We start from the raw sequence: 72,089 nt of genomic DNA on the forward strand, positions 1-72,089 counted from the left end.
TTTTTTCCTTTTTCCTCAGGTCTTATGTTTTCTAAGTTTCTTATTGTCCATATCAGTGTTCAGATTAGTTAGTACATATCAGTGCACATGAAACTACCATAATTTTGTTCATTGTCGTTTAAGTTATGTTCAGTGGTATTTGCAAAAAAAAAGTTATGTTCAGTGGGGAGAGATGCTATGATATTTCCTCATTTTATAGTTTTGCAGGTAGTGGGGAGGATGAACATGAGCACAGTGACACCTCCATCTTCACTACACTAAAGTGAGAGGAAGCTTGTTTTCTATACATTCCAAGGTAAGTTGGCATGCTCACTGCTTTTTGGGCATTTTTTACTTGATGGACTGTTCCGATTTGTCATATAAAACTCTTCACATTTTGTCATAATATTTTCTTGCATCTTTTGTTCATATAGCTTGGCTTGTCCCTCAGTCTTTTATATTTTCTTGTGGCGCTCCCAAAAGCTTGCTTTTGCTTAGATTTTCAGTTTAATCTTTAATTCATTGTACAGTTTGGTAATGGACAGACGACCATCTAGCATGCACAGGTGCTGGGGGTAGTTTGCACTAGGTTGTCAGACAAACATGAAGTAGCCAAGTTTCTCTTAGATTTACCAAAACATTCAGCAAATTTTTCTTCAGGCACCCAGGTTGGTGCTCAGGCTCGTAAGCATCAATCACCCCAAGCTGCTTGATCTGGATTTCACAATCCATCTTTCATCTTTACTCTCTTATTTGATTTTATTCTTTATATCTCTGTTCCCCCTAGGCGATCTGGTTCTTTTCTGTCCAGCGCTGTGCCTCCGCGGGGGCGTGTGGTGCCTGCCCACCACCGTGCTTCCTTTGAGAAGAAGATCAGCCTTCGTAGACTTCATTTTTTTCACTTCTCTTACTGGTACGGGTAGCCCAGCCCAAAAGAAAAATGAAGTAAGCAGCGGGTTGGGTGAAGTGTGCCTCCAAAAAGGGCGCCCGACCTGTTAGCAAACTAGATGAATATCTGGCGCGTTGCTGCGGGACATCTAGTAGGCTTCAAATATGCTTAATGGTTTTGTCTCAACAACCATTAAATGGTTGTTTTATTTTTTACTAATGGGCCACTGATCTCTTTTTGATTGTTAAGTATTTTGAGAAGATTAGTCATACTTCCATATAGCATTTAACACTGGTTCTGGTATATACACGAATATTTAAGATGATTTGATAAAGATGAGTGTTTTTCAAAGGGAGATGTTGGTTAGGTGATTTCGTTTTGCAAGTTAAAGAACTGATGTAACACAGAGGTGGAGTTTTCATTCAACAAATAGTGTAGAAGTGCAGATACAGCAAGCAAATGAAGTTAATTTTCAGCAACATGTCAACTCCTTAACATTGCTTCAGAAAGTGTTATTGCAAGCAGGCACTGACATAAGCCAAATGAAGCTACCAATTCTAGCTTGTAAGTTTTGAGTAAAAAAAAATATTATTATAGAACCATATTCCCATGACCTCATTAGTGGTCACAGATGATATTTTTAGAGTATAGTTCACGACGATCACTCCACCTGGGGCGGCAACCTATAGAGATTTATTTTAGTCTCTCCTTTATGATGAATAAAAAAATTTAAAATCAATCGATGCCTGAGGAAAGACAAATAAAATAAACTTCAACAGGACCAGGAAAATTCTTAGATTTGTCCACACCAATTAAACCGAGCTCCTCTGCAACTCATAATAACCAACTATGCTAGTGGATATATTGATCCCACTTTGGTTGAATGCTTGAGAAAATTTGACTGAGATACAAAGAGACCACTACTAATTAGATTGGAGCTGACAGAACTGACAAAACATGCTGGCGGTGGCACCAGCAAGATAGCGTTGCTCTTCGGCAATATGGAGTAAAAAGACGCGTGGGTAGGGCTTTTGCCAGAACCTTGATTGGGTTGCCTGCATGCGCCACCGTGCCAGTGGTAAAGAGCAGGAGCAGTAGGAAGATGCCACCTATGAATCCTGCGACTGTATCTATGCAAACAATAGGGAGTTTAAATGCATCCAAACGAAATGTGAAGGAAATTACCAACCTGCAAATTCTTTAGTGAGGTTGTGCACACCGTATGGAGTAATTAAGTTGAAGGCTAGTTGAACAATACAAATATGTAATCTGCAAGAAACATAATCAGAATGGACTAAAGAGTAAGCATTACAGATCCTGTAATTTTCTCAAACAAAAAAAAAATTAGCTGTTGAAAGATGCGACATGCCAATAAAATTAGTTAAATAGAATAAGCAAGCAAACAACAAACTATAGACTTCAAATTTTGGCATCAGGTCACTGTAAGCCTACAAAGCAGAAAGTACATGTTCCGGTTTTGCAAGTTGATCTGCACTGCAGCACCTGAGTCCATGTCGTAGGAGCACCTCCACAGGATGGACCCGCCATAATTGTCAAGTGCCTTCCAGCGGCATAAACTGTGACATGAACATGTCTGTGTCCAAGACCCCGCCGTCCGCATCATCCAACGACGCCGGCAAGCCAAGATGTACGGTCCCTATCGCGCGGACGACAAAGCCCCCGGCTATTGTTGTGCATGCACAAAGTAGAGGAGCCCTCCTCCGGTGCTCCCCCTAACCTAATTTCCGAGGGGTATTTCTGTCCCCGCGAGTTTGTTTTTTTCCTGCCCCGCCGTAGCTCAGATCCAAGCCCTGTCTATCCCTGTACAACCCAGACCGTATACGTACAGTACCCTGGTCCAAAAAAAACATCACACGATCCCACGACCACGTAGGACCTGCCGGATCCAATCATTCACGCAGCTCCATCAATCTCGCGAGCATCCACGCAGCTCCATAATTCACGCAGTAGATCTCCAGCGGCAGCTATCTCATCGCCGGCGATCTCGTCGGACAGCGGGCGCGGCAACGTCGTGAATCTCCAGCGCTCACAGGTACCGCATCCCGCGTCCCCCCGCACCCCTCTAGTCCCGCTCGCGGTAACATCGAACGAACTGCCGCCGTCAGAGGTAGTGGTTAACCTAGCGAGGCGGGTAACCTACCTACCCGGCGGCGCATGCAATCGTGGATCTTGTTCCGGTAGTGCTGCTCCTCGTGATCTGGGTTTCTTCAGTGTAGGGTTCACGTAGCGTCGGTTGCCGTCGGCTGTGTCCACCACGACTATCATTATTTGATGTGGCGGCTAACCTAGGTATCCGGCGGCAAAGGTAACCACAGATCTAGCTAGGTTTTGTAGTGCTGCTCCTCGCGATTGAAAGTGATCACGACGGGTGCCGTGGCCATCTTCTTGACTTGGTTTGGCAGATCTGAACGGCCTCGGTTGGGGTTGTTTACATAACATGCGTGATCGTGTGCTATGTGTTGTATATTTCTTCATTGATAATGTTTTGACATGTGTTGATACATATTATTTGTTGTAGGAAATGACGGACGAGGAGTTAACTGATATGATGGTAGACATGGAGTTTGAGAACTGATGAAAGACTGGATAGAAGACTGGTCAGATGATGAAAATTCAGATTATGGAGATCGGTCAGAGAATGGGAACGAATGGGAAGATCTTAATGTGAGTGGCATTATCATGTTGTAATTTTTTGGTGGCATCCAACAACATTATATTTTTGTGTTGAAAATTTATAGATGGATGAGCATGATGATGGTCGGGAAAACAACTCGGAGCTCCCGAATGAAGATTACATTAGTGAGGTACGGAAGTGAAAAAATTTGTTGGCTTGCAAATTGATTTTTTTCTGGAATATTATATGATAAGTAATTATGTATTTGTGTTGTATTTTTCAGTTCATTTCTGAATGTCATAATGCGTACGACTATTAAGGTGAATCCGACGTGGAGACAGGCCTTAACGACGAATCATTAGATGCACCTAATTCTGGGGATTCGCAGTCGTCGGTCATCATGAGTGAGGTATGTGTGTAATCAATGTTCTATGGAAGTAATGTTAAACCATAGAAAACTGTTTTCATGGCTATGTTTTGATTGTGTAGGTGACAGAAGATGATGGGGCAAAGAATGTCCAAGATACTGCTAGTGCAGATGATAAGAGGGATATGTTCATGCAGATAATGGAAATGACTTTTATGTCTCACGATGCTGCGTATGATTTCTACAACAACTATGCTAGAGTTAATGGTTTCAGCATTAGAAAGAATAAGGTCAGGTATAGCAAAACCGAGTCACATCATATGCATTATAGGCGGTTTGTTTGTTCCAGACAAGGGAAACGTGACAGCAAGTTGCTAACCGAGGAAGGACACAGCCTTAGGCTCAGAGCCGAGACACACTGCTTTTGCGAAGCGCACCTGACCGTCAAGCTTGACCAAAGCGTGGGGTTTGGTATGTTGAAAGTTTTGAGGACAAGCATAGCCATATGTTGGCAGGACCGGACGAGGTACCATTTCTTTGGTCCCACAGAAAAATCAAAGAGTACCGGAAGCATGAGATAATGTCCATTGGAGCTGCAGGGATTAGAATTCACGACATGATGGATTCCTTCATTAGCAAACATGTATGGTATGGCGGTGTTGGTTTTACCAGGCGTGAAATATATAACCTTTGCGCCAGGGAGAAGAGGAAGCTGCTTTCAAAAGGTGATGCTGCCACAGCCATAGGCATCATGGCCAGTAGGAAACAGAGGGATCCTAACTTCTTTTTCGAGTACAAGCTAGATAAGGAAGGACACTTGAATAGGATGTTCTGGTGTGACTCCCAATCTCGTCATGACTATGAGGACTTCGGTGACGTGCTTGTATTTTACAGCACGTACAAAATGAACCGCTATGGTATGCCATTCATACCTTTTGTTGGTCTTAACAATAACCGGAAGTGAAGGAAATATGCCCTAGAGGCATAAAGTTGTTATTTATATTTCCTTATATCATGATAAATGTTTCTTATTCATGCTAGAATTGTATTAACCGGAAATTTAGTACATGTGTAAATACATAGACAAACAGAGTGTCACTAGTATGCCTCTACTTGACTAGCTCGTTAATCACAGATGGTTAAAGTTTCTGAGCCATAGACATGAGTTGTCATTTGATGAAACGGGATCACATCATTAGAGAATGATGTGATTGACTTGACCCATTCCGTTAGCTTAGCACTTGATCGTTTGGTTTGTTGCTATTGCTTTCTTTATGACTTATACATGTTCCTATGACTATGAGATTATGCAACTCCCGAATACCGGAGGAACACTTTGTGTGCTACCAAACGTCACAACGTAATTGGGTGATTATAAAGGTGCTCTACAGGTGTCTCCGATGGTGTTTGTTGAGTTGGCATAGATCGAGATTAGGATTTGTCACTCCGATTGTCGGAGAGGTATCTCTAGGCCCTCTGTAATGCACATCACTATAAGCCTTGGAAGCAATGTGACTAATGAGTTAGTTGCGGGATGATGCATTACGGAACGAGTAAAGAGACTTGCCGGTAACGAGATTGAACTAGGTATTGAGATACCGACGATCGAATCTCGGGCAAGTAACATACCGATGACAAAGGGAACAACGTATGTTGTTATGCGGTTTGACCGATAAAGATCTTCGTAGAATATGTGGGAGCCAATATGAGCATCCAGGTTCCGCTATTGGTTATTGACCGGAAACATGTCTCAGTCATGTCTACATAGTTCTCGAACCCGTAGGGTCCGCACGCTTAACGTTCGGTGACGATCAGTATTATGAGTTTATGTGTTTTGATGTACCGAAGATAGTTCGGAGTCCCGGATGTGATCACAGACATGACTAGGAGTCTCTAAATGGTCAAGACATAAAGATTGATATATTGGACGACTATATTCGGACACCGGAAGTGTTCCGGGGGTCATCAGATAATTATCGGAGTGCCGGGGGGTTATCGGAACCCCCGGGGGAACTAATGGGCCAACATGGGCCTTGTGGGAGAGAGAGAGGAGAGGGCCTAGGGCTGGCCGCGCGCCCCCCTTTGGGAGTCCGAATTGGACAAGGAGGGGGCGGCGCCCCCTCTTTCCTCCCTCTCTCCCTCTCCTTCCTTCCCCCTTCCTCCTTCCTAGTTGGACTAGGAAAGGGGAGTCCTACTCCCACTAGGAGGAGGACTCCCCCCTCTCCTTGGTACGCCCCAAGGCCGGCCAGCCTCCCCCTTGCTCCTTTATATACGGGGGTAGGGGGGCACCCTAGGACACACAAGTTGATTGTTTCCAGCCGTGTGCGGTGTCCCCATCCACCATAATCCACCTCAGTCATATCGTTGCAGTGCTTAGGCGAAGCCCTGCACCGGTAGCTTCATCACCACCGTCATCACGCCGTCGTGCTGAAGAAGCTCTCCCTCGACACTCTGCTGGATCGTGAGTTCGTGGGACGTCACCGAGCCGAACGTGTGCAGATCGCGGAGGTGCCGTACTTTCGGTACTAGGATCGGTCGGATCTTGAAGACATATGACTACATCAACCGCGTTGTCATAACGCTTCCACTTACGGTCTACGAGGGTACGTGGACAACACTCTCCCGCTCGTTGCTATGCATCACCATGATCTTGCATGTGCGTAGAATTTTTTTGAAATTACTGCGTTCCCCAACAATGGCATTCGAGTCAGGCTTATGCGTAGATGTTATATGCATGAGTAGAACACAAGTGAGTTGTGGGCGATACTAGTCATACTGCTTACCAGCATGTCATACTTTGATTCGGCGGTATTGTTGGATGAAGCGGCCCGGATCGACATTACGCGTACGCTTACGCGATACTGGTTCTACCGAAGTGCTTTGCACACATGTGGCTGGCGGGTGTCAGTTTCTCCAACTTTAGTTGAATCGAGTGTGGCTTCACCCGGTCCTTGTTGAAGGTTAAAATAACACATACTTGACGAAATATCGTTGTGGTTTTGATGCGTAGGTAAGAATGGTTCTTGCTCAGCCCGTAGCAGCCACGTAAAACTTGCAACAACAAAGTAGAGGACGTCTAACTTGTTTTTGCAGGGCATGTTGTGATGTGATATGGTCAAGACATGATGCTAAATTTTATTGTATGAGATGATCATGTTTTGTAAAAGAGTTATCGGCAACTGGCAGGAGCCATATGGTTGTCGCTTTATTGTATGCAATGCAATCGCCCTATAATTGTTATTACTTTATCACTAAGCGGTAGCGATAGTCGTAGAAACAATAGTTGGCGAGACGACAACGATGCTACGATGGAGATCAAGGTGTCGCGCCGGTGACGATGGTGATCATGACGGTGCTTTGGAGATGGAGATCAAAGGCACAAGATGATGATGGCCATATCATATCACTTATATTGATTGCATGTGATGTTTATCTTTTATGCATCTTATTTTTGCTCTGATTGACGGTAGCATTATGAGATGATCTCTCACTAAATTTCAAGGTATAAGTGTTCTCCCTGATTATGCACCGTTGCGAAAGTTCATCGTGCCGAGACACCACGTGATGATCGGGTGTGATAAGCTCTACGTTCACATACAACGGGTGCAAGCCAGTTTTGCACACGCAGAATACTCGGGTTAAACATGACGAGCCTAGCATATTCATATATGGCCTCGGAACACTGAGACCGAAAGGTCGAGCGTGAACCATATAGAGATATGATCAACATAGTGATGTTCACCACTGAAAACTACTCCATCTCACGTGATGATCGGACATGGTTTAGTTGATTTGGATCATGTGATCACTTAGATGATTAGAGGGTGATACGTCTCCAACGTATCTATAATTTTTTATTGTTCCATGCTATATTATATTCTGTTTTAGATGTTTATTGGGCTTTATTATACACTTTTATATTATTTTTGGGACTAACCTATTAACCGGAGGCCCAGCCCAAATTGCTGTTTTTTTTGCCTATTTCAGTGTTTAGAAGGAAAAGGATATCAAACGGAGTCCAAACGGAATGAAACCTTCGGGAACGTGATTTTCGGAACAAACGTGATCCAGAGGACTTGGAGTCTACGTAAAGTAATCAACAAGGAAGGCATGAGGCAGGGGGCGCGCCTACCCCCCCAGGCGCGCCCTCCACCCTCGTGGGCCCCTCGTTGCTCCACCGACGTACTTCTTCCTCCTATATATACCCATGTACCCTGGAAACATCGTATACGGAGCCAAAACCCTATTTCCACCGCCGCAACCTTCTGTACCCGTGAGATCCCATCTTGGGGCCTTTTCCGGCGCTCCGCCGGAGGGGGCATTGATCACGGAGGGCTTCTACATCAACACCATAGCCTCTCCGATGATGTGTGAGTAGTTTACCTCAGACCTTCGGGTCCATAGTTATTAGCTAGATGGCTTCTTCTCTCTCTTTGGATCTCAATACAAAGTTCTCCTCGATCTTCTTGGAGATCTATTCGATGTAATCTTCTTTTGCGGTGTGTTTGTCGAGATCCGATGAATTGTTGGGTTTATGATCAAGTTTATCTATGAACAATATTTGAATCTCCTCTGAATTCTTTTATGTATGATTGGTTATCTTTGCAAGTCTCTTCGAATTATTAGTTTGGTTTGGCCTACTAGATTGATCTTTCTTGCAATGGGAGAAGTGCTTAGCTTTGGGTTCAATCTTGCGGTGCTTGATCCTAGTGACAGAAAGGGAAACGACACGTATTGTATTGTTGCCATCGAGGATAAAAAGATCGGGTTTATATCATATTGCATGAGTTTTTCCCTCTACATCATGTCATCTTACTTAAAGCATTACTCTGTTCTTATGAACCTAATACTCTAGATGCATGCTGGATAGCGGTCGATGTGTGGAGTAATAGTAGTAGATGCAGAATCGTTTCGGTCTACTTGTCACAGACGTGATGCCTATATACATGATCATACCTAGATATTCTCATAACTATGCTCAATTCTATCAATTGCTCGACAGTAATTCATTTACCCACCATAATACTTATGCTATTTTGAGAGAAGCCACTAGTGAAACCTATGGCCCTCGGGTCTATTTTCCATCATATTAATCTTCCAACACTTAGTTATTTATAGCACCGTTTATTTTTGCAATCTTTACTTTTACTCTTTACCATAAAAATACCAAAAATATTATCTTATCATATCTATCAGATCTCACTCTCGTAAGTGACCGTGAAGGGATTGACAACCCCTTTATCGCATTGGTTGCGAGGTTCTTATTTGTTTGTGTAGGTGAGTGGGACTCACGCGTGGTCTCCTACTGGATTGATACCTTGGTTCTCAAAAACTAAGGGAAATACTTACGCTACTTTACTGCATCACCCTTTCCTCTTCAAGGGAAAACCAACGCAGTGCTCAAGAGGTAGCAAGAAGGATTTCTGGCGCTGTTGCCGGGGAGTCTACGCACAAGTCAAGACATACCAAGTACCTATCACAAACCCTTATCCCTCGCATTACATTATTTGCCATTTGCCTCTCGTTATCCTCTCCCCCACTTCACCCTTGCCGTTTTATTCGCCCTCTCTTTTTCGTTTGCCTCTTTTTCGCTTGCTTCTTGTTTGCTCGTGTGTTGGATTGCTTGCTTGTCACGATGGCTCAAGATAATACTAAATTGTGTGACTTTACCAATACCAACAACAATGATTTTCTTAGCACTCCGATTGCTCCTCTTACCGATGCTAAATCTTGTGAAATTAATGCTGCTTTGTTGAATCTTGTCATGAAAGATCAATTCGCCGGCCTTCCTAGTGAAGATGTCGCTACCCATCTAAATAGCTTCGTTGATTTGTGTGATATGCAAAAGAAGAAAGATGTGGACAATGATATTGTTAAATTAAAGCTATTTCCTTTTTTGCTTAGAGATCGTGCTAAAGCTTGGTTTTCGTCTTTGCCTAAAAATAGTATTGATTCATGGAATAAGTGCAAAGATGCTTTTATCTCTAAGTATTTTTCCTCCCGCTAAAATCATCTCTCTTAGAAACGATATCATGAATTTTAAGCAACTTGATCATGAACATGTCACACAAGCTTGGGAGAGGATGAAATTAATGATACGTAATTGCCCTACGCATGGTTTGAATCTTTGGATGATTATACAAAAATTTTATGCCGAATTGAATTTTGCTTCTAGAAATCTTTTAGATTCGGCTGCGGAAGGCACTTTTATGGAAATCACTTTAGGATAAGCTACTAAACTCTTAGATAATATTATGGTTAATTATTCTCAATGGCACAACGAAAGATCTACTAATAAAAAAGTGCATGCGATAGAAGAAATTAATGTTTTGAGTGGAAAGATGGATGAACTTATGAAATTATTTGCTACTAAAAGTGTTTCTTCTGATCCTAATGATATGCCTTTGTCTACTTTGATTGAGAATAATAATGAATCTATGGATGTGAATTTTGTTGGTAGGAATAATTTTGGTAACAACGCGTATAGAGGAAACTTTAATCCTAGGCCGTTCCCTAGTAATTCCTCTAATAATTATGGTAATTCCTACAACAATTCTTATGGAAATTTTAATAAGTTGTCCTCTTAATTTGAGACTAGTGTTAAGGAGTTTATGAATTTGCAAAAGAATTGCAATGCTTTGCTTGAAGAAAAATTGCTTAAGGTTGATGAATTGGCTAGGAACGTAGATAGAATTTCTCTTGATGTTGATTCTTTGAAACTTAGATCTATTCCACCTAAGCATGATATCAATGAGTCTCTCAAAGCCATGAGAATTTCCATTGCTGAGTGCAAAGAAAGAACCGCTAGGATGCGTGCTAAGAAAGATTGCTTTATGAAAGCTTGTTCTTCTAATTTCTGTGAGAATAAAGATGAAGATCTAAAAGTTATTGAGGTGTCTCCTATTAAATCTTTGTTTTGAAATATGAATCTTGATAATGATGGGACTGGAGATGAGTTACCTTTACCTAGAAGGCGTCCCAGAAATTCGGAGTTATTAGATCTTGATACGAAATTTGGTAAATGTGGGATTGAAGAGATCAAAACTTTAGATATTAATGAACCCACTATTTTGGATTTCAAGGAATTTAATTATGATAATTGCTCTTTGGTAGATTGTATTTCCTTCTTGCAATCCGTGCTAAATTCTCCTCATGCTTATAGTCAAAATAAAGCTTTTACTAAACATATCGTTGATGCTTTGATGCAATCTTATGAAGAAAAACTTGAGTTGGAAGTTTCTATCCCTAGAAAACTTTATGATGAGTGGGAACCTACTATTAAAATTAAAATTAAATATCATGAATGCTATGCTTTGTGTGATTTGGGTGCTAGTGTTTCCACGATTCCAAAAACTTTGTGTGATTTGCTAGGATTCCGTGAATTTGATGATTGCTCTTTAAACTTGCACCTTGCGGATTCCACTATTAAGAAACCTATGGGAAGAATTAATGATGTTCTTATTGTTGCAAATAGGAACTATGTGCCCGTAGATTTTATTTTTCTTGATATAGATTGCAATCCTTCATGGCCTATTATTCTTGGTAGACCTTTCCTTAGAACGATCGGTGCAATCATTGATATGAAGGAAGGGAATATTAGATTCCAATTTCCATTAAAGAAAGGCATGGAACACTTTCCTAGAAAGAAAATAAAATTACCTTATGAATCTATTATGAGAGCCACTTATGGATTGCCTACCAAAGATGACAATACCTAGATCCATCCTTGTTTTTATGCCTAGCTAGGGGCGTTAAACGATAGCGCTTGTTGGGAGGCAGCCCAATTTTATCTAAGTTTTTTGCTTTTTGCTTCTGTTTAGGAATAAATATTTGATCTAGCCTCTGGTTAGCTTTTTTTATGTTTTAATTAGTGTTTGTGCCAAGTGAAACCTATAGGATCTTCTTGGATGATAGTTATTTGATCTTGCTGAAAATTCCAGAAACTTTCTGTTCATGAAAACAATTGTTAAAAATCACCAGAACGTGATAAAATACTGATTCCAATTGCAGTAGATCAAAAAAAAAAATTCTAGGTCGTCCTATTTTGGTAGATTTTTTTGAGTTCCAGAAGTTTGCGTTAGTTACAGATTACTACAGACTGTTCTGTTTTTGACAGATTCTGTTTTTCGTGTGTTGTTTGCTTATTTTAATGAATCTATGGCTAGTAAAAGAGTTTATAAACCATAGATAAGTTGGAATACAGCAGGTTTAACACCAATATAAATAAAGAATGAGTTCATTACAGTACCTTGAAGTGGTGTTTTGTTTTCTTTCGCTAACGGAGCTCACGAGATTCTCTGTTAAGTTTTGTGTTGTGAAGTTTTCAAGTTTTGGGTAAGGATTTGATGGATTATGGAACAAGGAGTGGCAAGAGCCTAAGCTTGGGGATGCCCATGCCACCCCAAGATAATCTAAGGACACCAAAAAGCCAAAGCTTGGGGATGCCCCGGAAGGCATCCCCTCTTTCATCTTCGTCCATCGGTAACTTTACTTGGAGCTATATTTTTATTCACCACATGATATGTGTTTTGCTTGGAGCGTCTTGTATGATTTGAGTCTTTGCTTTTTAGTTTACCACAATCATCCTTGCTGGACACACCTTTTGAGAGAGACACACATGCTTCGGAATTTATTAGAATACTCTATGTGCTTCACTTATATCTTTTGAGCTATATAGATTTTGCTCTAGTGCTTCACTTATATCTTTTAGAGAACGGTGGTGGATTTGTTTTATAGAAACTATTGTTCTCTCATGCTTCACTTATATTATTTTGAGAGTCCTACAAAACAGCATGGTAATTTGCTTTAATTGTGAAATTAGTCCTAATATAATAGGTATTCAAGATTAGTAAAAACTTTCTTATGAGTGTGTTGAATACTATGAGAAGTTTGATGCTTGATAATTGTTTTGAGATATGGAGGTAGTGATATTAAAGTTGTGCTAGTTGAGTAATTGTGAATATGAGAAATACTTGTGTTGAAGTTTGCAAATCCCGTAGCATGCACGTATGGTAAACCTTATGTAACAAATTTGAAACATGAGGCGTTCTTTGATTGTCCTCCTTATGAGTGGCGGTCGGGGACGAGCGATGGTCTTTTCCTACCAATCTATCCCCCTAGGAGCATGCGCGTAGTGCCTGGTTTTTGATGACTTGTAGATTTTTGCAATAAGTATGTGAGTTCATTATGACTAATGTTGAGTCCATGGATTATACGCACTCTCAACCTTCCATCATTGCTAGCCTCTTCAGTACCTTGCATTGCCCTTTCTCACCTTGAGAGTTGGTGCAAACTTCGCCGGTGCATCCAAACCCCGTGATACGATACGCTCTATCACACATAAACCTCCTTATATCTTCCTCAGAACAGCCACCATACCTACCTATTATGGCATTTCCATAGCCATTCCGAGATATATTGCCATGCAACTTTCCACCGTTCCGTTTATCATGACACGTTCATTATTGATTGTCTTCCTTATGAGTGGCGGTCGGGGATGAGCGATGGTATTTTCCTACCAATCTATCCCCCTAGGAGCATGCGCGTAGTGCCTGGTTTTTGATGACTTGTAAATTTTTTGCAATAAGTATGTGAGTTCTTTATGACTAATGTTGAGTCCATGGATTATACACACTCAACCTTCCATCATTGCTAGCCTCTTCGGTACCGTGCATTGCCCTTTCTCACCTTGAGAGTTGGTGCAAACTTCGCCGGTGCATCCAAACCCCGTGATACGATATGCTCTATCACACATAAACCTCCTTATATCTTTCTCAAAACATCCACCATACCTACCTATTATGGCATTTCCATAGCCATTCCGAGATATATTGCCATGCAACTTTCCACCGTTCCGTTTATCATGACACGTTCATTATTGTCATATTGCCTTGCATGATCATGTAGTCGACATCGTATTTGTGGCAAAGCCACCATGCATATTATTTCATACATGTCACTCTTGATTCATTGCTCATCCTGGTACACCGCCGGAGGCATTCATATAGAGTCATACTTTGTTCTAGTTTCGAGTTGTAATCATTGAGTTGTAAATAAATAGAAGTGTGATGATCATCATTAATAGAGCATTGTCCCAAAAAAAGAGAAAGGCCCAAAAAAAGGGGCAATGCTACTATCTTTTTCCATAGTTGTGCTTCAAAGTAGCACCATGATCTTCATGATAGATAGTCTCTTGTTTTGTCACTTTCATATACTAGTGGGAATATTTCGTTATAGAACTTGGCTTGTATATTCCAACAATGGGCTTCCTCAAATGCCCTAGGTCTTCGTGAGCTAGCAAGTTGGATGCACACCCACTTAGTTTCTTTTGTTGAGCTTTCATACATTTATAGCTCTAGTGCATCTGTCGCATGGCAATCCCTACTCCTCACATTAACATCAATTGATGGGCATCTCCATAGCCCGTTGATTAGCCGCGTTGATGTGAGACTTTCTCCTTTTTTTCTTCTTCACATAACCCCCATCATTATATTCTATTCCACCCATAGTGCTATATCCATGGCTCACGCTCATGTATTGCGTGAAAGTTGAAAAAGTTTGAGATTACTAAAGTATGAAACAATTGCTTGGCTTGTCATCGGGGTTGTGCATGATGAGAGCATTCTTGTGTGACGAAAATGGAGCATGACCAAACTATATGATTTTGTAGGGATGAACTCTCTTTGGCCATGTTATTTTGAGAAGACATAATTGCTTAGTTAGTATGCTTGAAGTATTATTACTTTTATGTCAATATTAAACTTTTATCTTGAATCTTCCGGATTTGAATATTCATACCACAATTAAGAGGGTTACATTGAGAATTATGCCAAGTAGCATTCCACATCAAAAATTCTGTTTTTATCATTTACCTACTCGAGGACGAGCAGGAATTAAGCTTGGGGATGCTTGATACGTCTCCAACGTATCTATAATTTTTTTATTGTTCCATGCTATATTATATTCTATTTTAGATGTTTATTGGGCTTTATTATACACTTTTATATTATTTTTGGGACTAACCTATTAACCGGAGGCCCAGCCCAAATTGCTGTTTTTTTGCCTATTTCAGTGTTTCAAAGGAAAAGGATATCAAACGGAGTCCAAACGGAATGAAACCTTCGGGAACGTGATTTTCGGAACAAACGTGATCCAGAGGACTTGGAGTCTAAGTAAAGTAATCAACGAGGAAGGCACGAGGCAGGAGGGCACGCCTACCCCCCCAGGCGCGCCCTCCACCCTCGTGGGCCCCTCGTTGCTCCACCGACGTACTTCTTCCTCCTATATATACCCATGTACCCTGGAAACATCATATACGGAGCTAAAACCCTATTTCCACCGTCGCAACCTTCTGTACCCATGAGATCCCATCTTGGGGCCTTTTCCGGCGCTCCGCCGGAGGGGGCATTGATCACGGAGGGCTTCTACATCAACACCATAGCGTCTCCGATGATGTGTGAGTAGTTTATCTCAGATCTTCGAGTCCATAGTTATTATCTAGATGGCTTCTTCTCTCCCTTTGGATCTCGATACAAAGTTCTCCTCAATCTTCTTGGAGATCTATTCGATGTAATCTTCTTTTGCGGTGTGTTTGTCGAGATCCGATGAATTGTGGGTTTATGATCAAGTTTATCTCTGAACAATATTTGAATCTCCTTTGAATTCTTTTATGTATGATTGGTTATCTTTGCAAGTCTCTTCGAATTATCAGTTTGGTTTGGCCTACTAGATTGATCTTTCTTGCAATGGGAGAAGTGCTTAGCTTTGGGTTCAATCTTGCGGTGCTCGATCCCAGTGACAGAAAGGGAAACGACACGTATTGTATTGTTGTCATCGAGGATAAAAAGACAGGGTTTATATCATATTGCATGAGTTTATCCCTCTACATCATGTCATCTTACTTAAAGCATTACTCTGTTCTTATGAACTTAATACTCTAGATGCATGCTGGATAGCGATCGATGTGTGGAGTAATAGTAGTAGATGCAGAATCGTTTTGGTCTACTTGTCACGGACGTGATGCCTATATACATGATCATACCTAGATATTCTCATAACTATGCTCAATTCTATCAATTGCTCGATAGTAATTCATTTACCCACCGTAATACTTATGCTATTTTGAGAGAAGCCACTAGTGAAACCTATGGCCCCCGGGTCTATTTTCCATCATATTAATCTTCCAACACTTAGTTATTTCTAGCACCGTTTATTTTTGCAATTTTTACTTTCACTCTTTACCATAAAAACACCAAAAATATTATCTTATCATATCTATCAGATCTCACTCTCGTAAGTGACCGTGAAGGGATTGACAACCCCTTTATTGCGTTGGTTGTGAGGTTCTTATTTGTTTGTGTAGGTGCGTGGGACTCACGCGTGGTCTCCTACTGGATTGATACCTTGGTTCTCAAAAACTGAGGGAAATACTTACGCTACTTTACTGCATCACCCTTTCCTCTTCAAGGGAAAACCAACGCAGTGCTCAAGAGGTAGGAGAGGGATGTCTATCTAAGTGGGAGTTCTTAAGTAATATGATTAATTGAACTTTAATTTATCATGAACTTAGTACCTGATAGTATTTTGCATGTCTATGTTGTTGTAGATCAATGGCCCGTGCTACTGTTCCTTTGAATTTTAATGCGTTCCTTGAGAAAGCTAAGTTGAAAGATGATGGTAGTAATTATACGGACTGGGTCCGTAACTTGAGGATTATCCTCATTGCTGCACAGAAGAATTACGTCCTGGAAGCACCGCTAGGTGCAAGACCCGCTGCAGGAGCAACGCCGGACGTTGTGAACGTCTGGCAGAGCAAAGCTGATGACTACTCGATAGTTTAGTGTGCCATGCTTTACGGCTTAGAACCGGGACTTCAACGACGTTTTGAACATCATGGAGCATATGAGATGTTCCAGGAGTTGAAGTTAATATTTCAAGCAAATGCCCGGATTGAGAGATATGAAGTCTCCAATAAGTTCTATAGCTGCAAGATGGAGGAGAATAGTTCTGTCAGTGAACATATACTCAAAATGTCTGGGTATAACAACCACTTGATTCAGCTGGGAGTTAATCTTCCTTATGATAGTGTCATTGACACAATTCTTCAATCACTACCACCAAGCTACAAGAGCTTCATGATGAACTATAATATGCAAGGGATGAACTAGACAATTCTCGAGCTCTTCGCGATGCTAAAGGCTGCGGAGGTAGAAATCAAGAAGGAGCATCAAGTGTTGATGGTCAACAAGACCACCAGTTTCAAGAAAAAGGGTAAAGGGAAGAAGGGGAACTTCAAGAAGAATGGCAAGCAAGTTGCTGCTCAAGTGAAGAAGCCCAAGTCTGGACCTAAGCCTGAGACTGAGTGCTTCTACTGCAAGGGACTGGTCACTGGAAGCGGAACTGCCCCAAGTACTTGGCGGATAAGAAGGATGGCAAGGTGAACAAAGGTATATGTGTACCTTACTAATTCTTGCAGTAGCACCTGGGTATTTGATACTAGTTCTGTTGCTAATATTTGCAACTCGAAACAGGGACTACGGATTAAGCGAAGATTGGCTAAGGACGAGGTGATGATGCGCGTGGGAAATGGTTCCAAAGTCGATGTGATTGCGGTCGACACGCTACCTCTACATTTACCTTCGGGATTAGTTTTAGACCTGAATAATTGTTATTTGGTGCCAGCGTTGAGCATGAACATTATATCTGGATCTTGTTTTGATGCGAGACGGTTATTCATTTAAATCAGAGAATAATGGTTGTTCTATTTATATGAGTAATATCTTTTATGGTCATGCACCCTTGAAGAGTGGTCTATTTTTGTTGAATCTCGATAGTACACTACAAGAAATATGTCAACTTATGACCTTCTCTTAGTGACCCCAGCTGAATTGGTCGTAAATTCACGGCCATTTCGCTTGGAAGGGCTCAAACCCTGAAATTGCTTACACCAAATGGTCACAAAGCATACAAGAGGCGCCAATGACCTTATTTCTACCTGATTACGACCAATATAAATGGTCATGAGGTTGTGAACGTGGATGCATTGGTACTTATTGCTATGACAAGGCACCACCTTATCAGTTTTGCCTATATGTCATGTCCATGTGTCAATTTTTGCCCTAGGTTGTGAAGCAACCTATATTTCTGTCATTCCCAAAATTCCCAAAAAAATTGGGCATTCTTTACTGTCCAAATCATTGCCTCATGACAATATTGAACTCCATTTGAATGGTAAATCTTCCTCGGCAAATTTCCAAAGTTTTTGTTCAGCTCAAACTGTTGTGAAGGAAGTTCTGGCTAGGCATATCCTAATGAGCTAAATTTTTCCCACATCTTCTATATTCCAAAATCATAGCTCTCCACAAAAGTTGAGCCCCATCTAACAATACATGTGAGTGTGGCTTCAACATTCATATTTCTGTCCAGTGTGGTACGTTGCAAAGCAAGTGACACCTAGGCTCCTCCATTTGAGCTGCAAATTTTCCAAGATAGTGTCCTTAGTAGATGATCATCCTCGGCCAAAACTCAGGCCCATTGGCCATGTGCATTTCCCGTACCACTAATCAAACACTTGGGTGCTAATTCATGTTTGAGCTCGGTTCAGTCTCCTCGTGAGATTCTTCTATTGCCTTCTTCTTCCTGACACCTATCAGGGGAGTGCCCAACCCAGTAGACATGCCTAGGCCGCCCGGAACACGTGGCAACACCACGGTCACGCGGTGACCACGCGGCGGGCATGCGAGTCTACGCGCTTTGGAGTTGGGGCCCTGGGCCACCATCCAAACCTCAACGTATCGCCACCAAACCATGTATTTCTGATTAAATAGATACTTTTCTACCTAGAAATGATTTTTTGAAAAAATAAAGAGCAAATTATGAGGCAGCTGCAGTTCAAATTTGTCTGGCTTCCTAGTGAATCAGCAGAAATTTGTCTTTTTCACCAGAGATGGATAAAAACTTTTGGCACCCAAACATTTTGTCAATTGTGCATTAAACATGGCATAGTATTTTATAAAATTGATTTGGTCCAATTTTGCAACAAATATATGGTAGGTCCTTCACAAAAAAACTCATTTTGGGCACTCGAAAAATGGAAAATTGATTTTTCGTCCAAAGAAAATGAAAACTCCCTTAGGCAACATTGTTTGCCATTCCAATATGCACCCTTGTGCACAATATGAGATCATTTAAACAAACTATGCCATGAATGTGGCCATAAGATTGATCATTTGGCTTGAAAGCCATGAATCTTCAGAGATGATAGCTCATTTCTGAGAACACTTTTTTAAAAGAATTGTCGTATTACAAGCTTGTTATTTTTCCTGGTAACTTGGTCACATATAATGACACAATGCGAAGGTTTTCCAATTTTTTGATTTTGTTTGAATTTTGTATGCCCGTTTCAAAATGCGGTCAAAACGGCGGGAATGACCGTTCCTAGCTAGTGGTTGAATCTTGGAATTTTTTTGCTGTTTCTCTAATTAAATAGATACTTATTTACCTAGAAATGATTTTTAGAAAAATAAATAGAAAACTATGAGGCAGCCGTAGTTGAAATTTGACCCGCTTCCAGCTGAAACGGCGGAAATTTGTCGTTTTCACCAGAGGTGGATCAAAACTTTTGACACCCAACCATTTGGTCAACTATGCATTAAATATGGCCTAGTGTTTTGGAAAAATGATTTGGTCCAATTTTGCAACAATTATTTGGAAGGTTCTTCACAAAAAAACTCATTTTGGGCACTCAAAAAATGGAAAATGAAATTTCCGTCCAAAGAAAATGAAAACTTCCTTAGACAACATTGTTTGCCATTTCAAGATGCACCATTGTGAACAATATTATAGCATTTAAAGAAACTATGCATTCGAAAAATGGTAAGTATTTGGTAGGTTCTTCATAAAAAAAACCTTTTTATGCACTCGAAAAATGGTAAATGAATTTTTTGTGAAAAGAAAATGAAATCTCTATTGGGCAACATTGTTTGTCATTACAAGATGCACACTTATGCAAAATATGAGATCATTTTGACAAACTACGCCCATTGTTATGTTTAAAAAAAATTCAGAGTGGTCGGACCAATGAGACGCGAGGAACCGCCTTCACGCGGATCACCAAATTTAACGCAATCTGAGCCATCCATCGCGCACCCATCCAACGGTGGAGCTTCTCCCGAGAACAAAAACCCTAACCCACCCACCCACCCTTCCCTCGACCCCGCCGCCACCCCCACCCACTCTGTCCCCGTCCCCTCTCGATCCCCCAGATCCCATCTCCTCGCCTCCGCCCGACCCTCGCCGTCTCCACCTCCTCGCCCCATCTCCTCGTCCCCATCTCCTCGCCGTCTCCACCTCCTCGCCCCATCTCCTCGTCCCCATCTCCTCGCCGTCTCCTTGTCCCCATCTTCCTGCAGAGAGACCGTGAGCTCGGCCGGCGGGATCCTCTTTGGTTTCTGGTGAGCTCTCCCCTCCCTCTCTGCTACTTCTCTTCTCATGGACCCGCAACATGCTCTGCTACTTTCCCCACTAGGATTTAACTCCACTTTACGAAATTCCTCTTACGGTTTGGTTAAGCCCTGCGATTTTCTGCAGATCGCGACTATGGGTACCTGCAGAGGCGTCGACCTGGCGCTCCTCGCGGCCGTGCTGCTGCAAACCCTCCTCCCAACGTCCGAGGGCCTGGTGCGGAACGCGCTCAAGAAGTGCCCATCAACCAGTACAGCCACGTCGCCACGCGCCTCTCCGGTGGCGAGGAGGCACAACAGGACCTCCTCCTCGGCGGCGGTGTAGCCGGCACCCTCTGCTCTAAGGAGGAGGGCGACATCGTGTCGCTCAAGAACTACATGAACGGATAGTACTTCAGGGAGATCGGCGTCGGCACGCCGCCCCAGAAGTTCACCTTCATCTCGGTGCGTCATCCTCCTCGGTGGTGCTGACGCCTTTTTTTGTTTTTAGGATTAAGAGGGTTTGGCTGTCTGTGAGACTGTGACGCAGGGGATTGATGTTTTTTTTGGTGCTTTGTTGGTGCAGATTGCGTGCTACCTCCACTCACGCTACAAGGCGGGGGCGTCCAGCACCTGCAAGAAGAATGGTTGGCGTCTGGAAACTTCTCTCACCACCATGCTAGTGATTGTGCTTTACAGTAGTTGACATGCTCTATTCCTGTCTGTTTTGCTTGCTGTCAAAGATGGTGTGTATTTTACACACCCCTCTGTGATTTATGCACTTCACATGCATTTTCCCCATCACCCACAAACCGTAACATGCTAGTTGTATGTGTTGCAGCAATTCTTGCACTTGATTTCAAATCGTTCTCTGCTCTGTGTGTGCACGTGTGTTAATGATCGATTGGCTGGTCAGATGATGCTACAACAACATATTCCTGAGATTCTCTTTGAGGAATACAAAATTGAGGTTTTTAAGACTGATGGCCAGCCTGTCCAATGTTTGTTTTCTTCTATACACTTGCTCCTTCCAGTAGGCATTGCAAGTGATGTGTTCAAGTGTAATCCTCTGGTCACATTTTTTAACCAGTAGCATACTAGTAGTTTTAGTCATTTAACATCTTAATTTACCTAGAATGATGAAGTAGTTGCACTTGGTAGATGGGCTGAGAAAATGATGATTCATATGATTATTCTGAAACATTTGATGTTTCAAAATCGAGCTTTTGAACTATGCATAGATTTGTAACAGTGAGCATAGATAGTTATAGGTTGTTGTGATGATGAATATAAATATTAAGAAGTGCTCATGCATGGCAGTATACCAGATACCATTGTTTTCACTGTTTTATCAACATGCCTTTGCTGAATCTTCGGTTTATATGTGTAAACTATACATTGTCAGCTACTGAGTACTTTTTAGTTATTGAACGAACTCATACTGGTTAGTGTTGGCCATATGCAAGTAAACTATATACCCACAAGACTTAACTATTTCCTAAAGCTATAGTGATACATTTACTACACTGCTAATTCTTATCCGAGTTCGTTGTTTTATGTTCATGGTAACTAAATGTTGACATATTAGCTAATTGTGTACCTAAATATGACCCAGGTACAATGGATACAACAAGCTCATCCTCCTCAATCCCTAGCTACTGCACGATTGCCGAAGTGCAGTTCCTGGAGCATCTGGACCTCTTATTGTAGTAGCTGGTATGCTTGATGCGTGTATGTCCATCTCTTTACTGTTTTTCTAGAACCATAAATCCTGATGCATCATTATCATGGTCTGGTTTGTTAGATCTATTTTGCTGGTGCTTAAAATTTGACATGCCTGGATTCTGAAACTTGTTCTTACACTTTCCATTTCTATGATCAATTTAGAGAGTTGCACATGTCAGTATATTATATACCAAAAAAATCCTAGCTAGTGAGAACATTTTAGTCACTCCATGAACGCATACTGATTAGTGTTAGTCATACTATTTATGTACATGGCATTTGTTGTCAATTCTTGACTATGAGTTATTGGATCCCTCATGGGCTACTGTTTGATGTTCTATACCTATTCTTATTCTTATATGTTCATTCTTATTTTTGCATAGGTGAAGTGCGAATCCATGTCCGAAGCTGTGAAGCATATCAGCAAAGGGTAGCATATTATGTGTTGTAATTGTATAGGCAGTAGTAGGCATATCTGGGTTGTAATATACTGTAACGATTGTAATAGATTGATGTAGTATTGTTTTGGACCAGTTTCATTTGCTCTCTAGTCTGTTCGAAACAATGATTGTGTATGTGATTTGAATACCCGTCAAATGGAAACCTGACAAGTGGGTCCAAGTTATAATGTGTGGGACCAATTTTGAGCTAAGCATGACAAGTGGGACCCGTTGCAAAATAAAATGGCTAAAAATAGAAAAGCAGTAAGGCCATATTGTTGGGCCAGGCCCACGTAGCTAGCGAAAATTAAGAGAAAAAATATATATTAAAAAGGCCGAATTGTTGGGCTAGGCCCATGTAGAAAACCGAATTGGACCGGGCTGATTCTTGTGCCACATCAGCTTGCCACGTTGGATGCCTACGTGGCCTGAGAAGGTTCCTAGTGACCAAAAATTTGGTCATGGAACCAACGACCTTTTACATATCACAAAGAAGGTCACTAATTTCAGTTTATGACCGCCAGCTTTTGACCTTCTGTTTTTGGTCACAAAAAGGTCGCAAATGAAAAACTATGACCTTTCAGTGGCCAATAGTGAGGGTCACAAGTTGACATATTTCTTGTAGTGGTAGTGATACACATATTCATAACATTGAAGCCAAAAGATGCAGAGTTGATAATGATAGTGCAACTTATTTGTGGCACTGCCTTTGGGTCATATTGGTGTAAAGCGCATGAAGAAACTCCATTCTGATGGACTTTTGGAATCACTTTATTATAAATCACTTGGTACTTGCGAACCATGCCTCATGGGCAAGATGACTAAAACTCTGTTCTCCGGAACAATGGAGCGAGCAACAGATTTATTGGAAATCATACATACTGATGTATGTGGCCCGATGAATATTGAGGATCGCGGCGGGTATCGTTATTTTCTCACCTTCACAGATGATTTGAGCAGATATGGGTATATCTACTTGATGAAACATAAGTCTGAAACATTTGAAAAGTTCAAAGAATTTCAGAGTGAAGTGGAAAATCATCGTAACAAGAAAATAAAGTTTCTACGATCTGATCGTGGAGGAGAATATTTGAGTTACGAGTTTGGTCTTCATTTCAAACAATGCGGAATAGTTTCGCAACTCACGCCACCCGGAACACCACAACGTAATGGTGTGTCCGAACGTCGTAATCGTACTTTACTAGATATGGTGCGATCTATGATGTCTCTTACTCATTTACCGCTATCGTTTTGGGGTTATGCTTTAGAGACACCTTATGAATTGTGGTTTGGCAAGAAACCAAAGTTGTCGTTTCTTAAAGTTTGGGGCTGCGATGCTTATGTGAAAAAGCTTCAACCTGATAAGCTCGAACCCAAATCAGAGAAATGTGTCTTCATAGGATACCCAAAGGAGACTGTTGGGTACACCTTCTATCACAGATCCGAAGGCAAGACATTCGTTGCTAAGAATGGATCCTTTCTAGAGAAGGAGTTTCTCTCGAAAGAAGTGAGTGGGAGGAAAGTAGAACTTGATGAGGTAACTATACCTGCTCCCTTAATGGAAAGTAGTTCATCACAGAAATCAGTTCCAGTGAATCCTACACCAGTAAGTGCGGAAGCTAATGATGATGATCATGAAACTTCTGATAAAGTTACTACCGAACCTCGTAGGTCAACCAGAGTAAGATCCGCACCAGAGTGGTATGATAATCCTGTTCTGGAAGTCATGTTACTTGACCATGACGAACCTACGAACTATGAGGAAGCGATGATGAGCCCAGATTCCGCAAAATGGCTTGAGGCCATGAAATCTGAGATGGGATCCATGTATGAGAACAAAGTGTGGACTTTGGTTGACTTGCCCGAGGATCGGCAAGCCATAGAGAATAAATGGATCTTCAAGAAGAAGACTGACGATGACGGTAATGTTACTGTCTACAAAGCTCGACTTGTTGCGAAAGGTTTTCGTCAAGTTCAAGGAGTTGACTACGATGAGACCTTCTCACCCGTAGCGATGCTTAAGTCCGTCTGAATCATGTTAGCAATTGCCGCATTTTATGATTATGAAATTTGGCAAATGGATGTCAAAACTGCATTCCTTAATGGATATCTTAAAGAAGAGTTGTATATGATGCAACCAGAAGGTTTTGTCGATCCAAAAGGTGCTAACAAAGTGTGCAAGCTCCAGCGATCCATTTATGGACTGGTGCAAGCCTCTCGGAGTTTGAATAAACGTTTTGATAGCGTGATCAAAGCATATGGTTTTATACAGACTTTTGGAGAAGCCTGTAATTACAAGAAAGTGAGTGGGAGCTCTGTAGCATTTCTAATATTATATGTGGATGACATATTATTGATTGGAAATGATATAGAATTTCTGGATAGCATAAAAGGATACTTGAACAAGAGTTTTTTAATGAAAGACCTCGGTGAAGCTGCTTATTTATTGGGCATTAAGATCTATAGAGATAGATCAAGATGCTTAATTGGACTTTCACAAAGCACATACCTTGATAAAGTTTTGAAGAAGTTCAAAATGGATTGCCTGTGTTACAAGGTGTGAAGTTGAGTCAGACTCAATGCCCGACCACTGCAGAAGATAGAGAGAAAATGAAAGATGTTCCCTATGCTTCAGCCATAGGCTCTATCATGTATGCAATGCTGTGTACCAGGCCTGATGTGTGCCTTGCTATTAGTTTAGCAGGGAGGTACCAAAGTAATCCAGGAGTGGATCACTGGACAACATTCAAGAACATCCTGAAATACCTAAAAAAGACTAAGGATATGTTTCTCGTTTATGGAGGCGACAAAGAGCTCGTCGTAAATGGTTACGTCGATGCAAGCTTTGACACTGATCCGGATGACTCTAAGTCACAAACTGAATACGTATTTATATTGAACGGTGGAGCTGTAAGTTGGTGCAGTTCTATGCAAAGCGTCGTGGCGGGATCTACATGTGAAGTGAAGTACATAACTTATTCGGAAGCAGCAAATGAAGGAGTCTGGATGAAGGAGTTCATATCCGATCTAGGTGTCATACCTAGTGCATCGGGTCCAATGAAAATCTTTTGTGACAATACTGGAGCCATTGCCTTGGCGAAGGAATCCATATTTCACAAGAGAACCAAGCACATCAAGAGACGCTTCAATTCCATCCATCATCAAGTGTCGGAAGGGGACATAGAGGTTTGCAAGATACATACGGATCTGAATATTGCAGACCCGTTGACTAAGCCTCTCTCACGAGAAAAACATGATCAGCACCAAGACTCCATGGGTGTTAGAATCATTACATTGTAATCTAGATTATTGACTATAGTGCAAGTGGGAGACTAAAGGAAATATGCCCTAGAGGCAATAATAAAGTTGTTATTTATATTTCCTTATATCATTATAAATGTTTATTATTCATGCTAGAATTGTATTAACCGAAAACTTAGTACATGTGTGAATACATAGACAAACAGAGTGTCACTAGTATGCCTCTACTTGACTAGCTCGTTAATCAAAGACGGTTAAAGTTTCCTAGCCATAGACATGAGTTGTCATTTGATGAAACGGGATCACATCATTAGAGAATGATGTGATTGACTTGACCCATTCCGTTAGCTTAGCACTTGATCGTTTAGTTTGTAGCTATTGCTTTCTTCATGACTTATACATGTTCCTATGACTATGAGATTATGCAACTCCCGAATACCGGAGGAACAATTTATGTGCTACCAAACATCACAACGTACCTGGGTGATTATAAAGGTGCTCTATAGGTGTCTCCGATGGTGTTTATTGAGTTGGCATAGATCGAGATTAGGATTTGTCACTCCGATTGTCGGAGAGGTATCTCTGGGCCCTCTCGGTAATGCACATCACTATAAGCCTTGGAAGCAATGTGACTAATGAGTTAGTTGCGGGATGATGCATTATGGAACGAGTAAAGAGACTTGTTGGTAACGAGATTGAACTAGGTATTGAGATACCAACGATCGAATCTCGGGCAAGTAACATACCGATGACAAAGGGAACAACGTATGTTGTTATGCGGTTTGACCGATAAGGATCTTCGTAGAATATGTGGGAGCCAATATGAGCATCCAGGTTCCGCTATTGGTTATTGACCGGAAACATGTCTCGGTCATGTCTACATAGTTCTCGAACCCGTAGGGTCCGCACGCTTAACGTTCGGTGATGATCGGTATTATGAGTTTATGTGTTTTGATGTACCAAAGATAGTTCGGAGTCCCGGATGTGATCACGGACATGACGAGGAGTCTCGAAATGGTCGAGACATAAAGATTGATATATTGGACGACTATATTCGGACACAGGAAGTGTTCCGGGGGTCATCGGATAATTATCGGAGTGTCGGGGGTTTATCGGAACCCCCGGGGGAACTAATGGGCCAACATGGGCCTTGTGGGAGAGAGAGGAGAGGGCCTAGGGCTGGCCCCCCCCCTTTGGGAGTCCGAATTGGACAAGGAGGGGGGCGGCGCCCCCTCTTTCCTCCCTCTCTCCCTCTCCTTCCTACCCCCTTCCTCCTTCCTAGTTGGACTAGGAAAGGGGAGTCCTACTCCCACTAGGAGGAGGACTCCCCCCTCTCCTTGGCGCGCCCAGGCCGGCCGGCCTCCCCCTTGCTCCTTTATATACGGGGAAAGGGGGGCACCCTAGGACACACAAGTTGATTGTTTCTAGCCGTGTGCGGTGCCCCCATCCACCATAATCCACCTCGGTCATATCGTTGCAGTGCTTAGACGAAGCCCTGCGCCGGTAGCTTCATCATCACCGTCATCACGCCGTCGTGCTGACGAAGCTCTCCCTCGACACTCTGCTGGATCGTGAGTTCGTGGGACGTCACCGAGCCGAACGTGTGCAGATCGCGGAGGTGTCGTACTTTCGGCACTAGGATCGGTCGGATTGTGAAGACGTACGACTACATCAACCGCGTTGTCATAACGCTTCCGCTTAAGGTCTACGAGGGTACGTGGACAACACTCTCCCGCTCGTTGCTATGCATCACCATGATCTTGCGTGTGCGTAGGAAAATTTTGAAATTACTGCGTTCCCCAACAGGAAGACCACTGTTTTTGGTTGTGCCATAGTTTTGGACGAGACCGAACAGACATACGTGTGGCTGCTGTAGACTTTTTTGAGGTCCATGTGTCAAAAGATGCCGAAGAGTGTAATCACAGATGCCGACGCTGCAATGATCAAGGCAATTCGTGAAGTCTTGCCAGACGTGTGGCACCGTATATGTACGTGGCATATAGAAAAAGAAATGAAGATTCACCTCAGTCACAAGTCCTTGAAGGAGTTCCGAACTCTTCTGTACTACAACACGTCCACGGCCACGTTTGAGGAGAGATGGCACGCGTTTTCCAAAAGATGGCAGTCGGAAAAACCCGTAACATGGTTGAGACGGATGTATAAGAAGAGGAGACTGTGGGCCGCGGCTTATCTGACAGAGGGGTTTTGGCTTGGCATGAAAAGCAACCAGCGGAGTGAAAGCCTGAACTCATGCCTTCACCTCCACCTAGACGGTGAAATGACCCTGGTGGATATGATTTTGCATTATGAGAACGCCGTTGTACGTATCCGTGAAAACGAGGCGCGAGATGACTGCACGACCTCACAGAGTTTACCGGTGCCAGTTACTAGCTCGAGGGAACTTGAGATATCTGCTTCTCACGTCTTCACTCCAGCAAACTTCTATATGTTGCAAGATGATCTTAGAAAAATTGACGGCATGGAGATTGTAGAAATTAAGCTGGGAGACGGATCACAGCAATACATCGTGGCCTGGAAGAGTAACCGGAAGAGCCGTTTTTGGGTGGAGTATACACCAGTAAATTCCGCATAACCTATAAGGTGCAACTGTAGAAGAATGATTCGAAAGGATCTACCTTGCAAGCACATATTCCATGTACTGAAGTACTTGAACATATCTGAAATACCAAAGTGTTTAGTTCTTGTTCGGTTCACGAAACAAGCAAGGTTGGGACTGCCCGCGAGGCGCACAAGCGATCTGTTGGGATTTGGTTGGACTGGGGCAGGGGAAAGAATGAAATATAGCCAGGTCAGTGTGTTAGCGTCAGAAGCTATGCATGCGGCATGCAAACACCCAGCTTTGTGGGATCAGTTACATGATAGTTTGAAGGCTGTGATAGCTAAGAGTCATGAGTATGATCTGCTACAGGAAAATTTGAGCAAGAAAACAAATGACTTTAGTAAGTGTGCAGTTGAATATGTAGACGATGGTGAAGGCAACATGGTTGCAGTTAAAGATCCTATGAAAGTGTCAAGCAAAGGTGCAACAAAGGTAGATGAGAACCGCCCTGTCTCGAAAAATGGTAGACCAATCTCTTTTGATGAGTTGAAAACCCGGTGCAGCGCTTGCAAATTGCTAGGACACACTAGACGTAGCAAGAAATGCAAACTAAATCAAAAGTAAGTGTTTGTATGCATTGCAGATTATTAAAAAATTTATCATTCATTAACTTATCTTGTCTTTTATCATGTGCAGAAATGTGGAGAAGGAAGAAGAGTAGAACACTTGCTTCAATTTTTTACGGATGAATCGAGTGAACTAGACAGTATATCCTTCACATTATGGCATCAAATTTAGTTCGACGTTTAACGTCGAGTGTTTGGTTCCTATATATTGTAGCAACTCGATCGACACTTTTTTTAGTGGGAGTGTCAACCTTTTACATCTCTAAATAAGCAACAAAATCCGACCTAAATAAATTAGTTATACATGGTTGGGAACAATAGCTTGAAATGCCACTGTGTTATGACCGGGGCGGGAGGTAGAAAGAATATTGTACATTTCCCCTCCCCACGTCCTAACTGCCATTAGATAAGTAACTTACCACTCCCCACCACACATTCACCCACCTCCCACACGCGCCGGTTTGAACTCCCCTCTTATCCCCACCTACAATAGATCGAGAAAACCCTCGCCGACAACCGCCTCCATGGAGAGAAGCCTCGGCTGGCAGAGAGCGATGATGGAGCTCGCCGGCGATGACGAGGGGTAGCGCGCGTAGTTGACGGAGGTGTGCGGCTGGTTCCCCAGCACGGAGATGTTGGTCAACCACGCGCATGGCCTCGTCAAAGTCCTCACCGACGCCGAGAAGAAGCGCGCCTTCCCCTACTGCCGCGACGTCCCGCCGGCTCTCCTCCTCGTCTGGGCAATACGAGAGGCCACGCTGAGTGACTCCCCTGTTCAGCGTGCAAGGTGGTGGATGTACCGCTCCACCACCATGACGTTGCGGCCAGATCCAGCACGCGTCGCGTCGAGGGCGGAGCGCGTCGACGTCGAGCTCGCTCTCCCTGCGCCCATCAGCCCGGACTACCAGGTCCGCCACGTGCCGAAGCCAGTCCTGCCGTTGGGCTTTGACGTCGTGGAGGACGACGTGGACGAGGTACTGGTCATCCCTGATGACCATGAGGAGGGCGAGGAGGATGCCGTGCAGATGGTAGCGCCGGTCGCCGTCGAGGGTGGCAAGACAATGCCCATCGACCTCGAGCTCCTTCCCCTCCTCCCTGACATAATGAAGGTGGAAGAAGAGGAGGTGGCTCAGGATCAGGTGGCTCAGGATCAGGTGGCGCAGCTGTCGAAGAGGACGGCGGTCAAGAAGAAGGCTTCTCCGTGTGTGGTGCGCCGCTCACGCCGCCTCAAATTTCTGAAGAAGTGAAGATGGGCACAATTGCTGAAGGAGGAGGAAGCTGCTGGTTATCTTAAGTTAGGTATGTTGTTATATGTTTCAGCATATAAGTTAACAATATTTTGGGTTTGATGTTGGTTAGGTATGCTTTTATATGTAAGCATATAAGTTATGCAATCGGTACGGTTTGGTCGGGTTCTCATTCCTTTTAATTTCAGCTTCATATTCTGTAATCTTAGTTTCCAGTTTCTTGTTCTTCATGGCAAGATACTTAATGACTGACTTTGCTTTGCTATCCCACTCCCCATCAACCCATTCAACATAATCAGAAGTGATACCATCCTAAATAAATCATGAGCAATTCAAGTCAATTTATAACTGAACTTGTCACTGCAAGCGGTAAACACTAAACTTTTTTGCAGCTTGACCGCAATAGCAGTACTAGTTTGAAGATCATGCTCAGTAGACTAACCTCAAACCCACATCCCAAGAATGCGCTGCCAAACTTGTCTGCATCTATGCGGACACGGCCACCAGGAGTTTCCTGATGATCAGATAGATGGAGCTTGTCAGGGCCACAGGTCATGAATTGTGGGTGATAATGCTGGGATGTAAAGAACAACAGTAAATAACTTACCTTTTTGCCACCAAAGTGTAGCACCGAAGAAACCCTAGCCGTGGGTTCTCCCGACCCACCGCCGCCCAGGAAACCCCCGTCCCTTGTTCCACTCGATCCACCGCCGCTGCCTCCTGTGCCACTAAATCCGCCCCACCTGCTTCCAGGACCCAGGGTTCGACCTAACTTGCGGTCGCCACCGCTCTTCTCGCTGCAGCCGCCGCCGCCGCCCGATGCCCAACTCGCTGTCATGCTTTCGCCGTCGAGATTTGGAGGGGCAAATGGAGAGAGAGGGCTAGGGATTTGGAAAGGGAAACGAGAAAAGGGGAAAGATCGATGTGAACCTGGCAAAAGCATGACCTTCATGATAGAGAGTCTCCTATGTTGCTATCCTTTTTCCACACTTGTGCTTCAAAGTAGCACCATGATCTTCATGATAGAGAGTCTCCTATGTTGTCACTTTCATATACTAGTGGGAATTTTCATTATAGAACTTGGCTTGTATATTCCAATGATGGGCTTCCTCAAAGTGCCCTAGGTCTTCGTGAGCAAGTAAGTTGGATGCACACCTACTTAGTTTTTTTGAGCTTTCATACACTTATAGCTCTAGTGCATCCATTGCATGGCAATACCTACTCACTCACATTGATATCTATTGATGGGCATCTCCATAGCCCATTGATACGCCTAGTTGATGTGAGACTATCTTCTCCTTTTTTGTCTTCTCCACAACCACCATTCTATTCCACCTATAGTGCTATGTCCATGGCTCACGCTCATGTACTGCGTGAAGATTAAAAAAGTTTGAAAATACTAAAGTATGAAACAATTGCTTGGCTGAAACTGGGGTTGTGCATGATTTAAATATTTTGTGTGATGAAGATAGAGCATAGCCAGAATATATGATTTTGTAGGGATAGCTTTCTTTGGCCATGTTATTTTGAGAAGACATGATTACTTTGTTAGTATACTTGAAGTATTATTATTTTTACTAGTACAAATGCCCGTGCGTTGCAACGGGTGATAAATTTAATAGTACTTGGTCCTTTTCAACACTTATTATATTCAATTTTGACTAACTTTAGTGAACATGTGTCCTCGAGTATCACTTTTCAGTAAATGTCTCCCTAACATCGTTCGTTAGGATGTTTTTCAGCTCTGCGCTTTCATCCGACGACGATAAGTAGCTGGGAGAATTCCGGAAATTCATTTTGGCTCTAGTTAGCACATGCTCTTGCGTGCCAAAAATAAAATTTGCAAATATTAAAAAATATGGAAAAAAGATATGTTCATTGTCACACCGAAATGGTACATGCAAACTTACAGGGGAAAAACTTAACCATGTTGACTTGTGGGAAAAAAAGTCGAACACCAAATGTCACACTTAATTTTTTTTCCACCGATGAAGCACTATTATCCCATATGGCATGAAAATTGTCAAGCACGCTTGCTACACTAATATGAACATGCAGTAAAAATTTAGAATGATTTTCCTGTTCATTACAGAGAATATGCTCCCAGAGCCAAATATTCGCGTCCGGGGAATTACTTCTTTTTGGAAAAAGAAGAAAAAAATGGCTCGATGCGATACATACATTTGCTAGGCCCACTTTGCTCTGCCCGGTATGTTTCAATAGTGAGTGGAGAAAATGAAAAGGCCGAGCTGAATCCATCTGGCCATTCCAGCCCACGAGCACTTCCTCTTGCACTACCCTCCTCACTTCCACAGCAGCGGACACAGCAGACTTGTCTCAAAAAACAAACAGACACAGCAGACTCGCCTAGGCTATCACGCCGCCGCCGCCGCCGCCGTCCGACGCCTGGGCTCGCCGCCGCTGGGGTGTGGTGCTGCAGCCTTCGTTTCTCGATGGAGAATAGCGTCGGCTTCCTCCATCCAGATCTTTGCATAACTCGTCCTCCTGGCCGACCTCGCATGTGCGCCGCCACCTTGCTGCCATCCCGGCGAGCGTCCCGACAGCCGCCGCTTGCCTCTTCATTCTCCGCCCCGCCTGGCTGCCCTCTGCTTCCGTGACGTCGCCTCCAATATTGCAAAGGTAATGCGTGCCATTTCCCTTATTCTCTCTTTTCTTCCTCATTTTGATTGCAATGGGGATTAATTAATTATATATTTGATCTGGTTTAGCGTTTTAGAACCTCTCCGGATCTCCCAATCTCCTTCAATCCCACCCCGTCACCTTATGCAACAATCTTGGTTATTTGTGGCAGTAGTAGCATAGTTAGCAGATTCAGATTTGCTTTGGTAGCTAGCTTTTGACACTTTTTGATTAGTTACTAAATAATGTGTATGGCACAATTGATAGCACGTAGTCACCATGAGAAATCTCTCTATTGTCCGCTAGTACACTGCTTACATATTCAAGCATCTTAATCCTGACGAAACAGACCATCCCAATTTCTTCAAAAATATGCAACGCTACACTATTAATATGTACACCAGTAGTTCTGAAACTGATATGTATTTTCTTACAATGTGTCAGATATTTTTCAGGTTTCTTGGACTTAGATAAAGCGATGTTTAGAAAAATCAGTGCAACAACATCAGCTCCAAGGCGAGAAATATGTCTCTATTTTGACTGGTAAGTCTCAATTTCACCTTAGCTACTCATCGTTGGTAAATTTGCATACATAGATTGTACAACCATAATAGAGATCATCAAAGTGATCAAATATTTAAATAAAAATTAATGAGTTATTGGCCATATTATATAAATAAATATCCATGAATGAGTTAGTGGTTCAGAACATGAAGACATCCTCCTTCAAGACGATCAAGTAGTCCTGAATTCTAACTCCGAAGTTGACAGCTTGATTGTTCTGAAGAATACAAGAAGTAATTTTAAGGTTAGAAAATTAGAGATTCAATGTGTAATATAAATTATTAAGTTGGTCATGAATGAACGTACTAAGTTGAAACTGAATTTATAAACACAAAATTGAAATATTGCATTACCTATTTGGTCAAGACTTCTGTGTAAACAATATTCTTTGTGTATGTATCGCTTGTACTGATCTTATTCTTCCTTTTCTTCTTCTCCTTTGTGCACGTGTCACCTTTATTTTTTTTATTGTTTGTCTCCTTGTTCACATCGTGTGTACCTGTTAGTACCTTTATGTTAGATGTCGCGGTTGCTCTAGAAAGCGCGACATATAGTTGACCATGTGAGAAAACAGGTTCAGGCAGGTAGACACTGGCCTTGTGATTTGTTTATTGTCATTGCAAAACTGAGTCTGACTGGAAACTGTTTTCTCTTAAAACTGAACGGGAACATGTCGTCGTCAGATGGGCATAATGGTATCCGAGGCAAGAAAACTCGCATTCCAAAGTGCTGCCCTACCACAATCTTTGCATCAATTGCATTTTTCTGAAATCCACGTAGGACCAGTCTGGTGCCGTTGCAGAGCCCATTAGTAGGGTCGATGTTCCTGAGTAGTATGATTGGACAATTTTTTTTGAGCTTCAGCATATGTGGAGGCAGTCCATTTGGGGTTAGGGTGTTTAGGAATTCTGGTGGATAGTAGTTATGTGGGTCATCTTCTACTGAATCGAAGCTGTGGTACACCATCTCCTCCCCTTGGAAGCGATCAATCATTTTTAGGTTGATCTTGTCTACGCAGTCATTCCTTGTGGATAAAATTGCTCTTGAGGTGATGTACTCTGGATCTTTTAGGTAAGCATTCCCCGTTTGGTAGATACTGTCAATAAGTCTACCCAAGGCGGTATCATCCGTCTTATTTGGCACACATATACTTGTAGGTAGAAGTATTTCACCATCATCATTTGTCTCCTCGGTTCCATTTCCAATGCGTAGTAGGTATTCTGCGAACCATGGGTCGTTTTGAGCCCTCATGTTGCGCACAAGCTTCAATTGACGCATGCAATTCCAGAGCTCCGACCCGCGTAGTGATGCATCTACTATCTGGGCTCTTGTTCCCTTTCGGACAACAGGTAGCACTTGTCTAAAATCTCCCCCAAATACGATCGTTTTTCCACCAAATGGAAGATCTGGTCTATTCATTATGTCCCGCATGCTTTTGTCTAGCGCCTCCACTGTCTGTCTCTTTGTCATAGATGCTTCATCCCAGATTATTAGTGATGCTGCTTGGAGTAGCTTTGCTGTCCCACTCTATTTTGTGAAGCTACAAATAGCTCCATCATCTATTTTTAGTGGAATCTTAAACCTCGAGTGTGCGGTCCTCCCTCCAGGCATTATGGAAGCAGCAACACCGGAAGTGGCCGTCGCCACGGCAATCTTGCCTTGTCCGCGTATTGTGGCCAAGAGCGCCCTATAAAGAAAAGTTTTTCCTGTGTCTCCTGGCCCATCGACAAAGAATATACCTCCGCTTTGGCGGTCAACCGTGGCTAGGATTTCGTCGTAGGCCTTCCTCTGCTCGATGTTTAGGTTTTTATGCAACGATACGTCCTCAGGGTCCACCTCGATGGAGGTCTCCTCAACGATCTCCCTAGGTATGTCGCCAGTTGTCTCATGTCGTTTGTCGATCTTTGGAAGAGGAAACGATTATATGTCTTTTCCCATTGAGTGCCACATGTCCCTGATATTTCTCAGCACCATCTGTTCGACTGTGTGCTTGCATTTGCAGTTTCTGCTGTAGTCTTCTGACATTGCGTCAAGGTGTTTGTTCCATAGGCCACGTACATCGCTGGGTTCACAGAAAACCAAGATTGTCGCGAATAGCCTTCGTAGTGATGATGGCATTCGAAACAACTCTGCTTCTGTCATGCAGTCATCTAGTGTGTTGTCTGCCTCAATGAGCCCCCGTTTTTCTGCAGCTTCACGGAAGGTTGGCATTACTTGTCCATGGACTGTTCGTAGGTCTTCGTAGCTGGTGGCGCCTGTCACGTGGTTTAGGAGTACTCGAAGATAATATCGTTCTCCTTCAGCCGGGTGTGCCGAGACCATCCTGCCAACCTGGAACACAGCGGCTCGTTTTTTCTCTTGCCAAAACTTCCCTTGTCTTTGCCAAGTATAATATTCCTGAAAGTCTCTGTATAGTATGCCTCGTGCTTTCTCATGTAAGCTGTTTGCTTCAAAGTACGCGGTCAACATTGATCTTTCTGTGCCATCATGGTCGATAATATTCTTTATTTTTTCCATGCCATGGTATGAAACTGTAACACCCACGATGCGGCTATATCTCCCACGTGTCGATGCACGACTTAGAGGCATAACTGCATTGTGGTTTTGTCGCAAGAAGGGTCATCTTCACACAATCCCATGTAATGAACAAGAATGGGATAAAGAGTTGGCTTACAATCGCCACTTCAAACAATACATAAATATAATGCATACATCATCCGAAATCCACACATAGACCGACTACGGTCAAATCCAAAATAAGAGAAGACAACCCAACTGCTAGATCCCCGATCGTCCCAACTGGGCTCCACTACTGATCAACATGAAAAGAAACAACACAACGAACAAGAACTTCATCGAGCTCCCACTTGAGCTCAGTTGCGTCACCTGCACTGGCATCGTCGGCACCTGCAACTGTTTTGGTAGAATCTGTGAGTCACGAGGACTCAGCAATCTCACACCCACGATATCAAGACTATTTAAGCTTATAGGAAAGGGTGGGGTAATGAGGTGGAGCTGCAGCAAGCACTAAGCATATAAGGTGGCTAACATACGCAAATGAGAGCGAGAAGAGAAGCAACGGAACGGTCGTGAGGCTAGCAATGATCAAGAAGTGATCCTGAACTCCTACTTACGTCAAACATAACCCAGAAACCGTGTTCACTTCTCGGACTCTGCCGAAAAGAGAGCATCACGGCTGCACACGCGGTTGATGTATTTTAATTAAGTCAGGTGTTAAGTTCTCTACAACCGGATATTAACAAAATCTCATCTGCCACATAACCGCGGGCACGGCTTTCGAAAGATAATACCCTGCAGGGGTGTCCCAACTTAGCCCATTATAAGCTCTCACGGTCAAGAAGGATAAACCTTCTCCCAGGAAGACTCGATCAGTCTCGGAATCCCGGTTTACAAGACATTTCGACCATGGTAAAACAAGACCAGCAAAGCCGCCCGATGTGCCGACAAATCCCGATAGGAGCTACACATATCTCGTTCTCAGGACACACCGGATGAGCAAGACATCGGGTTGGCATAGACCCTGGTTGCCCAGGGGGCGCCGGACATCGCTCGGTTTGGACCAGCACTCGAAGGAGCACTGGCCGGGGGGGGGGGGTAAATAAAGATGACCCTTGAGTCTGCAGAACCCAAGGGAAAAAGGCTTAGGTAGGCAAATGGTAAAACCAAGGTTGGGCCTTGCTGGAGGAGTTTTATTCAAGGCGAACTGTCAAGGGGGTCCCATAAATCACCCAACCGCGTAAGGAACGCAAAATCAAGGAACATAACACCGGTATGACGGAAACTAGGGCGGCAAGAGTGGAACAAAACACCAGGCATAAGGCCGAGCCTTCCACCCTTTACCAGGTATATAGATGCATTAATTAAATAAGAGATATTGTGATATCCCAACATATCCATGTTCCAACATGGAACAAACTTCATCTTCACCTGCAACTAACAACGCTATAAGAGGGGCTGAGCAAAAGCGGTAACATAGCCAAACAACGGTTTGCTAGGAAGGGTGACAAAGGTTAGAGGTTCATGGCAATTTGGGAGGCTTGATAAGCAAGTGGTAGGTAGCGCGACATAGCAATAGAGCGAACAACTAGCAAGCAAAGATAGAAGTGATTTCGAGGGTATGGTCATCTTGCCTGCACGGTTCTCAGAGTTGTCGAAAGCTTGATCCTCGTAAGCGTACTCAACAGGTTCCTCGTACATTAACTCGTCTCCCGGCTCTACCCAAAACAAGAACACAAGCGATGGAACCACAATCAATCGCGGGAAATGCACAAGCAACATGATGCACTACATGAATGATATGCGAGATGTGGTATGCGATGCATATGCGAGCTCTGGAAGAAAAATGATGAACAAGGCAGCAACTTGGCAAACCAAGCATGCCACTGGAGAGATGAGATGATTTCGGTCGAAATCGATATAAAGATCACCAGAAACGGGTGCACGGTTTGCAAATGGCAAGCAAAACAAGAATGACACGAATCTGCGATTAACAGCATGATAGCACTTAGAATGCAACAAGCAACTATGCTACAGCACTCCAACATAGCAACAAAGCATATGGCAGTAATCTACAGGAGATGCTTGACAAAAGATGAACACTGAGCTACGGCTAGATCACAACATAACAGGTTCAAACAAGCATGGCAAAAGTGCAAAAGATAACAGGTTCACAGACTTGGAGAAATTACTGGACATGGCAGAAACAGCATCAGGTAGCAAAGTTCAGAGCACGAAATCAACATGCTACAGGAACTTAACATAGCAAAACAAGGCATGGCATGAATCTGCTAAATGCATATGACAAAAATCCCTTACTGACCATAAGCCAAAAAGGACCAGAAGATATGATAGCAACCATGTAAACATAGCAAGTTTCGTTAACAGGTTCCAGTCTTAGCAGAAAACAGAGCATGGCAGAAACAGACATTAAGAGGGCATCTTGGTGAGCTTGATGCACTCACCACAAAGCAATGCATGACAAAAAAGCATACCTACAGCAAGATGGCATGTTTATGAAGCTATCCATGGCAAGAGCAAATACATAACATGAAAGGATCAACTACAACATCCTTGGCAAAATTGAATATCATGTTAACAATCTGCCAGAAATATTTTATAGCAAAAGTAGACCAAGATTGAGTCATGCTAGGGCACTCCATAATTGCAAACAAGGGCATGGATGGATCAACTACAACAATATCTACAAAACATCCTTACTGAACATCACCAAAAGGAGCATGGATCTCTCTGTAGCCACATGGATACATAGGAACAAAATAACAGCAGTCACAGACTTAGAAAAATTACTAAGTCCCTGAAATCAGAAACATCACGGAGCCTAGTTTGCATGCTTGTGCTAGTCACCACAGAGATCACAAAAATACATGGCATACACCTCTGTAAAGATGGCATGGCATACATCAAGACACATGTAGAGCTCATGTCCATAAGATGCACAGAATAAATGCAACAAAAATAACAAATCTACAAGTTCTGATAAGTAACAGCAGTCAACAGCAACTAGCACTCTTGCACCAGAGATTTGGGCATCAAGATAGACTCAAATGAACATGGTGCACTGGAACAAAATGAAGAGCATCTAGAGACGAACATTTCGATATATTACACGCACGAAACGGAGCTATATGCAGAGAGTTATGATGCGATGAACATAGGCATGTAATGTAAATATATTAGGACTTAGAGAAAAATCGAGAGGGAGAAAATTCAACCCTAGGGCAGTCCCGATCGGATCTGGCTCGAGCTCGGCTCGGCGGAGCTGCTGCTGTCGCCGGAGCTCGAGGGCGGAGGAGAGGACGGCGGCCGGAGGGAGAGGGCGAGGAGGAGTGCCGGACGGGGAGGGAGGCGCCGGCGCGCGGGGGCGGTGACCGCGGCGGGAGGCTGGTCGATGCGGCGGCGGCGGCGGGCGAGCTCGCCGGCGAGCGGACGCCGGCGCGGCGAGGCGACGCGGGAGGCGGCGGCGGCGCGGCGACGGAGGGAGGAGGCGCGCGGGGCGGCGCCCGCGGGTCGCGGCGGCGGCGGGATGGGCCCCGCGGGTCCGATCCGGGCCTGGCGTTCCTGGCGCGGTGGAGACGGCGGCGGGGTGACGTGGCGCGACGTGATTCGCCGGGCGCGGCGGCGCAGTTGACGGGCGGACATGTCCGGGCGGGGAGGATTTTGTCCGGTGGCGCGAGGTGGAAGGAGGCTAGGGTTCATCCGCGAAATTTCGGGGGGAGGTGCAAATATATAGGCAGAGGGAGCTAGGAGAGTCCAAACGGGGTGCGGTTTTCGCCCACGCGATCGTGATCGAACGACCGAGAGCATGGCGGTGGCTTAGAGGGGTTTTGGGCTGTTGGAGGAGATTTTTTGCTGCAACACACAAACGGACTTTGCGGTTGCCCGGTTAACCGTTGGAGTACCAAACGACCTCCAAATGGAACGAAACTTGACCGGTGGTCAACCGTTGGTATACCAAGGCCACTTGACAAGCCTCGGCCCATTCCGAGAACGTTTAACACCCGCTCACGAAAAGAAACAAGAGGGGTGCGCCGGAGGAGGTGGGAGTGCCGGATTGCAAAACGGACAACGGGGAAAATGCTCGGATGCATGAGACGAACACGTATGCAAATGCAATGCACATGATGACATGATATGAGATGCATCACATGAACAAAATGCAAAACGGAAAACAAAACCCGACCACGAAGGGAATATCATAACACATAGCCGAAAATGGCAAGAGTCGGAATTACAATTATGGAAAGTTACATCCGGGGTGTTACAACCATGTGCATATTTGGAAGATGTAGCTGCAGTTGCAAGACTGGTGGGTGTATTTTGCTTAATTCGAACCCATATATTCTCCAGAGTGCTTCCGGAGGTGTCACCCACCGCGCGTCTCTGTACTGTTTAATCTCGTCAATTTCAACTTCGTCTACTTTGTCAGTTACAGATACAGATGCTCGGTCATGTCCCTTATAGATGTACTTGAACAAGTACTTAACAACTTTAATGCTCGAGCATATCTCAACATTTATGTGGCAGTTGAACATCCGCAAAAGATATGGGTTGTAAGGAACTACCCACCTATTATCCAGTTGGCATTTTCATACCGTTTCAGTCCGACCATCATTGCGTCTCCTATACAGTGGGTAAGAGTCCTTACCTTGAATTGTAGTTTCATTAAATGGCCTTGGATAATTGTTCTTGCATGACGGACGATTCTTTGTGCATGGACAAAATTTATTCAATGCACCGCAAGGACCATGCATCATATGTTTGATTACCATTTTGTATAACTCTGGGTACTTGTGCTTGTTAGGGAGCTCAGCGGAGATGATTCTGTCATACTGTTCCGGACATGTGTATTTGTATTTTCCAGTCATGATGAGCAAAAAGTGAGCATGTGCTAATCCCCTCTTTTGGAACTCTACGACATATGTATATGCCTTAACCTTTCCAAGAATGGCCTTCTCAAATAGTTGCTTCTTCATTTCTTCTAGCTTCGCCTTGAAAACACGAACGACAATGTCTGGGCGATCTTGTGGTGTTTGTCCAAACTGTAGTTCACGTGTGATCTCTTCCCAGTTGGGGTTGCAGGTCATTGTGACGAATACGTCTGGTTTTCCATATTTTCTAACTAAAGCCATAGCATCTAGATACCGACGAATTTTATCTCGTGGCCCTCCAATAAATGATGACGCAAGTACTCTCCGTTTTCCAATTGCATCTCCATTCTGTTCTCCAGCTTGAATGCTGTCTAGAAGGCCTTGGTATAGATCCGCCCTTATTTTGTTTTGATGATGCCACATGTAATCCAGTCTGGAGTTTTCAATCTTTATGTATGTATCTACAGCAAACTGCTGAAAAAGCCGTCCGCCGTGCAATATTGGGTTGAATATGCTTGGTCGTGTATGGAATTTATAGCAGTAGTATTCTTTCATGGTTACCCACAGGCCGTTGGCAGAATCTGTGCAAATATTGTGACATAAAAAGTTAGTTAAATTGAATTTTGAATATAATAGTATATGAAAATTTTACCTGGGTCATCATCATTACTGATATCATCAGCACCAATATCTTCCGCTTCTGTATCCCTCTTTGGGATTTTCCTATGCCAACCCAGTTCAGCTCTTGGAAAGAATAGAGGGTACGACAACGGATCAGAGCACCCGTAATATGATCGAATGTGCTCTTTTTCGTTGTTGTTTCCATGTAGTATTACATTCCTGTCATAAGTGTCTCTTCTTTCATTTCCTTCAATCCACACTGCAGCTACCTCTGAATTTATTGGCGCGTTGTATGTTCTCTGGTCCAATCTTTGGTCCAGGTTTAAGACGAGTCTGTAGTCCTCAAGGTTTTGGGCTCGTCCCAAACTCCTAAACTGTTGAGAGTATGGGTTATCCCGTAGGATGTCGGTTATTATCCCGATCACATGCTTGTCTTGCTCGTACATTTCCTCGCGGCAATGGCGGTACCGATGCTCTAAGCTTGGATCATCGTCGTAGAAGTATAGCTCTAGATGCTTTGGATCTGATCGACTATTACCAAATGAGTGTATGTTGTGATAGATCTGACCATGTGCTTGAAAGGTGTAAATACCACCAGTTGTTCGCATGTCAGTTGTGTCTCTGTCAAGATGGCAGTATAGAGTAGTAAACGAGAAGTGGCCATTGAAAAATCTTATATTGTTCCGAAAATGTCTTGCGTCAGAGTCGTTGCTTATCCAAAGTCTCATGAGTTCAGGTGGTGTATCTGCATTGGCTAGTCTTATCTGTCCTTTTCTGCAGCATAATTTCTTAGTTTCATACTTGAATTTTTTTGCATGGCAGAATCTGCAATTTTCTTCTGTTTTGAGCACGTGTTTTTTTTGGTATGTTGCTATAGACGAAATCATAAGGATCAGGGTTGTGCATTTCCTCGCCTTCTTTGATTTCAATTTCCACTTCTCTGTCCCATTCTAGTTTGGTTTGTAGCATAAAAGTTAGTACAGAAGCTATATAATGATTAAAATATATTTAAATTCTATTGAGCATGCCTTGACCAGAGAACATGTATTCGTCCTCGTTTATGTCCTCTTCAAATATGACTTCATTATTACCTGTGTTGCAATTTTTTATTGTATAATATATTTCTTTGGATTTCATAAGAACATATATGGAATTGATGACCTTACCTTGATCGTCATTATTGATTGATTGTGTTGGTGTATCTACTTCTTTCATGGTAGCATCATGCTCACATATAATCTCATCCTTGCCTGTGTAGTAATTATTTATATGTAATTTTTGTATTGCATAAAAATATATAGGAAATTTTATAACCTTACCGTGAACATCATTGTATAATGTTTGTATTTGTGCATCTACTTCCTTGATTGCTGGAAACATTGAAGACGGGATGTCTGGCCACAACGCCACCTTATTGTGATCGTCACTTGGTGTATCTGCTTCTTTGATGCTTGGAAACATTGATGAGGGGATGTCTGTCCATAAAAGATGGTTAGTTGTACAAACATTCGTATATTTATTTTGAACGCGAGTATTGTGTAAAATTTAGTATTACCGTAAATCATTTCTTCTGGTTGCTGTAGAGGTTCTGTGTTGGCGTCGCCGGTTTCCGTCATAGATACATCTTGTTTCGATGATACATGCCTCTGTCTTGTCGTGAATTCTTTGTTACGACGGTGTAGCAATGTTTGCCTTTCTCCTGGTGTGACATGCTTTCTGTAATCAGGAAAGGTAGAAGTACCAACTTCTTTTTCAGTTGCGATATATGCAGGGTTCTCCAGTGCAATGGAGTCTTTGCTTGCTGTGTTGCGTTTCAATTCATTGATATGTTCTATTCTAGCTTTCTTTTGTTCCGGCTGCATTTTTGCATATATCTGCCTTTGTTGTGCGCATATTTTTTCTTTCTTTTGTTGATAGCCTTCACGGCGTTTTTTGAGTTTTTCCTCTCTTTTTTCATCGGCCATTTGTGCATAGCGCTCTCTGTCTCGTTTCCTTCTTCTTTCCTTAGCATCCATCTCTGGAGAATGTGATCAAAATGCTTGCCTGCATGAGAGTTCAGTGTGCAATCTAGTCAAATAATTGCATCTATTTTTTCCTTGTCAACAATGATGTTTAAATATGATTCAGTGTGTCATATATAAAATCTTGTAAATTTGTTGCTCAAAGTACGGTTTGGTGTACTATTTGTTCGGAAATTTCAAATTGCTAATGATAAACTTATTCATTTCATGGCAGGTACCGGTGTTCCTAAAGATGTTGAAGAATTCGCAAAAAGAAAGAGATGTTGAAGGATGTCGTATATGAAAATACGCAACGAAAATACCTGATGTTAATCTGACTTGGGAGCTTACCAGCTTAATTGAACCAAAGGTATCTAGAAGGCGACGTGTGAAACTGATTCTATTTAATTGAATTGAAGACTTGAGATTGTGTAAGAATCACGTGGAGGTACAGGTGTATTTGTAGCACCAGCGATACCTGCCTCCAAGTAGGTTTCGGCCTCCTGTATGTATCTAAGTATTCCCTCCGTCCCGAAAAACATGTCGCGGTGGCATTTTTGCAAAAAAACCCTCTTGTTTTTCCCGACCAAACCCGCGCTCCTTGTCCTCCTCCTCCGACAGAAGCAGCAGCTGCGCTGCTCTCCGCCGCCACTGCTTCGCTGCTCCCCGCCGCCGCAGCTCCCCTGCTCTCCCGCCGCAGCTGCCTCCTGCTCCGCTGCCGCAGCTACCGCTCGCCTGCCTCCCCAAGCTCCCCCTTTCTCAAAAAAATCCTTGATTTGGATCCCATGTTAGTCCAACCCACACCGCCGCGCTCTGCTTCGGCTGCGTCGGAACCGCCGTCGGAGAGCCCGCAGGCACCGGATCCGGACCACCACCAACAACCTAAAGGCCGACGAGCAGCCGGGTGTCGTCCTCGCCATCGACGACGACGGTGCCGCCGACGCCGCGAAGCGAGGGCGAGATCCTCCAGTCGGCCAACTTTGGATTTTTTTGCCGACCTGCTCTCCGACGGCGAGTTGCAGCGCTGCTTGTCTATATCCGGAGAATTGGGAGTGTACGTTGCCGGAACGGCGGCGGGGCCCCCTCCTCTCTCGGACTCCACGGCAGGTCATCTCTCCCCTGCCGTCGTCGACCACCTCCCCGCCGGCGCCACACGCTTGCACCTGCACGCATCAGCAAGGAAGCCGTCGACCACGGAGCCAGTCCCGACGCACCTGCATCTGCACGCCGGTGCCACTCACCTGCATCTGCACACATCTGCATCAAGGCAAAGAGCTCGCCGGAGTAAAAAGGTCTTGTTTTTCTCGCCATCTTCTCCTGCCACCTTATTTTCTTGTAAAAATTTCTACTGGATTGCTCCATTGTTGCATTCCTGAACTCAATTTGTTCATTTGGCGTACTGTCAGTGGACTTGCTATGCTTGGAGTGGCACTTTACTAGACTGAAGAAATCGCTGCATCACTAGACTGAAGAAATTGTGTTGTCAGTTAGGGACTGAAGAAAATGTGTTGCAGATTTTGATTTGCTTGCTGATCTTCGGTTAACTCCATAGAAGAGTTTTGTACTGATTCAGTTAACTGAAAGCAAGTAACAGCATGTTCTAACAGCAACAGTTTCAGAGTACTACTCCAAAATCCTCCTAGTTGTAGCTCACCTAAATGGTTGAATTCAAAGAACTGCAGTGGCCTTCAGTGATTGAGAGCTTAAAATTTCCAACAATCTGAACAAACAAAGTAAAAAGGATCAGTATCTCATTTCAGCTGATTTATTCTTCATAAGCATAGGCTTTTGTTTGTTGGAAACTAGCTTGTGAAACTGAAATTTAACAGTAAACTGAATTACTGTCATTTAACAGTAAACTGAATTTTAAACTGAGTACTGGAGTAAACTTGCTGGAGTACAAATTTATGCATTACTCCATATTTTGTGAAATACCTACTGCTATGAGCTATGTCAACAGGGCTACTCCATATTTTTATTGACTTGGCTTGTTATTTTGTCGTTTTCCTAAGTAGAGCTTGGTAGTGAGAAATAGACATCAGTAGGGTATTTTAAGAGTTAAACTTAATTGCCTTGGTTACTTTGGAGCTAGCATTCACTATGAAACTGGTATTTACTTTTGATAACATGAATCGTAATGAATAAAACAGTAGTGACAAGGAGACCCTTAGGGGTTGCTGGTATTGGTTCAATGGCAACAGCGCGAATGCTAAATGCTCATTTAGGCACCCAGTACGACCTCCTCTGTATTTATTTTGTTGACATAATATATGACCTCCACTGTTCTCTTTTCACTCAAAGCTAGTACTGCAGTTCTAGTCAGTTTAGTGCTTCAGTTAAACAGAGCAACATCATAAGCTATGGAAGTTTGTCTAATTGGCTTCTTCTTGTGGCTGGCAACAGTTGCTCTGCACAAAACCATACTACCCATTTACTCGAACATCCGAGCAGCTACGATTACAGTAATTAATAAGTGTGTGTACTTTCTTTTCAGCCACCGGACGACTTGCTCGGAGCATCGGCGACTCCGCGGGCACCTCAACAAACTGCCCTTGCACCCAATGGCACCACAAAGCCAGTTGTCCCTTTGTCCCATGGTTGTCCAAAACCTGATGATGGTTTTAACCAGCTAACCGGGTGATACTGGACAATTTTGAAAGTTTTAACATGGTTCACATGTACGGAATGAGGCTACTGTTTTATGAATGCTGCTAGTGCTACAAACCTGAATTGACATCATCTGAATTTGCTAGTGCTACAAAGTTTTAACCTGGACTGATTTATGAATGCTGCTAGTGCTACAAACCTGAATTGGCATCATCTGAATTTGCTAGTGCTACAAAGTTTTAACCTGGACTGTTTTATGAATGCTGCTAGTGCTACAACAATTTGCATCCTCTGAATTTTACAGTTTCACTCTGAATTGGCATCATCTGAATTAGCACCATCTGATCTCTGAATTAATCATGCTCTCTTTAATTTTCTGATCAGTAATAGTAAATCAACAGTACTCTGATGAATAAGTACTGTACCTTCTACAGAGTGCAGAGGAGTAGCAGCAATAGCAGCACGGGCAGGATCAGAAGAGGAGAAGCAGCACGGGCAGGGTCAGAGGAGGAGCAGCAGCACGGGCAGGGGAGAGGGAGCAGCAGCAGCAGCACAGGCAGATCTCCACCGGCGAGCTCCTGGTCCACCAGATTGTCGAGGCAAGCTCCGGCAACGCCAGTAGGGGATCGCGGCGGCGCACGTGCGGGAGCTCCAGGAGGATGCGCGGGAGCACGAGAGAGGACGCACGCGGGGGCTCCAGGAGGATGCGCGGGGGCTCCAGGAGGGAAGCGCGCGGCCTCGAGGAAGACGTGGCAGGAGATTCCGGCGAAGCCCGCAGGCAGTGGGAGGAGACCACGGCGGCGCAGGTTTGGGCTGCGGCGGCAGAGGAGGTAATTGGCGAAGGCGGCGAGAGCAGGTACTTGGCGACGGAGAAGGAGCTCAGCTGGGCTCGCCGGCCCCTGGCGAATCACGCAGCTAGGCGGCGCCGGCCCCTGGCGACGCGCAGGCGACGGGCAGAGGAAGAAGACGGGGCGGAGGGACTTGTTTGAAACGCTTTTGAAACCATGAGGTTTTTTTTGCAAAATTACCGGTGAACTACGCCCGCGACATGTTTTTTAGGGCGGAGGGAGTAGGATTCAGACTCTTTCATTGAGTATATCTTTTTGGGTGTTATTTTGGTACTGAGTCGGACTGACTATGGCATGTACGTATACACGGCCCGGTATGATGTGGCCCTGGACGTGAACGTGGTGTATGTATCTAAGTAGGATTCAGACTCCTGTATGTATCTAAGTAAGATTCGGACTCTTTCATTAAGTATATTTTTTGGTGTTATTTTGATACTGAGTCGGACTAACTATGGCATGTACCGAGACACTGCGAGAGGTCATGGGTTCAAGTCCCAGCGTGCACCTCTTTTTATTATTAAAGACCGTGCGTTGATTATTTTAAAAGTCAAAGGCGTTATTATAAAATGTAAACGAATCATTTTTTTAACTTATATCAGTACCACGGTTTCATTACAATAAAAACTCAGGGGGTTTCTGCAAAACGCCATGACGGACCAAGAATACCTATTTCTTTTATTAGTAAGTATAGATATAGATGTCAATATTAAACTTTTGTCTTGAATCTTTCGGATCTAAACATTCATGCCACAATAAATAAAATTATAGATGTAATATCACCGGGAGTCATAGAACTTGCGCTTAATGTTCAGTTTGATGCTAAAACTTTGAAAATACGAATTTGTGGTTATCCAACTTGCGTTATCGTGCAAATACGGTCACTCCGCTCGTATCTAGCCGTATGGCCTGCCCATGTGGCGCGCCAGCCTGACGGAGGCCCACCTATCAGTGACTAGGAGTGCACAAGGTGCTGGGTGACCCTAGCACGCCGTTTTTCATTTCAGAAAATCCCTATGTAATTTATTTAATGACGACAAAAGACGTCAAATATAATGAAAAAAGGATGGGGTAGATTGGGTTCGAACCAACAACCTGTTAATTAAACAATACATCCATCCCACCAGTGCTGCTTGATGTTGTACATGCACAACTAAAATCTATTTGATTGCACACAAAAGAACGTCAAGTTATTCTCAAAAAGAAAAACATGTCAAGTTTGTCCAGGTTAATCAGATAAATAGACACACATGTCTAACTGGTAATTTAGGGGTGGGGCCACTAATCAGTGTGATACTAACAACAGGTTAGGCTAACCAGGTAACTAGACTAATCTACACAGGGCCCACCCATAAGTGAGTCAACAAAAAATTTGTAACTTGGGCGCATGGATAATTCCGCGGGGAAAAAAGGGGCCCGATGGATTCCATTCGTCGACCTCAAGTGTGAAACCGCAGGAGCTAACCACTACACCAAGTACCTATAATTGTCTAAAAGATAAACAATAAATTTTATATTTGGAAATTAAAACTACTCGTATTCAGGTTTTTTCTCCTGGACCGAATTTCTGATAACAGATCGGTTACCAGAAATTTTTGTGGTCCCCGGAAAAATATGTTATTGCCTGAATTTTTTAATTTAAATGACAGGAACCATGTCAAATATATATCTCTCGTATGCATACAATATCAGAACGACAATGAATTGAACTTGCGATTTTTCAAATTTGAATTTCATTTGAATTTTTTTGGCCAAAAAGGTGAGATTTTTTGGAACCGGTTTCCTGGCTGAACGTGGGGAAAAATGGAATCTAAAAAGAATCTGCGTCTATATTAAAGAAGGCACATCTCTTTATAGTCACGAGTATGTAGCTAGTGCATGTGTGTATACGATGTCTAGAGTTCAAATCCCCTCAAATCCTTTTTATTATTCTCTTTGCGATTAAGTTGTACACACATGTGTTATTGAGGGGCTGCTGCTTAATTAAATATAGAATGGGGGGTGTTTCTATAAAATAAAAACATGCGCGCCTCGTTCAAGCTGTTCCCAATCATTGACAGTGGGCATAACCACGCTGGCATGCCACATCAGCGCAGGATACGTCTAAATACAAGCAAAGTGACCGTATGTGCATAAGGACGCAAGTTAGATGACCACAAATTCGTATTTTTTAAAGTTTTAGCACCAAACTGAACATTGAGCGTAAGTTGTATGACTGCAGGTGATATTACCTCAAAATTATATGGATAAATATGTTAGGTAGCATTCTATATCAAAAATTCTATTTTTATCATTTACCTACTTGAGGACGAGCAGGAATTAAGTTTGGGGATGCTTGATACGTCTCCAACGTATCTATAATTTTTGATTGTTCCATGCTATTATATTATCTGTTTTGGATGTTTAATGAGCATTAATACGCTATTTTATATTATTTTTGGGACTAACCTATTAACCGAGGGTCTAGTGCCAATTTTTGTTTGTTTTTGCCTATTTAGAGTTTTGTAGAAAAAGAATACCAAACGAAGTGCAAACGAGGCAGGAGGGCACGCCAGGGGGGTAGGCGCCCCCACACTCGTGGGCCCCTCGTAGCTCCCCTGACCTAGTTCCTTCGCATATATATGTTGGGAATCGTAGCATAATTTTAAAATTTTTCTACGCTCACCAAGATGCATCTATGGAGTCTACTAGCTACGAGGGGAAGGGAGTGCATCTACATACCCTTGTAGATCGCGAGCGGAAGCGTTCCAATGAACGTGGATGACGGAGTCGTACTCGCCGTGATCCAAATCACCGATGATCGAGTGCCGAACGTACGGCACCTCCGCGTTCAACACACGTACGGTGCAGCGACGTCTCCTCCTTCTTGATCCAGCAAGGGGGGAGGAGAGGTTGATGGAGATCCAACAGCACGACGTCGTGGTGGTGGATGTAGCGGGTCTCCGGCAGGGCTTCGCAAGCTTCTGCGAGAGAGAGAGAGGTGTTGCAGGGGAGGAGGGAGGCGCCCAAGGCTTAGATCTTGCTGCCCTCCCTTCCCCCCACTATATATAGGGCCAAGGGAGAGGGGGGGGGGGGGCGCAGCCTTGCCCCTTCCTCCAAGGAAGGGTGCGGCCAGGGGGGAGTCCTTCCCCCCCAAGGCACCTCGGAGGTGCCTTCCCCCTTTAGGACTCTCCCCTTTTTCTTATCTCTTGCGCATGGGCCTCTTGGGGCTGGTGCCCTTGGCCCATATAGGCCAAGGCGCACCCCTTACAGCCCATGTGGCCCCCCGGGGCTGGTGGACCCCCTTGGTGGACCCCCGGACCCCTTTCGGCACTCCCGGTACAATACCGATAAAGCGCGAAACTTTTCCGGCGACCAAAATAAGACTTCCCATATATAAATCTTTACCTCCGGACCATTCCGGAACCTCTCGTGACGTCCGGGATCTCATCTGGGACTCCGAACAACTTTCGGGTTTCCGCATACATATATCTCTACAACCCTAGCGTCACCGGACCTTAAGTGTGTAGACCCTACGGGTTCGGGAGACATGCAGACATGACCGAGACGCCTCTCCGGTCAATAACCAACAGCGGGATCTGGATACCCATGTTGGCTCCCACATGCTCCACGATGATCTCATCGGATGAACCACGGTGTCGAGGATTCAATCAATCCGTATGCAATTCCCTTTGTCAATCGGTATGTTACTTGCCCGAGATTCGATCGTCGGTATCCCAATACCTAGTTTAATCTCGTTACCGGCAAGTCTCTTTACTCGTACCGCAATGCATGATCCCGTGACTAACGCCTTTAGTCACATTGAGCTCATTATGATGATGCATTACCGAGTGGGCCCAGAGATACCTTTCCGTTTACACGGAGTGACAAATCCCAGTCTCGATCCGTGCCAACCCAACAGACACTTTCGGAGATACCCGTAATGCACCTTTATAGTCACCCAGTTACGTTGTGACGTTTGGCACACCCAAAGCACTCCTACGGTATCCGGGAGTTGCACGATCTCATGGTCTAAGGAAAAGATACTTGACATTGGAAAAGCTCTAGCAAACGAAACTACACGATCTTTTATGCTATGCTTAAGTTGGGTCTTGTCCATCACATCATTCTCCTAATGATGTGATCCCGTTATCAATGACATCCAATGTCCATAGTCAGGAAACCATGACTATCTGTTGATCAACGAGCTAGTCAACTAGAGGCTTACTAGGGACAGGTTGTGGTCTATGTATTCACACATGTATTACGATTTCCGGACAATACAATTATAGCATGAATAATAGACAATTACCATGAACAAAGAAATATAATAATAACCATTTATTATTGCCTCTAGGGCATATTTCCAACAGTCTCCCACTTGCACTAGAGTCAATAATCTAGTTCACATCACCATGTGATTAACACTCACTGGTCACATCACCATGTGACCAACATCTAAAGAGTTTACTAGAGTCATCAATCTAGTTCACATCATTATGTGATTATCACTCAATGTGTTCTGGTTTGGTCATGTTATGCTTGTGAGAGAGGTTATTAGTCAACGGGTCTGAACCTTTCAGAACCGTGTGCTTTACGAATATCTATGTCATCTTGTGGATGCTACCACGCGCTATTTGGAGCCATTTCAAATAATTGCTCTACTATACGAATCCGGTTTACTACTCAGAGTTATCCGGATTAGTGTCAAAGTTCACATCGACGTAACCCTTTACGACGAACTCCTTTCCACCTCCATAATCGAGAAAAATTCCTTAATCCACTAGGTACTAAGGATAAGTTCGACCGCTGTCATGAGATCCTTTCCGGATCACCATTGTACCCCCTTGACCAACTCATGGCAAGGCACACTACATGTGCGGTACACAGCATAGCATACTATAGAGCCTACGTCTAAAGCATAGGGGACGACCTTCGTCCTTTCTCTATCTTCTGCTGTGGTCAGGTCTTGAGTCTCACTCAATACTCACACCTTGTAACACAGCCAAGAACTCCTTCTTTGCTGATCTATTTTGAACTCTTTCAAAATCATGTCAAGGTGTGCTGTCTTTTGAAAGTATCATCAGGCGTCTTGATCTATCTCTATGGATATTGATGCCCAATATGTAAGCAGCTTTATCCAGGTCTTCCTTTGAAAAACTCCTTTCAAACAACCCTTTATGCTTTCCAGAAATTTTACATCATTTCGGATCAACAATATGTCATTCACATATACTTATTAGAAATGTTGTAGCGCTCCCACTCACTTTATTGTAAATACAAGTTTCTAACAAACTTTGTATAAACCCAAAAACTTTGATCACCCCATCAAAGCATATATTCTGACTCCGAGATGCTTGCTCTAATCCATGGAAGGATCGCTGGAGCTAGCATACCTTTTAGCATCCTTAGGATCGACAAAACCTTTCTGATTGTATCACATACAACCTTTCCTTACGAAAACTGGTAAGGAAACTTGTTTTGACATCCATCTGCCAGATTTCATAAATGTAGCTAATGCTAACATGATTCCGACGGACCTAAGCATCGCTACGGATGAGAAAAACTCATCGTAGTCAACTCCTTGAACTTGTGAAAATACTCTTTGCCACAAGTCGAGCTTCATAGACGGTAACATTACCGTCCATGTCCGTCTTCTTCTTAAAGATCCATTTATCTCAATGGCTTGCCGATCATCGGGGCAAGCTCACCAAAGTCCATGCTTTGTTCTGATACATGGATTCTATCTCGGATTTCATGGCCTCGAGCCATTCGTCGGAATATGGGCCCACCATTGCTTCTCCATAGCTCATAGGTTCATTGTTGTCTAGCAACATGACTTCCAAGACAGGATCACACATTACTCTGAAGTAGTGCGCATCCTCGTCGTCCTACGAGGTTTGGTAGTGACTTGATCCGAAGTTTCATGATCACTATCATAAGCTTCCACTTCAATTGGTGTAGGTGCCACAGGAACAACTTCCTGTGCCCTGCTACACACTAGTTGAAGCGACGGTTCAATAACCTTATCAAGTCTCCACCATCCTCCCACTCAATTCTTTCGAGAGAAACTTTTCCTCGAGAAAGGACTCGTTTCTAGAAGCAATTACTTTTGCTTCCAGATCTGAAATAGGAGGTATACCCAACTGTTTTTGGGTATTCTATGAAGATGCATTTATCCGCTTTGGGTTCGAGCTTATCACCTGAAACTTTTCACATAAGCATCGCAGCCCCAAACTTTTAAGAAACGACAACTTAGGTTTCTATAAACGGTGTCGTCTCAACGGAATTGCGTGGTGCCCCTTTTAAAGTGAATGCGGTTGTCTCTAATGCCTAACCCATAAACGATAGTGGTAATTTGATAAGAAACATCATGGTATGCACCATATCCAATAGGGTGCAGTTATGATGTTCGGACACACCATCACACTATGGTGTTCCAGGCGGTATTAATTGTGAAACACTTTCCACAATGTCTCAATTGTGTGCCAAACTCGTAACTCAGATACTCATCTCTATGATCATATCACAGACATTTTATCCTCTTGTCACGATGATCTTCAACTTCACTCTGAAATTACTTGAACATTTCAATAATTCAGACTTGTGTTTCATCAAGTAAATACACTCAGCATCTACTCAAATCATCTGTGAAGTAAGAACACAACGATATCCACTGCAGGCCTCAGCACTCATTGGACTGCATACATCAAAATGTATTACTTCCAATAAGTTGCTCTCTTGTTCCATCTTACTGAAAACGAGGCCTTTCAGTCATCTTGCCCATGTGGTATGATTTGCATGTCTCAAGTGATTCAAAATCAAGTGAGTCCAAACGATCCATCTGCATGGAGTTTCTTCATGCATATATACCAATAGACATGGTTCGCATGTCTCAATCTTTTAAAAAACGACTGAGTCCAAAGATCCATCTACATGGAGCTTCTTCATGCGTTCTATACCAATATGACTCAAATTGCAGTGCCACAAGTATGTGGTACTATCATTACTATTTTATATCTTTTGGCACGAACATGTGTATCAATACGATCGAGATTCATTTTAGGTGCAAGACCATTGAAGGTATTATTCAAATAAACAGAGTAACCATTGTTCTCCTTAAATGAATAACCGTTTTGCGGCAAACATAATCCAATCATGTTCAACGCAAACACCAAATCTCGATGGTAGAGGGAGCATGCGATGCTTGATCACATCAACCTTGGAAACACTTCCAACACATATCGTCATCTCACCTTTAGCTAGTCTCCACTTATTCCGCAGCTTTTATTTCGAGTTACTAACACTTAGCAACCGAACCAGTATATAATACCCTGGTGCTGCTAGGAGTACTAGTAAAGTACACATTCATATAACGTATATCCAATATACTTCTGTCGACCTTGCCTGCCTTCTCATCTACCAAGTATCTAGGGTAGTACTGCTTTAGTGACCGTTCTTCTCATTACAGAAGCACTTAGTCTCGGGTTTGGGTTCAACCTTGGGATTCTTCACTAGAGCAGCAAACGACTTGCTGTTTCATGAAGTATCCCTTTTTCCCTTGCCCTTCTTAAACTAGTGGTTTTACTAACCATCAACAATTGATGCTCCTTCTTGATTTCTACTCTCGCGGTGTCAAACATCGCGGATAGCTCAAGGATCATCATAATTGTCCTTGATATGTTATAGTTCATCACGAAGCTCTACTAGCTTGGTGGCAGTGACTATGGAGAACTATCACTATCTCATCTGGGAGATTAACTCCCACTCGATTCAAGCGATTGTGGCACTCAGGCAATCTGAGCACACGCTCAACGATTGAGCTTTTCTCCCTTAGTTTGCAGGCTTAAGAAACTTGTCAGAGGTCTCATACCTCTTGACGTGGGCACTAGTCTGAAATCCCAATTTCAGTCTTCGGAACATCTCTCATGTTCTGCGACGTTTCAAAAACGTCTTTGGTGCCACAATTCTAAACCGCACTGAACTATCACGTAGTCATCAAAACGTGTATGTCAGATGTTTCGTAACATCTACAGACGACGCTGAGGTTCAGCACACCGAGCGGTGCATTAAGGACATAAGCCTTCTGTGCAGTAATGAGGACAATCCTCAGTTTACGGACCCAGTCCGCATAATTGCTACTACCAACTTTCAACTAAATTTTCTCTAGGAACATATCTTAACCAGTAGAACTAAAGCGCAAGCTATGACATAATTTGCAAATACCTTTTTGACTATGTTCATGATAATGAAGTTCATCTGATTATGAACTCCCACTCAGATAGACATCCCTCTAGTCATCTAAGTGAAACATGATCCGAGTTTAACTAGGCCGTGTCCGATCATCACGTGAGACGGACTAGTCAAGATCGGTGAACATCTCCATGTTGATCGTATCTTCTATACGACTCATGCTCGACCTTTCGGTCCTCCGTGTTCCGAGGCCATGTCTGTACATGCTAGGCTCGTCAAGTCAACCTAAGTGTATTGCGTGTGTGTCGAGGCCATGTCTGTACATGCTAGGCTCGTCAACACCCGTTGTATTCGAACGTAAGAATCTATCACACCCGATCATCACGTGGTGCTTCGAAACGACGAACCTTCGCAACGGTGCATAGTTAGGGTGAACACTTTCTTGAAATTATTATAAGGGATCATCCTACTTGCTACCGTCATTCTAAGCAAATAAGATGCAAAAACATGATAAACATCACATGCAATCAAATAGTGACATGATATGGCCAATATCATTATGCTCCTTTGATCTCCATCTTCGGGGCACCATGATCATCTTTGTCACCGGCATGACACCATGATCTCCATCATCATGATCTCCATCATTGTGTCTTCATGAAGTCGTCATGCCAACGATTACTTCTACTTCTATGGCTAACTCGTTTAGCAACAAGTAAAGTAATTTACATGGCGTTATTCAATGACACGCAGGTCATGCAAAATAATAAAGATAACTCCTATGGCTCCTGCCGGTTGTCATACTCATCGACATGCAAGTCGTGATTCTTATTACAGGAATATGATCAATCTCATACATCAGATATATCATTCATCACATCTTCTGGCCATATCATATCACATAGCACTTGCTGCAAAAACAAGTTAGACGTCCTCTAATTGTTGTTGCAAGTTTTTACGTGGTTTATAGGTTTCTAGCAAGAACGTTTCTTACCTACGTATGACCACAACGTGATTTGCCAATTTCTATTTACCCTTCATAAGGACCCTTTTCATCGAATCCGTTCCGACTAAAGTAGGAGAGACAGACACCCGCTAGCCACCTTATGCATCTAGTGCATGTCAGTAGGTGGAACCTGTCTCACGTAAGAGTACGTGTAAGGTCGGTCCGGGCCGCTTCATCCTACAATGCCGCCGAAACAAGAAAAGACTAGTAGCGGCAAGAAGAATTGGCAAACTCAACGCCCACAACTGCTTTGTGTTCTACTCGTGCATAGTAACTACGCATAGACCTGGCTCATGATGCCACTGTTGGGAATCGTAGCATAATTTTAAAATTTTTCTACGCTCACCAAGATGCATCTATGGAGTCTACTAGCTACGAGGGGAAGGGAGTGCATCTACATACCCTTGTAGATCGCGAGCGGAAGCGTTCCAATGAACGTGGATGACGGAGTCGTACTCGCCGTGATCCAAATCACCGATGATCGAGTGCCGAACGTACGGCACCTCCGCGTTCAACACACGTACGGTGCAGAGACGTCTCCTCCTTCTTGATCCAGCAAGGGGGGAGGAGAGGTTGATGGAGATCCAACAGCACGACGGCGTGGTGGTGGATGTAGCGGGTCTCCGGCAGGGCTTCGCAAGCTTCTGCGAGAGAGAGAGAGGTGTTGCAGGGGAGGAGGGAGGCGCCCAAGGCTTAGATCTTGCTGCCCTCCCTTCCCCCCACTATATATAGGGCCAAGGGAGAGGGGGGGGGGGGGCGCAGCCTTGCCCCTTCCTCCAAGGAAGGGTGCGGCCAGGGGGGAGTCCTTCCCCCCCAAGGCACCTCGGAGGTGCCTTCCCCCTTTAGGACTCTCCCCTTTTTCTTATCTCTTGCGCATGGGCCTCTTGGGGCTGGTGCCCTTGGCCCATATAGGCCAAGGCGCACCCCTTACAGCCCATGTGGCCCCCCGGGGCTGGTGGACCCCCTTGGTGGACCCCCGGACCCCTTTCGGCACTCCCGGTACAATACCGATAAAGCGCGAAACTTTTCCGGCGACCAAAATAAGACTTCCCATATATAAATCTTTACCTCCGGACCATTCCGGAACCTCTCGTGACGTCCGGGATCTCATCTGGGACTCCGAACAACTTTCGGGTTTCCGCATACATATATCTCTACAACCCTAGCGTCACCGGACCTTAAGTGTGTAGACCCTACGGGTTCGGGAGACATGCAGACATGACCGAGACGCCTCTCCGGTCAATAACCAACAGCGGGATCTGGATACCCATGTTGGCTCCCACATGTTCCACGATGATCTCATCGGATGAACCACGGTGTCGAGGATTCAATCAATCCGTATGCAATTCCCTTTGTCAATCGGTATGTTACTTGCCCGAGATTCGATCGTCGGTATCCCAATACCTAGTTTAATCTCGTTACCGGCAAGTCTCTTTACTCGTACCGCAATGCATGATCCCGTGACTAACGCCTTTAGTCACATTGAGCTCATTATGATGATGCATTACCGAGTGGGCCCAGAGATACCTCTCCGTTTACACGGAGTGACAAATCCCAGTCTCGATCCGTGCCAACCCAACAGACACTTTCGGAGATACCCGTAATGCACCTTTATAGTCACCCAGTTACGTTGTGACGTTTGGCACACCCAAAGCACTCCTACGGTATCCGGGAGTTGCACGATCTCATGGTCTAAGGAAAAGATACTTGACATTGGAAAAGCTCTAGCAAACGAAACTACACGATCTTTTATGCTATGCTTAAGTTGGGTCTTGTCCATCACATCATTCTCCTAATGATGTGATCCCGTTATCAATGACATCCAATGTCCATAGTCAGGAAACCATGACTATCTGTTGATCAACGAGCTAGTCAACTAGAGGCTTACTAGGGACAGGTTGTGGTCTATGTATTCACACATGTATTACGATTTCCGGACAATACAATTATAGCATGAATAATAGACAATTACCATGAACAAAGAAATATAATAATAACCATTTATTATTGCCTCTAGGGCATATTTCCAACAATATATACTCTTATACCCTAAAAACATCAGGGGGAGCCACGAAACCACTTTTCCACCGCCGCAACCTTTTGTACCCGTGAGATCCCATCTTGGGGCCTTTTCCGGCGTCCTGCCAGAGGGGGATTCGATCATAGAGGGCTTCTACATCAACACCATTACCTCTCCGACGAAGCGTGAGTAGTTTACCATAGACCTTCGGGTCCATAGTTATTGCATCATCGAACGTTAAGCGTGCGGACCCTATGGGTTCGAGAACTATGTAGACATGACCGAGACATATCTCCGGTCAATAACCAATAGCAGAACCTGGATGCTCATATTGGTTCCTACATATTCTACGAAGATCTTTATCGGTCAAACCGCATAACAACATACGCTATTTCCTTTGTCATCGGTATGTTACTTGCCCGAGATTCGATCGTTGGTATCATCATACCTAGTTCAGTCTCGTTTTCGGCAAGTCTCTTTACTCATTTCGTAATGCTTCATCCCGCAACTAACTCATTAGTTACATCGCTTGCAAGGCTTATAGTGATGAGCATTACTGAAAGGGCCCAGAGATACCTCTCCGATACATGGAGTGACAAATCCTAATCTTGATCTATGCCAACTCAACAAACACCTTCGGAGACACCTGTAGAGCATCTTTATAATCACCCAGTTACGTTGTGACGTTTGGTAGCACACAAAGTGTTCCTCCGGTATTCGGGAGTTGCATAATCTCATAGTAAGAGGAACATGTATAAGTCATGAAGAAAGCAGTAGCAATGAAACTGTAACGATCAAAACATCGGTCTATACCTCAAGGGGGCATTGTAAAATGTTTTTTTCCAAATTTTCTTTCATAGCCATGTTTGGCACATGTGGGTCACCATGTAAAAGAAAATTTGGGTGATTTGGAGGTGATGCAAAAAATAACCTTTTTTCAAAAACTGCCTTAAGTTAGACCAAATGGTCCCTCCGGAAGGCGGTGATTTTTCGACCACCTCCAAAATTTCCATTTTTTAAAATATATTTGAAATGGAAGATTCAATCTTGCTAACTTATGAACATTGACAAAAAAGATTTTCAAATTTTTCTAATTCTTATAATATATTTAAAATGGAAGTTTCAATCATGCTAACTTATGAACATTGACAAAAAAAGATTTTCAACATTTTATAATTTTAAAAATATATTTGAAATGGAATATTCAATCATGCTAACTTATGAACATTGACAAAAAAAGATTTTCAACATTTTCTATTTTTTATAATATATTTGAAATGGAATATTCAATCATGCTAACTTAAGAACATTGACAAAAAATGATTTTCAACATTTTCTAATTTTTATAATATATTTGTAATGGAAGATTCAATCATGCTAACTTATGAAAACCTCAAGTCCATGTTTTTCACTTTCTATCCTATGTAGATAAGGCTTGTGTACTTCTTTATAAAAAAACATTTGTAATGGTAGGACAAATAGATGTTACAGATGAAAACATCGACAAAAAAATTCCATGCTAATTCAAACGTTATATTTTGCAAACACTACTTTTTCTTTCTAACATTTACTCGTTCTTTTTCTTATAAATCAGTTTCAGTTAACAAATTCAAATAAATAGGATAATTTCTTTCTTGTATTTCACTCCTTTATTACAAAAATCCCTTAAATCTTCATTCCATTGTTGTTCTTTGCACACACCGTTACCAAGCACATGGCCACTGTATGCAGCATGTCTCATCAGTCAAGCAACATTGAAGCACCTACTGTGATCATTGCAGCATCAGAATATAAACACTGCAACAAAGCATAGCTGATCTGCATCTAGACAGTTGATATACTTCAGAGACATACTAGATTACTTAAGAGTCTGCCATATTACAACCTTCAAACAGTTCACAACCACTTCCACCTTCCAGATTCATAGTTCACAACCATATCAGCGCAAAAGTAAAACATCATCAACTATACTGATGATTAGTACCACTACCAGCTTCACAGAGGGTGACTAGATGGGACCCATGGCCTTCAGGAGGGCTGCATGCTCTGCCCTGATCTTCACGTCGCTCCCACACTCGTCGCTAAACCGCATGCATGCAACATAAGGTGCTCATACAGCCCATCCTTGGGAATTGGCTTAGTGGTGTAGTATGGGCAGCTGAACTTGCCCCACTTGTAGTACGCCGCCTTCCCCTTCTCACTGATCTTCTTGGCTTCATGCTCAATGAAGGACTTTTGGTTCCACTCTTCCACCTCATCTCCAGAGTTGTACTGCACATACAAATGATTTGCATAAATACATACTTCCCATTTAGAGTAATGTAATTAACAAACATCAGATAATTGCCATTTACTGGAATTTAATGACCAAACAAACATAATAGCCCATTTACAACTAATTAATGCACAAACAACATAATAGTTCCATTTAGAAGAATTTAATGGACAAACAACAGAATAGCAAATTTATATGCATTCATATATGGTTTCATGAAAAAACACCACACATAACTCATTTACAGCTAATTAATGCACAAACAACACAACTTTTAGAGGAATTAATTGGAAGTATAACAAAACTTTCCATTTTAGAATAATTTAATGGACAAAAAACACAATATTTCCATTTATATGCATTCAGATATGGTTTCATGAACAAAGACCACAAATATGCCATTTAGAGCTAATTAATGACCAAACAACACAACTTTATGATATCAATGAATAAACTACATAACATTCCAATTTAGAGGCATTCATATAGGGCATCATCAACAAACAACATCTCACACAGATTAATAAACAGACAAAAAACAACTTGGGGTCACCTCCTCGACGTCGTCAGAATCAGACGGGTTGTTGAACCCAGCGATGGCCAGCTTCCTCTTGGTGCCAGCAGCTTCCTCTTTCTGCAATATAAGTAATTCAATTATACTACTAACTACATAACACAGTATGCAAAGGTCAAGCAATCTGCAATGTGCTTCTAATAACCTAAAATGATACTTTGACCTAAAATTAAACTGTATCCAAAGGTCAAGCATTCTACAATGATAGCTTGGTCAAACTAAAATTTTAGGTCATGCTGACTGTGGTCCTTCAAACTATAATGCCAGACTGGGCACCAACACTAATCTTGTGAGTGCTCAGCTCTGCCAATGGAGGTAGTACATTCTGCCAATCAGTGAGCCATTGTGGTTGACAACAAGTAATTGCATTTAGTTCATCTGGCTCATGTAATGTACATAGTGGTGCATCAGCTGCCCTATTCTCTGAACCTTATATTGTATGGTATATTGTAATGCCATGAGCTTTAGGAAAGGAAATCTTTGTGCAATTTTTGGTGCTAGGTGTGAAACTATTTCATATGACATTCATGCATGGAGTTATGCAACAAGAATTTAATATGAGTTGGTCATCTGGCATAGTTGCATGTCTAGCAAACCTACTTATGGTTGACTTTATAAGTACAGCAATCCTACAGATCAAAAATAAACCTACCTACAATTTTAGTTTATGGATAATGAAGTGAAGCTCCTAACTATTTTGAAATTGCGCACTAGTTAAACGTACTGTGTTCATTTCAACAATTAATTGATAGACTTCAAATGAAGAAAGTAGGATTTTAACCTCATTTGTACAATATCAACTTTAATAGATACACTGGGTGGCTGCTCAGCCCCTGTCGTGGCCCACTGAGGGAATATGAACAACAAATCTAACAACATATACAGGACAGAACAAAATCTGAGCACATGCGACAATCCAGATTCTAATATAAAAAACCTAACTCTCATTATGATCTGTGTAGCATTCAAGCACGAATCAACTACAAAAATCCCTAACTCTGAAATGGGGTTTCCTATTCAATCAAAAAACCCTAACAAGCAGAACGGGGTGCCGCATTCAATCACAAATCTACTATAAAAACCCTATCTACTAAATCTTCTGCTTATCAACTACAACTATGAAAGGAGGGGAACGAGAAGCATTACCACATCCACCACCTGCTTGTCGCTCGCCTCCGCACCTACATCCAGTGCGCCACCAGACGCCGTCACCACCAGGTCCGGCACGACGGAGTCCGAGCCCACCACCCCCTGCTCCACCAGATTCGCCGCCGCAGCGACCAATCCACCGACTGCGGGTGCAGCATCTCCCGCACCGCCGACGGCGGCCACTTCTTGGACGGCATCTGCCGCGGTGTTCGCGGCCTCGACCACAACTCCATGCGCAGTGGCGGCAGCGCCACGACCTTGCTCCATCGAAGCCTAAGAGAACCCGCCGGAGAGAGGGAGGCGGTGGGGTTGAGCGAGTAGGCGCGGTGGCGGGGCGATGGAGACGAGGGGGAGACGATGCGCCAAGGAGGGAGGGAGTGAGCCGATTTGGGAGGAAATGGTGGGGGGATGCGGCCGGTGGTGGTCCCCCCCTCTTATAGGATGGGACGTTTTTGGAAGTTTTCGTGCGTGGCGTGGCCCGTGGCTAGCCCACGACCGCCACACGTGACAAGGGGAACGTGACAAGGGAAAACGAAACGCCTACGTACAATACATGTATACCCTCAGCGTACAAAAGTAATCGGGCCGATGAGGGCTCGTACAGGGCTCTACGCGCGAGGGAGTCCTGGATTGGGGGGTCCTCGAGCGTCCGGACTATGTTACGTGGGCCGGACTGATGGGCCGTGAAGATACAAGACAGAAGGTTCTCTCCCGTGTCCGGATGGGACTCTCCTTGGCGTGGAAGGCAAGCTTGGCGTCCCGATATGAAGATTCCTTTCTCAGTAACCGACTTTGTACAACCCTAGTCCCCTCCGGTGTCTATATAAACTAGAGGGTTTAGTCCGAAGAGGCAATCATAATCATACATGCTAGACTTCTAGGGTTTTAGCCATTACAATCTCGTGGTAGATCAACTCTTGTAATACTCATATTCATCAAGATCAATCAAGCAAGAAGTAGGGTATTACCTCCATAGAGAGGTCCCGAACCTGGGTAAACATCGTGTCCCCCGCCTCCTGTTACCATCAACCTTAGGCGCACAGTTCGGGACCCCCTACCCGAGATCCGCCGGTTTTGACACCGGCATTGTTGCTTTCATTGAGAGTTCCGCTGCGTCGTCTTCGAGAGGTTCGATGGCTCCGTCAATCATCTACAACGATGTTGCCCTGAGGGAGGTCTTTCTCCCCGGCCGGATCTTCGTATTCGGCGGCTTCGCACTGCGGGCCAACTCGCTTGGCCATCTAGACCAGATCGACAGTTGCGTCCTAGGTCACCAGATTAGTTCTGGGAATCTGGACTACGTCGCGGATATCCGAGGAGACTTGATCTCCCAAAGATTCACGACCCCAACCTCCACTCTGGCCTTAAATCCGGAGCGCATCATCGGGGCCGAAGGCGGGATCCCTGAGCCCGCCGGATTGTCAGCGGCCGTTGAGCCCGGCACGGGAGAGCCGGACTCTTATCCGGACACCGGCTCCGAACCTTCGGAGTTGATATCGTGTGAGCTCGACCCAGGAGTTTTCTTCCCGCCGTGCCCCACAAACTCTCTTTTCCCTGGCCAAACTTTGCCCTTAAGTGAGGCACTGGACCTAATGCGATCCCTCGTTATTACAGAGGAGCAGCGTCCGAACCACGCCCAGCCCGAACTAGGGGCTATGGGCGGGGAATTTTACATCCCACCCTCCACCCACTTCATAGCCACTGTTGAAGGCTTAACTGACATGCACGATTACGGCTCCGATGCCGGAGAAGAGCAGGCCCAAAACCCGCCGCCCGCCGGACGCTGGCCGGCCACTTCTTCGTACGGCATATACATGATGGATACACCCAAAGAGGGTGGCGACGATAATGAGAAAAATCCAGTCGAGGATATACCTCCTGAGACACAATCAAAACGTCGACGTCCGCAGCACCGCTCTAAATCACGCTGCGGAAAAAACAGCAATACCGGCACAGGAGAAAATAATACTCCGGACGATGCCGAGGACAATGAAGACCCCGTTGAGCCAACTTCCGAACAGGGTAAACGGGAAGATGGGCGATTCAGCCCTAATGAACAGGCCGTAAACAAAGACTCGAAGGACAACAATTATCTTCCGCTCTCCGAGGATGAGGTGAGCCTCGGCGACGAGGATTTCATCGTGCCTCAGGAACCTCTCAAGCAGGAGCGCTTTAAGCGCCGGCCAATAGCCACTGCAAGGAGCCTGAAGAAGAAACAGCAGCAGCTTCAAGCTGACCAAGATATGCTCAATGACAAATGGACTAATGTCCTGGCAGCCGATGTGACGCCCCCGATTTGACCGTACACTAATCATGCACGCAAATGTGTACGATCACGATCAGGGACTCACGGGAAGATATCACAACACAACTCTACAACATAAATAAGTCATACAAGCATCATAATACAAGCCAGGGGCCTCGAGGGCTCGAATACAAGTGCTCGATCACAGACGAGTCAGCGGAAGCAACAATATCTGAGTACAGTCATAAGTTAAACAAGTTTGCCTTAAGAAGGCTAGCACAAACTTGGATACAGATCGAATGAGGCGCAGGCCTCCTGCCTGGGATCCTCCTAACTACTCCTGGTCGTCGTCAGCGGCCTGCACGTAGTAGTAGGCACCTCCAGTGCCGTAGGTGTCGTCGTCGATGGTGGCGTCTGGCTCCTGGGCTCCAACATCTGGTTTCGACAACCAGATAGAAAGGAAAGGGGGAAAAGAGGGAGAGAAGCAACCGTGAGTACTCATCCAAAGTACTCGCAAGCAAGGAGCTACACTACATATGCATGGGTATATGTGTAAAGGGGCATATCAGTGGACTGAACTGCAGAAAGCCAGAATAAGAGGGGGATAGCTAGTCCTGTTGAAGACTACGCTTCTGGACATCTCCATCTTGCAGCATGTAGAAGAGAGTAGATTGAAGTCCTCCAAGTAGCATCGCATAGCATAATCCTACCCGGCGATCCCCTCCTCGTCGCCCTGTTAGAGAGCGATCACGGGGTTGTATCTGTCACTTGGAAGGGTGTATTTTATTCAGTATCCAGTTCTAGTTGTCATAAGGTCAAGGTACAACTCCGGGTCGTCCTTTTACCGAGGGACACGACTATTTGAATAGATAAACTTCCCTGCAGGGGTGCACCACATAACCCAACACGCTCGATCCCATTTGGCCGGACACACTTTCCTGGGTCATGCCCGGCCTCGTAAGATCAACGCGTCGCAGCCCCACCTAAGCACAACAGAGAGGTCAGCACGCCGGTCTAACCCTATGCGCGCAGGGGTCTGGGCCCATCGCCCTATGCACACCTGCACGTTGCGAACGCGGCCGCGAGCAGACCTAGCAACCCACACGATCACGGCGGTTACGTCAAAGCGGTCCAACACGGCGCGCGCCACTCAGTCGCTGACGTCAAGAAGGCTTCGGCTGATACCACGACGCCGGGATACCCATAACTACTCCCACGTAGATGGTTAGTGCGTATAGACCAAATGGCCAGACTCAGATCAAATACCAAGATCTCGTTAAGCGTGTTAAGTAACCGCGAACGCCGACCAGGGCCAGGCCCACCTCTCACCTAGGCGGCCTCAACCTGCCCTGTCGCTCCGCCACAAAGATCCACTCGTGGGTACTCCTACGAGCCGACCCGTCTTCAGTCATCACATGTGTCATGTATATAGTATATGAGTATATACCCGTGATCACCGCCCAGGTGATCACAGCCCGATAGTATAGCACAGCAGACGGACAAGAATGTAGGGCCACTGATGGTAACTATCATCCTATACTAAGCAGTAGGATAGCAGGTAAGGGAAACAACTGTAGCAACAATGACAGGCTATGCAACAGAATAGGATTAATCGAGAGCAGTAACATGCTACGCTACTCTAATGCAAGTAGTAGAGAGTAGAGTAGGCGATATCTGGTGATCAAGGGGGGGGGGCTTGCCTGGTTGCTCTGGCAAGTAGGAGGGGTCGTCGACTCCGTAATCGAACTGGGCAGCAGCAGTGTCGGTCTCGTAGTCTACCGGAGAGAAGAGGGGGAAGAAACAGTAAATACAATGCAAACATAAGCATGACGACGCGTGACATGACAATGAGCGGTGCTAGGTGTGCCCTAACGCGACAGTAGGTGGTACCGGCGAAGGGGGGGAACATCCGGGAGGTATTCCCGATGTTTCGCGTTTTCGGACAGACGGACCGGAGGGGGAAAGTTGCTAGTTCGATAGGTTAGGGAGGTGTGGTGGACGAACGGACTGCGTATTCGGATTCGTCTCGTCGTTCTGAGCAACTTTCATGTAGAAAATATTTTCATCCGAGTTACGGTTTAAAAGATATGAATTTTCAAAGATTATTTGAATTTCTGGAATTATTTGAATTTAGCAAAAATGAATTATGATGTCAGCATGAGGTAATGCTGACGTCAGCAGGTCAACAGGTCGGCTGACCAGTCAAACCAGACAGGTGGGTCCTACCTGTCATAGACAGTGGACTAATCAGAAGATTAAATTAACTAAAATCAGATTAATTAACTACTGGACCCCACCTGTCATAGACTATTTAGATTAGTTAATTAGTTTTATTTATAAAAACATTTTTTTTATTAATTATGCGGCGGGGCCCGCATGTCAGTGGCTGGGCCTGCCCAGTCAGCAGTTGACTGGGGTCAACCCAGTCAACGGGGCCCACGGGGCCCACTGGCAGTGGCTCTGGGGTGGCCCCAGGCCAGCCACGTCGGCGGCCGGCGCCGGAGCAACTCCGACGAGCCAAACGCGGCGGCGCGGCTCGGGAGGGGCGCGGGTTTCGCGCACAGGGGGTCTGCGGGGTTGTGGCTGGGCGCGTTCGACGCGGCTCGGCGCCGCGCGTCCAACGGTGGTGGCCGGAGTGGCTAGAACGGACGGGGGCGAGCGCTTCGAGCTCGCCGGCGGCGAGGTGCTTCGGGCGAGCAATGGCAACGGTGGTACGACGCGAGATCGGGCAAGCGGAGGGGCTGGGGAGCATCTACGCGCTGTGGAGAGTGCAACGGGCTTGAGCCCGTGACCAAAAGGTCACCGGAGACCCGCCGGCGACGAGCTCCGCGGCGCTGCGTTCGGGCGCGCGTGGGGGAAGCAGCTAGGGGGCGCGCGAGAGCGAAAGGACAGGGGAGGAGGGGGAGAGGCTCACTGCGCGGCACACGGAGGCCGGTGAGAGGCTTAGGAGCAGCAGGTCGGTGCCGGGGAAGAAAGGGGTCGCCGGCGACCGAAGTTGAAGACGAGCTCGGTGTGCTCGTTGTAGGGGCTCCGGTCTCCAACGGGCTGCACCAGACGAAGCAGCGGGCGACGACGGTCCTTGGAGACACCGTGGGGCGGCGAGGTGGGCACGGTGGCTGTGTGAACATTTTTATAAAAGTATTTAGGCATTTTATAAAAATGTGTTTTCTCCACAATAATTATCGGTGCAATTTCTGGCATGGCCCGGACATTTTTGTTTAAATTTTTGAAAACTTTTATTTTCCACTTTTAAATTTAATTGAAGTTTGAATTAGGAGTTTGAAAAGAAATGTGATTCAGATGTGATCAAGCCCTGTTTAGCAACATGATTAGCTTAATCACAGAGAGTTACTGTAGGATGATTCTCGGGGTGTTACAAATCTCCTCCACTACAAGAAATCTCGTCCCGAGATTTAGGAGGTAGAAGGAAACAGTGCGGGGTATTCTTCGCGCAGACGATCCTCTCGTTCCCAAGTGGCCTCATCTTCAGAATGGTGCGACCACTGGACTTTGAGAAACTTGATCGCCTTCTGACGTGTGCGGCGTTCAGCTTGGTCGAGAATGCGGACCGGATGCTCCTTATAGGAGAGGTCTTGCTGCAATTCGAGCACTTCATGATCCACAGCTCGGATTGGGTCCTTGAAGCAACGGCGGAGCTGTGACACATGGAACACATCGTGAACCTGAGAAAGGTTCGGCGGTAGTTCCAGTTGGTATGCCACTTTTCCACGCCTTTCGAGAATAAGGAATGGGCCAATATATCGAGGAGCTAGTTTGCCCTTGATCCCGAAGCGGTGAGCACCCTTCATAGGTGTGACTCGAAGATAAGCCTTTTCGCCAGGTTGATAGACCATGTCTTTATGATGACGGTCATACTGACTCTTCTGACGTGACTGAGCAGTCTTGAGATTCTCACGAATAATGCGGACTTGTTCTTTGGCATCTTGGATAATATCCGGACCGAAGAGTGGACGTTCCCCAGTTTCTGACCAGTTCAGAGGGGTTCGGCACTTTCGTCCATATAACACTTCGAAGGGGGCCATCTTCAGACTAGCTTGATAGCTATTATTATAAGAGAACTCAGCATACGGGAGAGATTCCTCCCATTTCTTGCCGAAGGAAATAACACAAGCTCGAAGCATATCTTCGAGAACTTGGTTGACGCGTTCAACTTGTCCTTGCGATTGAGGATGAAACGCAGTACTGAATGACAGATGAGTTCCCATTGCTTCTTGGAAACTTGCCCAGAATCTTGAAGTGAATAAGCTACCACGGTCTGAGCTGATAACCAATGGAATACCGTGGAGTGAAACAATCCTGGACATATAGAGCGTTGCCAACTGGCTAGCAGTGATCGTTTCTTTGACCGCCAGGAAATGTGCAACTTTGGAAAGCCGGTCAATGACGACAAGAATAGCATCATTACCTTTCTGTGATTTGGGAAATCCAGTGACGAAGTCCATCTCAACATGGTCCCATTTCCATTCAGGAATAGAGATAGGTTGCAGAGTTCCAGCAGGCCTTTGATGTTCTGCTTTGATACGACGGCAAACGTCACACTCAGCAACATAACGAGCAATGTCTTGCTTCATATTAGACCACCAGAATCTCTGACGGATGTCTTGGTACATCTTTGTACTACCAGGATGGATACATAGAGGCGTACCATGAGCTTCTTTCATAACTTCCTGTGTCATATCCAGGTTTTTCTCTGCACATGGCACCACTAGGCGGCCCTTGAAGTATAGGGTGCCATCTTCAGCAATGGTGAAGAATGAGGGCTTTCCTTCTGCGAGGTAGCGCTTAATCTTGTGGGCTTCAGAGTCATACTTCTGTAGCCTTTTGATGCTGTCCTCGAGATCTGGTTTAGCAACTAGGGTATTGAGGGAACCCTGGGTAACAACGTGGAGGTTCACCTTGCCAAACTCCTTAGGAGGGGGAGCGAGTGCACCCGGAGGAACAATATGGAGGTTCAGCTTCCTGAATTCTTCAACAAGCGAGGGCTGAACTTTATGAACCTGGAGGTGGTTGCAGTAAGACTTGCGGCTCAAGGCATCAGCCATTACATTAGCCTTGCCTGGCGTATAGGAAATACCCAAGTCAAAGTCTGCAACAAGCTCCATCCACCTCTGCTGACGGAGGTTCAGATCTGGCTGAGTAAACAGATACTTCAGACTTTGGTGGTCAGTGAAGATCTCGCAACGATTACCGAGAAGGTAATGTCACCACTGCTTCAGCGCATGAATGACAGCAGCAAGTTCGAGGTCGTGAACTGGGTAGTTCTCTTCATGAGGGCGCAATTGCCGAGAGGCATAAGCAATCACTTTGCGGTCTTGCATTAGGACACAGCCTAATCCTTGACGGGAAGCGTCGCAGTAAATGACGAAGTCCTTCTTAGTATCAGGTGGAGCTAGAACTGGGGCAGAAGTCAATTTGTCTTTGAGTGCCTGGAAACTTTCCTGACACTTGTCTGTCCATTGGAACTTGACGCCCTTATGCAACAGGTTAGTCAGAGGCCTGGCGATCTTAGAGAAGTTCTCGACGAATCGACGGCAATAGCTGGCGAGACCGAGAAAACTTCTGACTTGCTTAACGTTCTTGGGAGGAGTCCAATCAAGAATAGCCTGAACTCGTTCAGGGTTGACGGCAATACCATCCTTAGAGATGACATGCCCAAGATAGGTTACTTCCGGTAGCCAGAATTCACATTTGGAGAACTTGGCATATAGTTGATGCTCTCGTAGCTTCTCCAGCACAAGTCGAAGATGTTTGGCATGTTCTTCTTCGTTCTTGGAAAATACCAGGATATCATCCAGATAAACCACGACGAACTTGTCGAGGTAATCCATGAATATATAGTTTATCAGACGAGAGAAGGTGGCTGGAGCATTGGTTAAACCGAAAGACATGACGGTGTACTCGTATGAACCATAACGAGTCACGAAGGCGGTCTTTGGGATATCCTCTTCGCGAACACGGATCTGGTGGTAGCCCAACCTCAAGTCGAGCTTAGAGAACACTGACGAACCCGCCAGTTGATCATACAGATCATTGATCCGAGGAAGGGGGTATTTATTCTGAATGGTAGCTTGGTTTATAGGACGGTAGTCTTGAACCAACCGGTTTGTCCCATCCTTCTTCTTGACAAAGAGAGAAGGTGCTCCCCAAGGAGAGCAACTTGGGCGAATGAATCCTTTGCGAAGAGACTTGTTGATTTCCTCCTTAAGCTCAATGAGTTCATGCGGCGGCATTTTGTAGGGTCGCTTGGCTATAGGAGTGGTGCCTGGTTTCAAGTCGATGATGAATTCGACAGCTCTAGCAGGGGGAATCCCTGGAAGTTCTTCAGGGAAGACGTCGAGGAATTCACGCACGACGGGAATGTTTTCAATGCCCTCGAGTGGTGCAGCGTTCAATGCATTCAATGCATAGAGCCTTGCCTCGGCATTTTGCACCAGATGGGCTTGGTAAGTAACTATCTCATCTGAAGGGTGTAGCAGATGGACGGTCTTAGTGGTGCAAACGATTGAAGCAGTATGCGCTTTTAACCAATTCATTCCCAGAATGAGATCAATGCTACAGGACTTCAGTACGATGGGAGAGACAAGAAATTCCAGTCCTTCAATTTCAACAGTAACATCGTGACTAACCATAGAGGTTTGACATTGGCCCGCAGGGGTGTGTACCACTAGCGGAGTGTTTATCTCTTCGTAATTAATGCCATGCAGGAATGCAAATTCTGCTGATATGAATGAATGGGATGCTCCTGTATCAAATAAAACGGATGCTGGTACTGAATTTACGAGGAGTGTACCCATCACAGTAGCAGGCTGGTCTTGAGCTTCGCTGAGATCAACGTGGTTGGCCTGAGCACGACCATAAGACTTAGCATTATTGTTGCGGGGCTGGTTGTTACCACGGCCAGCTGCTGGAAGGGCCAGTTGATTCTGGTTCTGATAGCAGTTCCTGGCAAAGTGACCCGGTTGACCACACTTGAAGCACAGACCATTATCGGGAGTGGGAACAGGAGCCCCAGGTGGGGGAGCTGGTAGCTTTGACTGCCTAGATGGTGGAGGAGGCAGACGCGGTGCAGCATAAGATTTCCTTGGAGCAGGTGCATTTGGGCGATACATGCTGTTCGGGATCCATATCTTACGCTTCTGTGAGGGCGAGCCCGAAGATGAGCCCGTGTCACAGTTGCGCCTCTGAGAGCTCTGGTATTCCTGCAGACCAGTCTCGACATTGATGGCCTTATTCACCAAGGTGGCGAAATCGGCGAAGTCGTGCACTAGAAGTGCGAGCTTGATGTCAGCTTGTAGTCCATCACGGAACTTCTCCTGTCTGTGTGCATCAGTTGCAATGTCTTCTTCAGCATAGCGGGACAAATCCAGAAACTCCCGCTGATAAGCTTCGACAGTTTTGTTGCCTTGGGTGAGGTTACGGAACTCATGCTTCTTCCGGTCCATGACTCCCTGAGGAATGAAGCGGGCACGGAAAGCAGCTTGGAAGTCTGGCCAGGTAATGATTGTTCCAGCTGGCAGAGTACGCCTGTGGCTGTCCCACCATTGAGCTGCGGGTCCCTTCAGAAAGAAGGAAGCAAAGTTGACATAGCTGGCAGGGGCTACATCGGCAGACTCCATCTCATAGGTGATGTCACGGAGCCAGTCATCAGCATCCAGAGGCTGAGTTGAGCTGCGGTAGATGGTTGGGTTGAGGCGTATGAAATCTTGAAGAGTCACTTGGGCTGGCTGCTGGTTCATATTGGGGCGAGGAAATTGAGCCATCATATTTTCCATG

At 44.4% G+C, this 72,089-nt stretch overlaps 1 long non-coding RNA gene, 1 other non-coding gene and 1 pseudogene across 3 annotated transcripts; all 3 read left to right on the forward strand.

Moving 5' to 3' along the window:
• The first annotated feature begins 3,410 nt into the window (after positions 1 to 3,410).
• LOC109778062 (uncharacterized) lies at positions 3,411 to 20,655 on the forward strand (annotated as a pseudogene).
• A 564-nt stretch (positions 20,656 to 21,219) lies between these two features.
• Positions 21,220 to 21,299, forward strand: LOC141022086 (small nucleolar RNA SNORD36). The gene has a single exon (XR_012182946.1). It is a non-coding gene; the product is annotated as a small nucleolar RNA SNORD36 (small nucleolar RNA).
• Positions 21,300 to 31,857: 10,558 nt separating this feature from the next.
• On the forward strand, positions 31,858 to 47,260 carry LOC120962692 (uncharacterized). Of its 2 annotated transcripts, none has more exons than XR_012181180.1 (6): positions 31,858 to 32,808; positions 33,253 to 33,351; positions 42,788 to 42,893; positions 43,638 to 44,694; positions 45,897 to 46,080; positions 46,444 to 47,260. It is a non-coding gene; the product is annotated as an uncharacterized lncRNA (long non-coding RNA). The 2 variants fall into 2 exon arrangements; XR_005753428.2 differs by having other exon boundaries at positions 33,264 to 33,351.
• The last annotated feature ends 24,829 nt before the right edge of the window (positions 47,261 to 72,089 follow it).

The sequence above is a fragment of the Aegilops tauschii genome, chromosome 4, assembly GCF_002575655.3.
Source record: "Aegilops tauschii subsp. strangulata cultivar AL8/78 chromosome 4, Aet v6.0, whole genome shotgun sequence".
NCBI classification, from domain to species: domain Eukaryota; kingdom Viridiplantae; phylum Streptophyta; class Magnoliopsida; order Poales; family Poaceae; genus Aegilops; species Aegilops tauschii.